Source organism: Borostomias antarcticus, assembly GCF_949987555.1.
Source record: "Borostomias antarcticus genome assembly, chromosome: 23".
Lineage (NCBI taxonomy): Eukaryota > Metazoa > Chordata > Actinopteri > Stomiiformes > Stomiidae > Borostomias > Borostomias antarcticus.
Window position 1 is genome coordinate 4,075,010 of NC_140256.1, and position 60,948 is coordinate 4,135,957.

The window sequence follows — 60,948 nt, forward strand, 5'->3', positions numbered from 1 at the left end:
TATAGTTTATTGATAGAAATATTTCTAATAATGACAATGAATAGAAGTGCCATATTAGATATTCAAGTGGTTTTACTCTGAAAAGCTATTAATAGTTTGGTGCAGGGTACAGTATATTAATTCTTTCTCCATCCGTCTCTTTTATATAATCACTGTTTGAAAACGCCAATAGTAACATAGGCTATGGAGTTGAAAAGGAATGCACAGTATGTGTTCATACAGGAGTACTTTGATTCCGATTGATTTATAGGTAAAAGATGGGTCATTCTCTGACGTAACACTATACGCACTTTCATTTGTATTTAATTGACTATTTATTTTACAAAATAAACTATTTTATTACCCTGGTTTTTCTCCCATGTGAAATCAACATATTTTTCAATTGCTTTATTCAACAGCTTTTAGGCCAAAAACAGCAAAGAAACCACAAGATGACATTGTTACAATACCGAAATGACAAGTGTAGAACCTGGAGCAAGCAGGAAATCAGAGAAAAAACTATTATATAAACGGATCTGTACTCTCCGATACGAGAGTGGTGACATTGACAATATTGTTAATAAAAAGACATCTACTTCACCTCTGCTTTCACAAAATACCAAAATGAAAAACATTTTTGGCCACATGAAAATTATTAGGAACTTACTACACTTATGTGCATACACCACCTTTTGTATAGGACAGAATGGAAAGCGACTTCTAAACAATAGTTGTAGTTTCATCTAGATTAGGCCACTGTGGTGATAGAACGACAATAGATATAGCTAATATTCCTTCTGTTTGGTAAACATACAAATGCATTACAAAACTATGGCCAACCACTCGGGTGTGAACGTTGAAGATACAGTACAGTACATGAACAGATCACTGGTAGAAAACAAATAATCCCCATCTTTACAAGGCAAACGGGGTTTCATGGGGAAAACGAAGGGTAGTTATTTTTCCTACAGGTGACATGTGTAGCCGACAGTGAAACCTCTTGCAATCAAGCAGATGCATAGATTATTTCCCCCTAAAATACCAAGACTGGATTGGATAATACTGCTGACATGACAACCCCATGTCCATTCTGACCCTCCTGGCTCTTCATCTCCCTACCTGACGCATGGCCCGGGAGGCAGGCCTGCTCATCACTGTAGCCAAGATTGAAACAGTACAAATGGAGAAATCAGATCAAGCTTCAGACATTTGCTCCTGAATTGGCAGATGTCCTCCCCCCGGAGATGAAAACAGGGTTCTGGCTTATGTCAGCATGCACATAAATCAACAATTTGCTGCTAAAAAATAATTCTGCTAGTAACAAAAGGCCGTAGTACTGGAGTAATAGTATGAAATCAGCTATATTTGATAAAACATGCTTTCTAGTGAAAGCACTGGATAGCTGAGGAGTGAGCTTACTGACGGGCTTCTGCAAATAAATTATTTGTACAATTGCAGATCAGACAATATTCTGTGAAGCAAGGCTTTCATCTTTCATGGCCTGGAGACATATTGTTGCATGTTAGCTGCCCTGTTGGGCACATGAGTTATTATCTGTACAATGACATCTTAACTTTCCTGAACACGCATGGGGAGAAATGGTCTAGTTCATGTAATAGATACAGTTCCGCTATATACACTCCATCTACAGTATGATACTGCATGTACATTACACCTCAAATGTCAAGCTCTTGCATATACCCTTTAATACAAGAAACACAATCCACAAGTTTGGTTTTTATAAAAAATACTCTCCCTTTTTTCTCACACGCACTCCAGAAGAACAAAGAATACACCTAGTTATATTTACACACAAATATATATGCGATACATCTTTTTATAAAATATCTCGGCCTTTCAAAAAAGCTAACAGAAATTGGTAATAAAACAGACGTTCTATCACATTTACTCAAAAGAAATTTGTCATCTATGTTCGAACGGGTGCAGGGTCAAGGGGGAGGAGCCAGGGTGATTAAGGCCTTCTCACAGGAACTGACCGCCAGGTGGGACTGGATTAAAGGGAGGTAAACCGCTTACAGAAAAATTACAACCATCTCTGTAAGGACACAAGATGGCTTTCCACATAAAGGCAGTTATTACTCTCAAACCCAAGTGTCACTTTTTTGTCATGAAAATTCTGGCAAAGTCTGAATTGGACAGGGGCTTGGTTTGTGCTTCGTATCCCACGTCTCCCGTGGAGTTCATGGCTCCGCTGGCTGGTTTAGCTGCAGTCCCGTTCTCCGCTTTGCCGGCCGGTCCAGTCTGTCGATGCAGGGACCGAGGGAGCAGCGACAGCTGCGTGCGCCCTCTCCCTCTCCTGAAAGAAAACAAACGAGCAAATCATCACAATCGAGTACACTTGCCTCAGATCTGACCTGTCGTCAAGGCCGCACGCGTCTCAGAACTGAGGGGAACGCCGTCGACGGGGACGCGGCAGAAGTATTTTTAATTTGGTCTGGCGAATACGATCGTGCCGAGGCCCGAGGTCCAACTTACGATCCGTAGACCTGGCGGGGCGTCATGGCTCCCTGGGGCCGGCTGGAGCCCGGCTGCTCGTCCGGGGCTCGGTTGCGTCTGGGCGGGTTGCTGATGGCGACGGCCAGTTTGTGATCCTCTAGAACCATGCCATCCATCTTCAGCACCGCCTGGGAGGCCTGGGCCTCATCTGCAAACTCCACATATGCCAGACCCTGCAGGGGCGGCGCGCGACAGCAGGACATTAAAGCGGCCGGGCTCCCAGGAGCCCCGCGCACTCGGCTAACCGTGTTCACGAGCAGGAGAGCTGCCTGCTACGTTTGTGATTCAAATCATCTATCTGGCTGTTTACACAGACGGATACCATTAAAACAAAACGCAGCGTTTACACCACAGTGAAGTGTTCTACGGCTGCATTAAAATTGGGAATAAATGAACCGCTAAATTGACTTTATGCAGTATTCGCACAGCTCTTTGCGCACAAGCTGAGAATGGTCAGAGGTTAAGATCATTAGGATACTGTTTTGAGCCCAACATCTGGTGGAGCCACCTTGCCATATGCCTCACCTTGGGTTTGCCCGAGCGATGGGTGACCAGGCGGATGTCCTTGATGGTGCCGATATCCTTGCACAGCTCCTCCAGCTGCTCATTAGTGCAGGAGTAGGGCAGGCCGGAGATAAAGATTTTGTGTCTCTCTAGAGCTGAACTATACCTGAAAATCTAGAGGGACACAAATGGAAAGAGGTAACTTTTTGTATGTTATTCTCACCGTAACACACGGCCCACTTCCGTCCTGGGGCGAAATCACTCTCCCAAGTCCTCCCAGCCCCTTAACTCACACAAACACACTTAAAAGGTCTCCTCACCTTGAAGTCGGGGTGCTTGCTTTTGTCCACGCACGGTGACACGAACATGGGCCTGCCCTTCACCGCCTGCCGGTCACGTTTCAGGGCCTCGGGGACCGACGCCTCGCCCTCGAACTGCACGTAGCCGTAGCCTCTGAAGGTGCCGTTGCCGGCGAAGACCAACCTCACCTGCTGGATGGGGCCGCAGGGGTCAAAGATCTCCCTCAGCCTCTTCTCGGGCTCGTCCAGCGTGTAGGCCAGGTTACTGACGAACACGCTGCAGCTGTCCTTGCGATCGTCCGGGTCGTCTTCCTGGTTGTTCTGTTTGTCCTCGACGGTCCCCGGGTGGCTCCGTTTAGCCGCGGCGGGTTCGGGCCTGCGGCCGGCGGGGGCTTTGCGCCCAAACAGTCCGCTCTCCGTCTCCATGAACTCCTCAGCGCCTCCCCCGCTGGGACCGGGGTCGCCCGCTCCTCGGTGCTTCTTGGGAGCTCGCTCTGTCACAAAGAAGAGGAACGGTAATAATAGGGCAAATGCCATTTTTCTTTGGCGCGAACGAACGAATACTGAATACTATTCATTCTTAACCCCTAGGGGGCAGCATTGCATAGTCACATTCTGGCTACATTCTCTTCAACTCTTGAAACCACTTCCAATTGGGTTTTATAAAAATCTATTTTGTACCACGATAAACTAGAGGCTGATAGTAGGCTACCAAAATGAATCAAAACTGGAAATGGCTTAAAACCATTTTGTCTGTTTGCTACCAAACGTAGGCTACATCATCCAGTTTTCTTGCTCCAAATCTCACCTCACTAACGTGCTTGTGTCGCGTTTACAAAGGGAAACTAATAACAAGCTAGTAGCTGGGTTACGGCTGTGAATTTAAGAAGCATTTCTCTCCTCTGCCCCTGTGCTGCCACACACACGCGTGCATTTGTGTGTATGTATGTGTGTGTGTGTGTGTATGTGTGTGTGTATGTGTGTGTCTATGTATGTGTGTGTGTGTGTGTATGTATGTGTATGTGTGTGTGTGCGTGCGGCAGCACAGGAGCGAAGGAGAGAGAGAGGAGAAAATGCTTACGTTGACAGCCCTAACCAGAGACCCGCAGTGTGTGTTTTGAGGGAGAAAAACACAAGCATGAAATCCGCTCCGAATACTGAATTGAGCTCTGAATACCAACCTACCAAACGAATAGTGGAATACTCAAATAACTCGGGCCAGCCCTAGTAAACAAGCACATGGGTGTCTTCTATTCACCTCCTTGTGTTATTTTGTTTGATACAAGTCCTCTTTTTTTTTACCAGGACACACAAAGCAGCAGTTCCTTTCCAGAACTGTGTTCTCGTTACCTCTCCTTACCTGACTCATCTCCCCACTCGTCCTGGAAGTCCTCCTCAGCCTTCCTCTTCTCCCCCGGCCGGCCGGATTTCTGGCTCTTCTTCTGGGCCTTCTTCTCTGCCTTGGCTCTCCGGCGCTGCTCGGTCTTCTCCTCCTCCTGTCGGACCAGCGTGGCCTCTTTACCTGCCATCTATGAGAGGACGGGGTTAGGACACGGAGCAGCCACGGCATAGCAGAGAGCGGCGCGGTGCCGTGTTCTGACGACGGCGCTCACCTTGGCCCTCTGCTCGTTCACCTTGTTCAGCCGAGTCTCTGTCTTCAGTACCGCTGCGTCCCAGTCCTCCAGAGAGCCTGGAGGTGAATGAGCACACATGAGGAGCTGGGACACAAAGCTGGGACTAGAAATCCTTAAAAAAACAAAAAACTATCCGATTACGAGAGACAATTCCACGCTTCAGCAATTACTAGGGCTGGGTATCGATTCGAATTTCAAGAATCGATTCGATTCCGATTCACAAGGTTCAGAATCGATTATCACGATTCAATACGATTCAATATCGATTCAGTTAGTGTTACTAAAACCTTTTTTTTTTTTTTTTTGCTGTAACCTTAATTACATGACTGCCAAGTTATGCAACACATCAATACTAGGGCTGGGTATCGATACTGATTTCCAAAAATGAATGAATGAATCATTGAATGAATTAATGAAGTATTCATTCCTTCATTTATTCATTCATTCATTCATTAAGTAAAAGATCGATTCTGGGATTCATGAATCGATTTTCAAAACCTGCGACTCTTCGACTCACCCTCAACTCTCTCAAAGGTGAGCAGGACCTCACACACGTGTTCTGGGTAGTCTGAGGTGCACTGGACCGCCCTGTGGAGGGCTTTCCTACAGTGGAGGGCGTCTCCATACGACCTGCAGAGAGACAAGCCGTCAGGATACACCGCGTGGATAGCAATTAACCTCACTCTCCCCCCCTCGCCGTCAAATCACCAGCTGCACAAATGCACCAACCTCTCCAGGTTGTAGTACTCCAGCCACATGTTGGCGAACTTGGCGTTCCCTCGTGTCATGATGCTGTCCCACAGTTCTCTGGCCTTCTGCATGTTCTTGCAATGCAGGGCCTGGTCAGGGAGAAAACAATTGAGGACTGGAATCACGATTGACTTGGCAACACACAACAAGTATATAAAAAAACATGAGATATATAAAAATCAAACATAATTCGGGGTGTATATTCTCCTGATATAACGTGTGATTTTTCGACGATATTCACAACACATTTCCCACAACCCACATTTCCCACAATTCACAACGACCGTTACCTCTATCCTCGCCCAGACCTGCATGATGGTACAAGAAGGGTCCCCGCTTTCACTGAATCCTGAAAAGGAACCGGACACAGAGGTGGTGAGTCGACCCACACAAGGGAATCCAGTCCAGCTGTATGAAGTCTGCAGGTAAACTTACTCTCCTCCACGTCCTGTTTCAGGTAGTCCAGAGAACGGGTGAAGGCTGACCTCAGCTCTTCCAACTCTCTGCTGGACTCTGCAGGGGAAAATCACAACATCAGTAGAGGCCTAGGACTTCGAAGCATATATACACTCTCTCCCGAACCAAAGGAATATTCTATTTATTTCATTGTGCATCGTCAACGTGCCTTCACCTTTGCTGAAATCCACGCGTCTCCTCAGGTAATCCAGGTACGCTTGCCAGATATCCACATAGTCTGTTGCTTGGATGAAACCAGCATTCAGTGCCTTTTCAAAAACATCTGTGAAGGTAGAAACAAAGACAGTCTTTCATAAATCTGCAGAAACTCACAGTCCAAGACAATCAGCATGGAGTTCAGCGTTACTGGAAATGTGTTTGCATCACATCAACATGTTCAGGGTCCAGCGGTTACCTGAGACCGTGGGGTGGTCTGCTCCATGTCTCTCCAGGGCCAGCAGGTAGGTCTTCCACAGACCCATGGTCCAGGGGCAGTTCCTGACCGCACGGTCGTGAGACGACAAAACCAAGTCTTTGAACTTCAGCTGACGGTCCTGACATCGAGAGGAAACTTATCAGTAATGCAATCCACGCAGTGAGTCTTAATATTTAATCGACACAATGTGTGAATTAAGTAGTTTAGGTGATCACGATCAAATTAAGTAGTTTAGGTGATCAAAAACTGACTCGTGTTGGTAGCAATTCTATTAAATCCCATTGTCCTAATCTGAAATTGGAGGAAGTTAGTAGATCGTATAGGACATTTTAGAAGGCCTTTATTATTAAATGCCATCAGACATCAGAATGTCCTAAAAACCTCTGGGTGACACTGTGAGGTCTGGGTGACACTGAGGTCTGGGTGACACTGAGGTCTGGGTGACACAGAGGTCTGGGTGACACAGAGGTCTGGGTGACACTGTAAGGTCTGGGTGACACTGTAAGGTCTGGGTGACACTGTAAGGTCTGGGTGACACTGAGGTCTGGGTGACACTGAGGTCTGGGTGACACTGTGAGGTCTGGGTGACACTGTGTTCCCTTGTTCTCTGTAAAGCGCATTGTGTTGCCTCTGGGTATGAAATGCGCTACACAAATAAAGCTTTGATTTGATTTGACTGTGAGGTGGTCGGCTAGCACTCTGGAGTGGAATTGTTGCAATTCTAGGAAATCCTCAACTTAACCACCTCCCTGCGCAGACGCAGGGGTTTGGCTTTAATCACAACACACATTCATGAAATAGGATGTTAAGAACAGCAGGCCTGCTGGTTGCCTGTAGCTCTGGGTGAAACACAAGCTGCTCCCAAAATGACATTCTGAAATTGAGCCTAATGGATTAAATGCAAGGCGCCATTTGATTTACACAGAAAAAAACAACTATTGGTTTCCATCAGACTGGTGAAATGCCCCTGCTCTGATGGAATACTGCTTGCTTTCTCGGGCTGGTGTTTGCAATCTCAGCATGTCATTACCATCCCATTAACACAATTAACAAGCCCATGAATACATTTCAGGCACTGCTGGGGAGATCGCCGGCTGCAAGTGATTAAAATTAGCACAGTGCAACACGAGGGGGGGGGAGTGGGGGGAGATAACACACTCACTAGGTACGTGGTGTACTTGGCCCACATGTCCGGCACCAGGCAGTTCTCTGCCAGCGCGCGCTCAAAGATGATCTGGATCCGCGCCGGGTCACCCTCCTTCAGCTCGTAGTCGATGTAGGTCTGGTACTCCGCCAGCTTGGGCGGCTCGGCAGCCAGCTGCAGCACAGACGACGGCATATTCATCAATTAAACGGACCTTGCACAGCGTAGGGTAGGGTGGGAAACGCTTTTTTGAACACATAATTAAAAGTCAACCCTTTGCCTTACTCCGTCCACACAACGTTAATAATAATAATAATAATAACCCAAAGCGCTGTACAAAAAAAATAAAATAAATAAAGATCATAAAATATGTTTAAAAAACAGTTAAAAAAAAAGTCAGATGGTTTCTTTGTCATGAATGTTAAGATGGTTGCTTTGTCATGAATGTCTTTATTAAGAAACAAGCGTTGACTGTACCAGAGTTGCCTCGTAAGGTTTGCTCTTCTCCATGTGCTTCAGGGCTCTCTTGTACTGCTGAGTGATTGTTTCTGACACCCCCTGGTCCGACCACTCCTCATACTCGGCGTAAGTGGCGTCCATCTCTGCAACACGCACAGTTCTCTCAGTCAACCCCGTAATGCACAGGACACCCACTGACTCTGTGAGGTTTCTCAAAGTGTACCCGTGAGGAGAAGCGTGATCAAACAATTCACATTATCAAGGTGTAGTCCGCCTTTGGAGTTTTTCAAGCTTTTCTTTAGTCTATCAGTCTAACATTAACATTACTTACATCCCGTTCTTTCTTCTCTGTGCCATGGTCTTGGGGGAGAACAGAACCGAGTGACTGACTGGCTCCAGATAAGGGGGGATTATACCCAGAGCACTGGCACAAGTTACTGAGGGACTGGAGGGGCTTAGCCGTTCCAGAAATTCCTCTAGTGGCTTTTCAGCCGAACCAGAGGGGACCAGGCAGACAGTGCCAGACCATCTGGCTATCTTTTGGCCAGTCAGGCGTTTTGGATGGAGGGCTGGTGAGGGGTGACAGTGCTGCCTCACCTGGTAAGGAAGACAGCTCTCTTTGTAAACCAGTCCAGCCTTTCAAAAGCCACTCCGTATACAGAGCAGCTAACCTACTCTCTTAACGATGCACTAACCAACCATATTACTTTTCATATGAACCCCCCCCCACACACACACACACACACACACACACACACACACACACACACACACACACACACACACACACACACACACACACACACACACACACACACACCACAAGTGCAACACGGTGGGCTCCCGGGATATTATCCTATTTCATGCAGATAAACTCCCCCCCACCCACCACCCAGTGTAGAGATACTGGGGGGCCGTACCCATTAAGGGGATGGCCAGCTGGCGGCGAAACAGTGTGTGGATGCGCTCGAGCTGAGCGTTCAGCAGCTCCTGCTGCTCACGAGTGGGAACGCTGCCAGGGGGAGGCTGAGCAGAGAGCAGGGGGGGAGAGAGAGAGAGAGAGAGGGAGAGAGAGAGAGAACGGTTAGCAAAATGCCAATAGATGAATGTCAACGTCTTGTTCGTGTAACATCACATTGAGTTTCTACAGTGCATTTTTGTTCTTGCTATGGAACCACATCAGCTCAGGGCTGCACATAAACACCATGCATCAAAACGGAACATCACAAACAGATTGAGGGTGGTGTGAGAGAGTGTGTGTGTGATGAGAGAGTGTGTGTGTGATTAGAGAGTGTGTGTGCCTCTTTAGGTGGTAAAAATACATGGGGGTGGGGGTCATACCTGGACTGTGGATAGTATGACGTTCTCAAATTCCCTGAAGGCCTCCCAAACAGTGGATCCCTTGGTCATGTGAAGCCCCACGGCTGTAAGGGCTCTCTCAAAGATGGACCGCACCGTCTCCAGCCCAGCAGGTGATCCCATGCCCCCAATAGAATACTGGGCGTACTCCAGCCAGATTTCAGGGCCTGTGCGCAGAAACGACAGTGTTATAACCACAGAAATACCATTTAAAGAATCATAATAGTCTGGGGGACCTGATTAAGACTGTGGGGGGGGGGACTCACAGATATAATCTTTCACAGCCTTCTCAAAGAGCTCGTAAACCTTCTCCCGGTTGGGCTCCTCCTCTGTGAGGCGGATCTCGTCCTTCAGCCAGTCTAGCCAGATCTCTGCAGGAGAAGACGTCTTAGCTTCACATGCAGCACATCAAAAACAGCCTATTCTAAACTCACGCCAAGAGTGATACTACACCTACATATCCCTGAATAATCAATATGCAGCTGACAAATGGATAAAGAAAAGTGAGATGCAAAGAATGACGCCAGCAACACAAAAAAAAAACAGCAGACCAGACACCCACCCTCTGTGAGTGGGAAGAGCTCGCTCATCTTCTGCCTCGCCCTGCGCACCCGGAGTAGCTCACCCTCCTGCCTTAGCAGTTTGATGAGGTCCACATGACAATTGTAGTCAAAAGCATTGATGGACAGCTGAAAGTCACAAGGCACAGAAACTGTAAGGATTTCACAGAGGTTCAACATATAAAACACCATTAGAGGGGGCACTCAATCATTGGTAGAGTACAAAAAACATCAGGTCACCGGCACCAGAAAACAAATGGGATCAAATGCATTAGGCTCAGGGGAATTTAGTCATCTGGAATACATAGGCACAATGAATGCAGTGTCTTGACTGGGGGTAGCTTGCCTACTAGCTTGCTAACTGCCCACTCCAACCACGTTGGGGATCAAACCACGTTGGGGATCAAACTTCACTTCCTTCTAGTTCCAACTACCTAGCTGGCCGATCAATGCAGCTGTATAGTTAGCTATCAACTCAAGTTGACTGTAGCTGATACAATAGTCAACATCCAGCAAGCCAGACGGGAATAATACAGTAATAATCTGACAATTTAGCTAAATTAGCTTGTACAGTTGCATAATAAGCCATTCATTGATAATAGCTAACGTTAGCTGGATAGCTAGCTGATGTGTTGTGCAGTCAATGAGCTCGTTAGGATAATAGGAAAACTTTAACTGTAATCTGAGTGTCCAGGTTAACGGGGATGTATTGTTATAGTAGTTTGCTGCTAGCGGACTACTAGCTGCTGCTAGCTCTGATCTAACGTTAGCCGTCTCCATTCATTCAGACCCACTAGCTAGCTAGCAGCTAGCTCACGGTAGAGTAACCTTACCTGCTCTTCCAAACGCTGGATTTCAGCTTCATTCTCTTTCTCGTCCTCTGATGAATCGTCCTCGTCTTCGTCTGAATTCTCGATCCCCATGCCCTCCTCTTCATCCGACTCCATTTCTCTTTCCATTCTCGCATCTTCCTCCATCTCCTGCAACTGCGTTTGTTCTCCGTCCCCTGTTGCTGCCATGTTGGAAGTGGAGCGAATGGTCTACTCTGCCTAGCAACAGAGTACAGACGTGCCAAAGGTGGAGCCTGAACCTGGAGCGTAGTCATTAAAATGTCTAAAGCGAATTAATGATGTATACATATTGAATGAATCAACATTAGTGATTTGTGACAATTACAAACGGCATATTGGGCATATATGTGCATGTTATTCCGCACAAATAAATGTTTTTCTCTGAATTCTTGTAGTTAGTGGCAATGACCTTCCACTAGGGGGCGGTAGGTACGTAGACTCATAGTTGCTGCGCTGTTTTCAATCGACGATTTTCTTTTCTAGCCAAACAACAACATGGCAATGGTAACCGTGCAGAAGTGTGCCTCTCCCGTGATGTTGATCGGTAGAAGGTTATTCACTCCAGAGATCAAGCTTTTATGTCCTTATCACAAAAAGGTAATAATAACATCACTGCATCTCACAATTGCTATCTGCCTGACTGTATTAGTAACCTGCGTAGGGCCTTAGCTAGCTAGTGCTAGCTGGGTGGCTAAAGCAACTCGCACTAGCAACCAATCAGTAACTTTAAGCTAAGTTGGTTAGCTTGAAGCAAGTGACACGTAACATCTGCTACAACACATTACTTCATATAGTATAGGTAGCGGCTAGCCATTAGCTACTTGATGTCCCAGTGTCCCGTGACCTTCACGCCTTGCAGGGCATTCACATGCAAAACACCCCAGAGCATCTAACGTTAAGTCTCAACCTCATGTTGGCTCAAAACTCATCTCTTCAAGAAGTACTACAACAATCCTCCCACCTAAGCACTTATTGTATTATATTGTATATTATATTATATTGCACTGTACTTTAGATTGTGATTCTTGCACTTTGCCTTCAGCACTAGATTTTGCTCTTAGTCACTTGTTTTAGAAAGAAGATGCACTTGTGAGTTCTGGCAAGTAGTAGTACATTGGCTCTTCCTACGTTAAATGCAATTATTGTTAGTCGCTTTGGATAAAAGCGTCTGCTAAATGACTGTAATGTAATGTAAATGTTCCTCTGAAGGTGGTGGACCACTATGAGAATCCCAGAAATGTGGGCTCACTGGACAAGAATGCCAAGAACGTGGGAACAGGATTAGTGGGTGCGCCTGCATGTGGTGATGTGATGAAACTCCAGGTCTGTCAGATCAACAATCCGTTTTATTCCCAAACTCCTTTGCTTGAGTGTTATGAAAAGATCTTCCTGCTTCTCGTTTAGGCTACGCTGGAATAATGATGCATGTCTCAACTGTCTACAGATTGAGGTGGATGATAAGGGAAAGATAGTCGATGCGAGATTCAAGACTTTTGGCTGCGGCTCAGCCATCGCTTCCAGTTCTCTAGCAACAGAGTGGATGAAGGGTAGATCTGTAAGTTGAACAGCTCTAATTCAAGATACACTGTATAATGTATGCATGTTGGGCATTCAATAATACTCTTTCTGTTCCTAATGCTTCTATGCAGATTGATGAGGCTCAGAAGATCAAGAACGTCGATATTGCCAAAGAACTCTGCCTTCCACCTGTCAAGTTGCATTGCTCCAGTAAGTGCAGTCAGTCAAACATGCAGCAGGAAAGGCTGGGTTTATTGCAGCTGATAAAAAAAAAAGTTTTCAAGATAGGGAGTTAAATGCCAAAGCCTGTTTAACTACAAACATATTTGTACTGATCTAACGGTGCCCTGTTTATTTCCTATAGTGCTGGCAGAGGATGCAATCAAGGCGGCGCTGAAAGACTACAGACTCAAGCAGAAGGACGGCAGTGAGGCGGCAGCCAAAGTCAGCAAGTAGAATCCCTGCCTGTCTTGTCACGCGTCGAAGCTCAATGGTGGCTCTTTCTTTCTGCACTGTAGGTAATAAATACAACTCGTGGCTGATTTTTGTGGCTAATAAAACTGCTGAAGTGTTGATATTTATCTAATATAATCTTCATTTTGAATATTAGTGTAGAATGACAATCTTCGTCAAATGGAATAAACTACCAGTATCTCCGACTGCTAGGAAATTCATTCAACCCCATCAAACTCATTTATGGGTACTGGTTATTAATAGGACTTGTATGCTTATTAATTTGTCATGCAAATGTTTTTGGCATTCACATATTTTGTTGGCTTACTGTTGATATAAACTGAATGGTCCCTGTGGGAAGACTCACAACTATATATGATGTACGGTTACATTTCAGTAATTGACCTACAGTGTGTTGGTGTGGAATGGAATAAAATAATGCAAATGTTATTAAGTGTCTTCCTTGTCTCATTCGTCTGATTAGACATCAGTGGTTATTTAGTTCTCCAGACCAGAAATAACATAAAGGAGATTCTTTTTTTTTTGTTTATTGTTAAGATTGCTGAAGTGGAGCCACTCTCTGATGATGCAGTAGCATCTTTTTCAGTACGAGCAACACTGCCAACATGAGGAGCGCCACCAGTACACATAACACAGCCAGCAGGGCTATGACCACTGAGGAGCCCTGCAGAGTGAGGGGTCTGGGGGTGGGCACTGGCAAGGAGCCCGCCTTGCTGATGAGAAGCACCTCTAATGAGGTTGAGTTACTTGGAGCGTATCGGCTTGTAGAATTTTCCAAGCATCTTGGCTTCTCATTAGATAAAGAGGTAATGGGTATGTCTGGAGGTGGATGTGCTGATGGTGTTGAATTCAGAGCCAAACATTCTTCATAGCTTAGCACTTCTAAAGTGTAGTGGTTGGACAGGATTCTAGACACAGGAGCTTCTCGTGGGCCCTGTTCTTGTATGGGGCTCTCCACTGTTGTAAATGTTCCCTCAACGTCCTGGAAACCAGGCATTGTAGTCCCCACTGTGGAGGTATCAGGCCTAGCGCTGAAGCCAAGGCGAGGAGCTTTCTCGTCGGGTTTCAGGACCCGCGGACAGATAGCCATGACAGATAGGTTCAGGAGCAGGCGGTGTGCAAGATGCTGCGGCTCAGTGCACACCAGGTCCGTCGCCATCTTCAGCCTACCGCTCAGTAGCCAGCGATACAAGTACAGGATGTCACACTCGCACACCCACAGGTTGTCGGCCAGCGCCACGGAGCGGAGGCGTGGCAGGCCGTCGAAGGCGCTTTCTGGCACCGAGCGCAGGCAGTTACTGTTGATCTTCAGCACCTGCAGGTTGACCAGCGCTGCCAGAGAGGGGAGATCCAGCGCAGAGATGCAGTTAGCCGACAAGTCCAGGTGTGTGAGGGAGGGGGGGAGCTGCAGGGGCAGGCTAGTGAGCTGGTTCCCCTTCAAGGAGAGCACCTGCAGCCTCCCCAGGCCCAGCAGCGCCCCCTGCTGGATGGCCCGGATGCGGTTGTCCTCCAGGTCCAGGCGGGTGAGGTTGCCCAGCTGCGCCAGCGCCCCGGAGGTGATGTAGGTGATGCGGTTCTCCTGCAGCTGCAGGCTCTCCAGGCTGGGGGGCAGGCCGCGGGGGAAGCGCGCCAGCTGGTTGTGGCTCAGGCTGAGCTCCTGCAGACCGGAGAAGGGCCGGAGGAGGTGGTCGACGTTGCAGAGACGGTTCCGGGCCACGGAGAGGACGGAGGTGCCGAGAGGGACGGAGCGGGGAAGGGACCTCAGGCCCAGGGACTCACAGAGAACCAGCAGGCCTGGGGGGTGGCAGCAGCAGCCAGGCGGACAGGGGGAGCTCACCAGGCAGGCTAGAGGAGATACACAGAGAACCAGTAGGAGACCACAGAGACACCAAGGCATGGCTCACTGCGAACGAGAGATAAGGGAGGAGGAGGTGGAGTGGAGGAGAGAATACAACAAAGCAATTTAAGACAAACAACAGCTGTTTGGTTAAGATGTTCTACTGCATGTGGAGGTAGATGGTATACCTCCTATAGGAGGTCCTGAAGCAACGTAGATCTATCATTACAGTGACTATATACAGTAGAAAGCACAGGTGGGAAAAAGATAAGACATGAATCAAGTCCTCACAAGAGTTGCCACATTTACCAGCTTAATCACTGTCCTTGGATAACTGAAACTGATTTGCATGCACACAAATGTTCACTTTGTAAATAAGATACTAGATGATTATTTACCATTCTCCCAGGACTATGTTTTATCTGCTCCTCCCAAGAAACTGACAAGACAGTGCCGTTGTGGTCTTTACATGATCCTCTTCTCTATGACTCTCTCCAGATACCATCGTCTCGGAGAATTCCAAGCAGATGGCCATCAAAGTTTAATGACACCTTCTCCGTTACCTGTTTTGTGTCCTCCTCATCGTCCAAATTAATGGAGTGCTCCTACTTCTTTTCAACGGCAGAGAGGCCGAGACGGGATGGATGTGTCATATGAGGGCGGTGGCAGGGACAGAGGGGGTGACCGTCCCCTCCGAGGCTATCAAGGGTCGAGGGACATCGTCCCCTGGTTCACTCTGAGGAGCGGTAGTAGATGAAGACAGCAACCTAGTGACGGACAGATGGACGGACAGACGGACAGAGCCACTATGAGTGTGATGTGTGCCTCCTCCTGACCAGCTGGGAAGAGTGAGAGTGCTGATATATTCCAGAATTATTTAACACCTCTCAGCAGGGAGCAGGGAATCCGACCCTGGCGAGAGGCTCCCTCAGGGCTCAGGTTTCAGGCTGAACGAGCTGTGCTTGTTTTTGGGCTGTTCTACCTTCACCTTTGATGTTTGCTTTTTGGTAAATTGACACTGAATATCTGGCCACCCTTTGCCAGGTGGTAAGACTTCAAAAAAACATAATTGTATTCTAAATGATGTATTCATTCCTCAATGTGTAAAACAGCAATGGTTATTTAATTACATTTAAATAATGTCCCCTTAAGATGAGGATGGTAAGGCAATACTAATTGATTATGAAACAATAAACAATCAATAATCAATGGAAGTTGTAAATATTTGAGTAATTTGAGCTCTGTTTCTTACAGAGAATGTTCTATAGAAGGCATTCACATTGTAGATTAATTTTCGCCAGGAACCAGTGATCCATACTCTTACAGTACTGAAAAGATTCACAGGAGGGCAGCATCCTATAAACGAATATTTTCTCAGGGACCAAACTTTTAGAACACCTGACAGAAGCCAAACCTTTAGAAAAGACCTGACAGGGACCTGATCAGGACAAATCAATGTGGTTTTGCTTTCATGTCCAGCTTCAGTGCAAATAATTCCATGTATCTGGTTTGATGGCTGCTGAAATATTGATAGATTCTTGTAAGGGAGCCAGGGGCCAGGACAAAAGGACTTTTGTCGGTTCCACGCTTGGGTGCCTTTGTCAGGCTTTGTGTTTGGGTATGACATTATACGGTGGTGCCAACCATCTCTCTGTTGCCAACTACCAATGTAGGCAGGTGACCCAACATACAGTATCCCTCTGTGTGTGCTTGTGTGTGTAAGAACAGTATGCAGTATGCAACTAAAACTAGTGAAGCAGTTAAATACACGCTGTAGGTAGTTAAAAATAACTGTAGACAAGTCTTTCAATTGCAAGTGCACACTAAAGTAATTCAGCTGGTTGGAAATTTGAGAACAGGCATTAAAAACCGCAGGTTTACCTCAAACATAGCCTCCATAAGTTATTCCTGTGTAAAACTGGCAGGAAATGATGCGCTCAAAGTTCTACTTCATGTACACGCAGAGTGCCTCATCACTTTATCCATTTTTATAGTGCAAGGATTTCACTTTTCAAGAAAAATAGACAATAACAAATACCTTTTATTCAATTTCAATAAAAAGAAAATAAGATACATTATGTAAATAAATCTGCTACAATATACAGCACAAATGAAAACGTATCTTAGTCAACCTTAGGGTGAAGTAAGTACCAATTATTAAGCATTAAGGGACATCAAGCATCTCTACTGTCTAATCAGCATATATAGCATAAAAAACTGTGTTCAGTACTCATTTTAACTTATATAATATAGAAATGTATTTAATCCAAGAGAAGAAAAGAAAATCTAATTTAAAGTTTTCAAAGAGGAAAATGCTTTATGTTTTCCTTGTGCAAACAGTAGGCAGCTGTCTGTATTTTCCTACTGGTACCGCATCGTATTTAATTTACTATATCTTAGTCTAATATGAGGAATACAACTTCACAACAGTAACAGCGACATGCAGACATACAACAAAAGCTTTACTATCAATCATGACTAATAATCACATCCCAGAACAACAGTTTGTTACTAGGGAAATTCTGTATATATTAAAGGTGAGAGCTCTCAAATGTGAGGCCTGTGACTTTACTGAATCAACAGATGCTCATCGGAGATGCTTGAGGAACCTACAGTCAGATTCCACCGACAGGTTTTGGCACACAGCATGTAGACACACTCAGGGAGGGTCCTCTGTGTTAGAAAGAGAGATCCTCTGTCTCTGTCACTTCCTGTTTCACGTGGCTGGAGCCCCAGCCTCTCTCTAGTGGTTGGCCTTCCTCAGGTGGCAGGTGCACACCACCGGCTGGCTGGAGGTCTGCTGTACCTCCTCCCTCTGCTTGGGCTGCTCCCTCTGCTTGAACTCTTCTCTCCTCCTCTCCACCTGCACCTCCTCCTCCTCCGCCACCCTCACCTTTTTGACCTCCTGATGTCTGAGCTTGACATCCCGGCCCTCCCTGTCCCCCACCAGAGCTTTGGAGGGGGTGCGTAGGGTGGGGGAGGCCTTTCCCTGGACCCTCTGGACGTGGTCGACTGCATACGGCCTGTCCTGGAGCTCACTGGAGGGCTTGACCTGGTCTGTGTACTTCCTGGGCGGGTTCGCCGGGGGCTTGTAGGCCTCCAGCTTGCGCTTGTGGCTCATGGCCGAGGCACAGCAGATGATGAAGACCATGACGATGAGGAGGGAGCTGATCACAATGATGATGAGCAGGTTCTCCTGCAGGAAGTCCACCACCCGGGTGAAGACAAAGTCCTTGAGGCGGATCATGGTGGTGGTGATGGTGTCTTTGATGGTGGGGACCTTACCTACGTCTCCGCCTTCACCTCCAGCTGGGGTGGTGGGGCTGACGTGGACGTGGACAGGGGTCTGGGTGGCGTGGGCCACGGGGAACAGGAGCTCCAGCTCGGCCCCGTCTCCGCTGCTATCCATGGACATGTTGAACAGGAGGGGCGAGGCCTGACATCCGCGGCCCCAGAGGAGGGCCAGGGACACGCAGGCCAAGCGAAAAGTCACGCAGAGCCTCATCGTTCGCTCAGTCCTGGAAGGACAAAACAGAGAGTTTCAGTGAGAGGCTCAAAAACTGCAAATATATTTTTCCCATCCATATAATTGTATTCCTGGAAGACTTGGAGCGTAATAATTCCATAAATGTACAGTAATGTCCCATTATTAAAACTCAGGTATTATTGCAGGGGGCAGTATATACATCCCAGTACATACAGTATTTGTAAATCCAATGTACTCTATCTCTTCTGTTGACATCTTATATTAAATCTATTTTAGCAGGCAGTAGTCATTACTTATTTGGGGCGGAGGCTGTGAGTTTGGCGGAGTTTTTAATTTGTAGGAAGGAGGGAGGCCAACCATCCACCACACCAAAGAGAGGAGGAAGCTATATATTCCCCAAAGAGCAGAGAGGCGTGGGAGAGCTGTGGCTCGGACCTCTATATTTACACCGTTCTGCAGTGGGTTAACGACAGACTACGACAAGGACTTGATGGGGTTATTTCTGCCCGTATTCTAGGGAAGCCTAGAGTCCGTCTGTCTTGGAACCCGGCTCACAGCGAAGAGAGACACAACGATAAAGCTCAAACATTCAATATTCCAAACGTATCTCTCTTGACCAGTTTAACACACGCACACACACACGCGCGCGCGCGCATACACACACACACACACACACACACACACACACACACACACACACACACACACACACACACACACACTCTCTCTCTGTCTATCTCTCTCTTTCGCCATTCTCCTCTTTCGATTCCTCTCTTTTTTCATTGTTCCATCTCTGTCTCTCTCTCTCTCTCTCTCTCTCTCTATCTCCCAGAAAGTGTGAAGTCTAGTTCTCTTGTGTACAGAGCTGGATTCAATCTGTAACCCATCTGCCATAATCTCCATTCCATCTGGATTTAATGTATGTGATTACACAACACTCACTACCAGCTAAGGATGGCTAGATTCTAATCAGCCTGCTGTAAGATTCTACATCTGCTTCCTCCTCTCAGGACCTTACATTAAATATTGTACGCATGTCTGCCCGTGTGGTCATGAACATTTATGTTATATAAAAAGGCATGCTAAATAGATGGTTAGCTGACTCTCCTCCCTTAAACGTGCAGTCAGGGTGGGCGGCTGTAGACCCAATGTGCTCTGGCTCCACCATGGTATTAACTGGCCATAATTACATCCTCAGAAATAGGCCTCTGATTCGTCACTTCAACAGGTTTCATATCACCTTCTAGAAACTCCTTAGATGTGTAGTAGGATTGTGGTCAATGAACACTTCATGTTTATTGATTGACTACATCCCCTCCATCCACCATATGATGGTTGTTTTGGTTTTCCCTCTGAAATCAAACATTTACAACACTCTACATCTCTTTTTCTTTCTTTTTACATTGAATTAGGCTACTGTTAACTTGTACACTGTGAACAGAATTTGACCTCTCTTACTCATCATAAAGACTCAATAAAGAATCAATTCTGATATTTTTGATGTTCTGTCTTCAGTGAAAGAGTAAGAAATGAGAAGTTAGTACAACCCAGATTAATCTATCAGTCATGAACATCTAATTCTAGATGTTCATCTAATCCTTCATAAAAGGATATAGCTCCTTACAGCCTGTTTCTCTCAACCTGAAGTCAACAGGTTTTGATTGATACATTGGCTATTAATTCAACTTGTTTTATTTATTTGTATTGCACTTTAAATTTAAGAAAATCTCAAAGTGCTACAGATTAAAAACGTGAAAGTGCTAAGATTAAAAACAACACAACATGAGTCCAAAACTAACATAAGAATACAAACACATAAGTTGTTTGAAATGTGTAACATACAGTACTAAGCAGAATTCCTACTCTCCCAGTTTCAATACACTCCACAGTGAGTGAAACCAGGCAGTAAAAAAAGATGTCAATACTTACAGAGTGGTGCCTGATGCAAGTGTCTTCTCCAAAGTCAACAGTTGCAGCAGAGAAGGAGGACAGGATAGAGAGAGAGAGAGAGAGAGGGAGCAGTGAAAGTGGGAAAGACAGAGCAACCAAACCTCCACCCGCTCCTGGAAGTTAGACTGAGAGTTCTCACTCTGGTCGTAAAAAGCCTGCAGATGGCCGAAAGATGTCCATCCCTCTGCATTTCCATCTTCTCCTCCTACTTTCCATGCCTGTGCTCCATCCTCCGCCCCCCCATCTCCTCGCCCAGCGAGGGGCCATCGCTGATGCTCACACACCTCTCGACCCTTGAATCGACCTGTCGGAGGAAGTCACAGGCTGCCGATAACATGTGCCCTGCTGTACTTTGCCTGCGCCTCATCCGAGCCCTGGGCTTATTTTTCGGGATATAGAGACAAAGGATTCAGTGATACAATGACTAAGCTCAAGTTCAGTGATACAATGACTAAACAAAATAAATATTCATATCCATATCGCAAATCTCCATTTCCCACCACAGCGACAGAATCACAAGGCCGCTCCACTGCACGTTGTGGGCTTGCGTCTGGATATTTCGGTCGTCCCCAGGGCGCGTTCCTCCATCCCTCCGCCCCCCACTGAGCTCTCTCTAATTAAGCCCTGCAGATTGCAGCCTCTCTTTACGCCGGACAAGACCAGCTCCTCGGCACGGGACACGCCTTTCAAGCTAACACACATGTACAAACTATAAACTTTATGGTCTGTTTCAAACTATGTCCCTGAACTCACAGCTTGTCATGGGGCCGTAGGGCCTCTTGATCGAGACCTCATACCTCAACAAACCCCTGATATGACCAGACAATTTAGTATATACAAAGGAAATTACAAGTGACAAATGCAGAATATCCATTGGTGCTTTATTAAAGAGGGAATTACAGCTGTCCAGTATTACAGTATACATACAGGCAAAGACATATTACCGGATGGGCTTGCCGGGCCCAGGCCCAGGGGCCCAAGACCTCAGGGGGCCCTTTTCATTTCATGTTGCAGGGACACCGATAGAAATTTAGGGTGAGATTCCTTACACCAGGCATTCCCAAACTGTGAGGCGGGCCTCCCCTGGGGGCCCCCAAAGAAATTAAGGGGAGGCGCGGAGGGATGGTTAGAAAAAAAAAGAAGAGAAAAAACATGTTTTTTATTTCTAAAATGTATGTTTTTTTATGAATGAAAGATGATTTTAAAGGTCAGAAGATCGAAATAAATAATGGGAGAGATGTATACTAAATTTGTGGATAGTGCAGAGAGAGCCTCCCCCCGCAGGCATGAATGTATTGTACGAAAACGTCATAACGCTAACTAGCAGCAGGTGCCACCGAGCTAACTTAGCTGTGTAACGTTATGGGCTAGCTAACGCTGCCTTGCAAAATGGACACATTTGGGGGGTTCGGGGGGGGGTGCGGGTGTGTCGCTGTTTTCAGAGGGGAGGCCCACATTGATGGAGTTTGGGAACCCATGCCTTACACAAATATATATAAAAATAAATAAAAAACATTAATATTTTGAACAGTTTATAGGGGCCCACAACTAAAAAAGAGCTTGTGTGGGCTACATATTTTCTATAGCCTACTCATTAATCTAATGGATGTGAATGTAGGCTACCTTTCCATAGATAAATGAGTAGGCTATAAAACTAGTCTATAGAGGGCACTATTAAAGTTTGTGAACTCAAGACAGATCACACAGGTGCAGGTCACAAGGTCAATTGGTTCAATCTATTTGATCTTGACAAAGAACCGTACATGTAAAATCGTCACATATTAAGCAGAGCAGCAAAACGAAAGATCCGAAAAAAAAAAGGTCAAGGCAGTCAGATGCTTTACAGCAGGTTTCTCGCATTTCCAGTTTTTTAACGAAAACAAACTGAGAACAACAGTGTTGCGGCGGAGGCTGTAGGGGGGGGGGGGGGGAGTTGGTAGGGAGGGGGGCCCTCTACACGTACAGGCCCAGGGGCCCATTTTTCCATGATCCGTCTATGCATACAGGTACAGTATTTACAGATGCAGTTATCTATAATGGAACCCTTCTGGTTGTCTGGACTATCCCTTTAAAGGTCTGGGTCTGGACTATCCCTTTAAAGGTCTTGGATAGAGCTGTCCATGGTGATGTTGTCCCCCCCACAGTCTTCTGTGCTGAGCACAAAAACAATGGGCTCCTTTTGGTCTTGTTGGCAGGCGTTGGACATGGACACCATCTCCGTCCCCAGCGGCGACTCAGTCATGCGTCTGTATCCGACCCCCCCGGCCCTCCACTTAAAGAGCAGGAAGAGTACGCTCGAGGCGAACAGGGTCACCACGATGGCCAGCACAGCGATGGTGATGGGATAACCGCGCCGCCACCTCCCGCGTGACACCGGGGTTGTCAGAGCTGGAGCAGAGGTTCCAGAGGTAGCTTCATATTTCTTGTCAGATGTCAGAACAGTAATCGTGGTGGTGGCATTGGCAGTAGCATCGTGTACAGGCGGGGTGGCAGGGGCCCTGGTGGCAGTAGCATCGTGTACAGGCGGGGTGGCAGGGGCCCTGGTGGCAGTAGCATCGTGTACAGGCAGGGTGGCAGTGGCTATGGTGGCAGTAGCATCGTGTACAGGCAGGGTGGCAGTGGCTATGGTGGCAGTAGCATCGTGTACAGGCAGGGTGGCAGTGGCTATGGTGGCAGTAGCATCGTGTACAGGCAGGGTGGGAGTGGCTATGGTGGCAGTAGCATCGTGTACAGGCAGGGTGGCAGTGGCTATGGTGGCAGTAGCATCGAGTACAGACGGGGCTTTAGAAAGGCTTGAGGAGGAGATTTTGGGGTCTAGTTCCCCGGACTGGGTACTTGAGGATTCTTTACTCAAAGTCTCCCCTTGGCTGGTTTGCTGTTCTGAGACAACAATGCTTGACAGAGACAGAAATATCACTAGAGCTGGCAATCTCCCAGGCCTGGAGGCAAACATGGAGCTTAGTCTGCAAAAGCAAGAGGCAAAATCTATTAAGCACACTGGTTTCACCAATGAAACCATGTCTAAAGAGATTTCTATAGTACACCTATTTCATACATCCTCTCTGCGGTTTAGCCCATGTATAGGTATGACTTTACAAGATATTATTAGAAGTTATCCTCAGAAGATATCAGAAGTTATAATCTTAACATGTGTTCTTCTGTCAGTCATGGAGGGGAGAGTCATCTTATTAAGATACTGTACACTGAATGAATGAATGAATGAATGAATGAACTGTACCTATTATACGTGTTATTTTGTTGTAATTTATGCTCAAATACTGTAGATCAGTTTAAACTCTTACGGTCTGGCATTTGTAAAAAACGAGAAACTGCATTTGCTGAGGAGGATATTACTGGCAGATAATAATCTATGTCACAACCACAAAACCCCATCAGCCATGATGCACTTCCCACCAATACAGCAATGCACAGTAGCTATGCTCTAAGATGCACATAGGCAAACGTTGAATTACATATCGGTACAGTATATGCTTCTCAAAAAGGCCACAAATCTTAACCTTGCCTTACAGCTGTACTCACCCAAATGCAGTGGTAGAAATTGAAGGTGTGTTTTCAGGGCGTTTAGCCTCTTAATAAGTAGAAGTCTCGTCAACCAGCGAGAAGTGAGACATTGCCTGGTCTGTGAGCAACACAGGAAGCAGGCAGCCTTTCACAGACGTGAAGCTGGGGTTTCAAACACTGACGTGTCAAACTAATGCGGTATATACTGATGCTATGTATGAGGTATCGACGTTCGTCTTCCTTAGTGTAACCCACACATCATATTTTAAGGGAGGAGGAAGGACAGGTTCCAACTATGCAAATGACCCCAAGACAAGACATTGTAGTCACTGGACAGAAGTCAAACAAGACTGGATGAAAGTTCAGAATGTATGAGATGACAGAGGATAAGTTTTAGTTAGACAAAAGTAGTCCCAAGTTATATTCAAGGAAATGTAGCTTTCACCTCAATCAGCACACATGAATCTGACACCCGGAAACAAACTTTTTTTTTTCCATTTCTTTATTCCGTTTTCTGATAATCATTTGAGTTTGATACTTGAAGCAGGAAGAATGAACAGAAATGCTGAACAGACCTCCATAAGAGGTTGAATCCTTGTTTTCTCCCCGGTGATCCCCATGTCTTTGTGTGTTTATAATACCTCTGAAAACATGGAGGTTCTGTTCTGTCATGATGCATTACGGCAGGGGCAGGGGATGCAGACAAGGGGAAACATTTAAACCCGCCATGACCCAACTCCCAAACAAAACATCCTCTTCAGAGCAAACCCCCCCCCTAAAACAAAACAGAACAAAAATAAAATAACAAAACAAAATGACAGTCATGTTATTTACAAAGCTTTCAATTAATGTCTAGGCCTTTATTTTAAACATCACATACAAGTATCTCTCTCTCTCTCTACAACACATTTCTCCAACCTACGGGGTCCCTTTGAATAGCTAGTCACTAATATTCCACAGAATCCATCTCTACCTTCCTGGGCTGGTCCACAGAGGCCAAGGAGGATAACTCTGATGTTCACAGAATGGCAGACCCATATCACATCTCTGTCCCACACCAGAACACCCCAGATTTACTCCGACACCCCAAACAACTAGTCCATGACACCAAATGGTGCTCATTTAGTTGTGAATTGCATCAAGTATTACATATTGAAGGCCAAGGTGGATCGATTAATGACTACGTACATTTCTGACCGTTTCTTTGTCCGACACCCAGGAGTCAAGTTCAACTCCAGATCCACATCAAATCTCCTTCCTGCAAAATAACACACTCAACCCTTTCACAGTCCTCTACAAGCACATCTGTGCCCACCTCCATGGCACTTCCTGGTCTCTTCAGTGGTCAAAACTTTAAAGGCAAATAACTGACTTAACCATAACCCAACCCCTCCTCTGGGAAACGAGCAGAAAACCAATAGTATGACAGTAGAACTTCAATTGGCAACACTCTCGAAAGCTTCAAATATTTGGACAGCTGTTGTTCCGCATATTTCTCCGATACATTTGTTTTCAAAATTATACAGAGCATTTCAGGGATGGCCGTTTAAAACTCAAACCTAAAGAGGGATGCCAGCAATAGAGGAGCAGGGGCAGGAAGAACAAGCTAAAACATATTTAAGTACAAGAATGACCAAATTATAAAATTCATCCAAATCGTGAGTTTCAGGCCAGACTCACACTCTACTGTGAGTTTTCTTTTAATAACCAATAATCTCCCGCTCACATTTCCTGTCTGTGAAGACAAAAACAACGCACTCAAAACAGCAGGTAAATCCTCTCTACAACTCCAAAAAGGCCAAAAGACATGGAGGCACATAATTCACACACCTTTAAAGCCTAAACCCAGACATGTCACACAAACTTGTCAAAAGCAGGGTCAACGATCGTTTCTCCAACCCGGTCACTTCCTTCCTGGCAAGTGGTGCGTTCGTGGGCCAACGAAATGGCACAGGAAGTGACAAGAGCACAGGGAAGCTAATCTTACCACACTGACACAGAACACAAGGCAAGGAAACAGATCAATGAGGTCTCAAACATTCAAACACGGAGGAGCATGGCTGACACTGATATTCTATTGGCAGAAAACAGTACAGTATTTCCACAAGCAGTCAAACAGAGAACCCAGGCTACTGCATAGTGTACCTGAGGCAGCACCATGGGCACAGTTCCATTCTGCCCTTGTCACAGGGTGAGAGGGAGACCTACTGACAAACCGACCTAGAGACAAGCCACAGCCATTGTTTTTATACGACCTAAAATCTCATGCTAAAGGACTTGGGGAGGGGGGGGGTTACGCTAAGAGAGGTACAATCAGCAGCATAATAGACAGCTGTAATTGTCTATAAAGCTACAAGAACATACAACTATCCTTTTCCTGTGACAAACAAAACTACTACAGAATGGAATTTTACTCCTACAGAAAAAGATCCATACGATACTTTACCCCAGGTATCAGACGAGAGGACTGCATGTTTGCCATTTGCTTAGTAGAACAAGCAGGAAAAAAAAAACTAGTATAGAAAAAAACAGAATATTCCAAAAATTACATAAGGGAATGAGTGTCTTGGCTAAGTAAAATATTTCTCTGGCGTGCATACTCTGCTCTCATGGTCAGGAGATGGTTAGTGAGTAGACACAGGGTGGTCCCAGTCTCATGTTGTCCACTAGGAGCGGAGACAGGATAGGGTTCAAAGGTCATAGGCTGCTCACAGGGCAGCCAATCAGAAAGCCAGAGCGGAAAGCGAAAATATTTGCACAAAACTTACAGCAAAAAGTATACCATCACTTGTACAGTATACCTCATAGCTTTTCCATATCCAAGACCATGGTAGCCAAAAGTAATTACACCAGGATATGTTTGTCTTCATCATTGAGTGTTTGGTGGTGTCTGCCTATCACAATGGGCTATTCTCCTTGATTGACATCTCTTACAGTAATTGGTTGATTGTTGGTACCCGCCCCCAACCCCTGCATTTGCATTACCAGCCTATTGCATTGTCCCTCAGTTTGCATTTTGAATGTTACCCCAGAAAAAATACTGTCAAGGAGGTGTGTAAACAGTTCTCCTCTAAGATTTGGCAACAGAAGAATGGGGTAAGGGAGGTGTAATACTGATGCCTATATATAAAACAAACAGGAATTGTTCACATTGGAATTTTCTTGGTCACAATTTTAAAAGAAAAAGGAATACGTAAGACTTTTACATGGAACAAATAGACAACGAATAGCTCACTTTTTATTAAAACGAAGGGATTTCTTTCTCAATGAAAAGCTAGAATATTTGGAGTATTTTAAGAGTTTGCCACGTTTCTTTCAACTATCTTCTGTGTTAACTGAGGGTTAGGGGCTGGCTAAGAAAAAAGTTCATCCGGAATGTTGTTTGGGATCGTTGCTAGGCAGGCTTCAGGCGGAACGCTGTCATTGAGATTGGCAGTGACGGGTCCCGCCCACCTCCCGGCCAATGGAACGTCCTGAATTGTAGCGGGGTGGGGAAGGGAGCGTCCTTACATGGTGATCTTGGACATCAGCTCCTCCTCGAGTTTGATGATCCGCTTCTCCTGACTGCTGACCAGGTCCTTGAGGGATTTCATTTCTTTCAAGATCTCGTCCAGCTTGGCGTCATTCTTCTGTGGGATGACAGAGGAGACGTGTAAGAGACTGGTTCATACCGACGTCCGGGACCTTTCTAAGACGGTGTAACCATTAGTCTAAAACAAGCCTGAAGACTTTTCTTTTTGCCACTGCTTTCTAAGAGGAGTTATGTTTATCTGTATACTGCACTGTAACTTTTATTCCTGTATACTATTTGTCCTGCTTTTTGTTTTAAGTGTCTATAATGTCTTGCATTTTGTTTTAATGCTTTTAATGTCTCATGCAAGGCCCCTTGAATTGCCCTGTGGCTGAAATGTGCTATATACATAAACTTGCCTTGCCTTGCCTAAAATACTGTACTGCTGTACCCTGTGGACAGATTCTCTATACATGTCAGGGCACACTGGAATACACACATGCACATGTACACACACACACACACACATCTACTAAATCTTTCCTGCCCCGCCCCTTTTATTCATACAGCCAGTCTAGTCGGGATGTACCGAGGTGTCATTGGCCGGGTTTCCCGATAAAGAACCTTCTTAAGGAACCCTTCTTAAGCAACCCTTTGCATGGGAGTTAAGAAGTACTTTGGAGTTAAGTGCTTCTTAACTCGTTCGGGAAACCCGGCCATTATCTGTATCTGTTCAACCAACAAAATGACCTGTATCCAGATAGAAATCGGAAGTGGGCGTGGTTTATACCGGACATTAGGTTAAATCGTATTTTCTTACCTAATATTCATTGGCAATGCAATTTTTGAGCCTTCAAAGCATCAAATATAATACATATAATTAATATTGGCATATAATTAGTTCTGAAATATATTTCCACATCCTCATACTGTACCTTTAGACTCTGGTCTAAAGAAAAAGGACAGCCATTAGGGTGTCATAATTTTAGCCACAAAGTTAAACTTTTTTCAACTGAAAAAAGGAAGCCACGCCCACTGCCCTGGCGGTATAGTGCTAAAGAGTTAAGCCAACTTCTTGGACAGTCATTGTGTGAACAGAAGACACAATACTACTCATTAGATTTAAGACTACACCCCACAATGGCAGACGTGCTAGCCTACCAAATAGTGACATCACCTCACCACTCTATGGATGAAATGAACACATATGCTAGCCTATAATTAAAAACGACCGATTATAAGACTCTAACTCCAGATTCTTACTGTGACTCCAGAGGCAAGGGAGATGAGTTGTCTCTCTCCCTCTCGTCTCTCTCTATCTCCCTCTCCGTTTCTTGTTTCCTCTGTCTCAATATTTATCCTGCAGTCCTGTTGGGATGTTAACAGTTAACCGTTTAACCGATAATCGCTGATAAGAATTCTAACCCATTAATTTTAAATAAATCTTAAAAACTAATTTTTTTGAATTTACGTGCATAGCCCATCAACTGGGATGTGGGGAAAACAACTCTTAAACCAACTGTGCTCCCATTTCAAATGCCAGCTGTCACATGACCAGCAATGTTCACTCTCACAGAGTCAGAGGACGACCTGAAGTGAGCACGAAGCGAACAGAGTTTGGTTTGGGACCATTTAGTTAAAACATGAATGAAGTGCGCTGAAAAATGTGCAATGCTGTCTTAAAATTTAGCAGAAGTTCTACGACAATGCAGGCAGTACCACATACGTAGTAAACATCCACACGCCACATTTTGTCTCAGACTATTTTTTGAAGTTATTGTCTAGTTGACAATAATGTTACTCATCTAACGGTATTGCTCTAGCCATGTTCTTTCCCCATAGCGTTACTGCAATGGATATAACATCTGCCGGTGGAATGAGCTTTCAAATCCATACCTACGAAAACGGAATGGCCAGCTAACATTAGCTGAATTAAGAAACGCACTGCTTGACCTTTCAACATTACAGTATCTTACAACAGGTGAGTGAAAATGCGTCCTCCTTACCGCCTCGCTGTAGGCATTGCCAGTGGCCTCTTAACGGATTAGCACAGCGTTGCCCGTGATTCACTCACCAACATAACAATATGCTAATGCGGATGACTCGCATGTTTTTCCCTCCCCCCGAATAATAACAAGTAACCGTTCCCATCTCATTATCCGTGCCTTTCCCAATAACGTGTTCGTATTCGCGTGCATCTCTACGGTCTAGCCTCTGAGGCCTGCAGGCTATGCTGGCCAGGCCTCCCGGTCTGGTCCGTGTGTCTGGACCCGGTTCCTCCACGGTTCCCTGAGGGGTTAACATGGCGCGCCTGCAGGCAGGAGACCGGGCCGCCCTGATTACAGAGCAGCGCTGCAGAGAGGAGCGGAGGCCTGGGCTGGGTCCAGCGCTGGCGGCTGTGTTGTGGGCGAGGCGGGGCGGGGCAGGTCGTCCCGGCGGCAGGGCGGGTGCCCGGAGCAGCGGCAGACCCTCAGTTTGTGGGTCCCAGGGTGGGGGGTGCGGGGGGGGGGGGCATCATCTAGAAACCGCGCTATGAAGTAAGACAGCCCCCTTCTACAACATGCCCAGCCCCAGCCAGCATAGCAAAACTGAACACACGTACAGTATGTACAGTATGTTCGGAGGCCCTAACTGCAGCATGCAGGGGTCAGGGATGACGGAGCTTTGCCCACTGAGTTCCAGAGGGGTGTGTGGGGAAGAACGGACAGACTTGACCCGAGAAACGCGCCATATTAATAACAATCATATCCGGGGTACTGTAAGTACATGAGGCTGGCATACCGATCCACCCGGGCCACAGCTGGCACACGACACGAGCAGTGCTCAAACATCCCCGTCCCACTGTGTAATACGTTTGGTTGTACAGCAGTTGTTGTTGTTGTTGCTGCTGTCATAACGGTACTGACCACTAGGGGGGCGCCCCAGCCAACGGTACTCACTATGGAGGGGGTGGGTGAGGCAGGCTTGTTGGCCGGCACCGTGTTCTCCGCGTTCTTGCTCAGCTTGTTGTCCAGGACGTTCTTCTTGACCACCTTCATCTCGCGCCGCTTGCCGGGGACGTAGCCGTGCTTCAGGGAGATGAGGATGGGATCCCCGTTCTTCCCCTCGAACCACTCGTCCGCCTCCAGGGCGCTGTCCGGTCCCGCCGTGTCGGGGTAAAGGTCATCCTGGAACAGGTCGCTCTGTAGGACGGGACGGGACGGGAGGTGGGGGCTGTTAGAGAGCTCTCAACCCAACACACGCACGGCATGACATGACGGCGAAACCGCAAGAGCTAAATAAAGCACATAAGCACAAGGGTGCTGAAACCGCTAGGCTCACCTTCCTGGGTACAGTCATGATGATAGGCTCACACTTCCTTTCATGCAGTTTGTAGAACCTGTCAGTAACACGCAAGATTAGACACAAGATTAGACACCACATTAGATATCACCCAGAACATGCCGAGCACAGTCAGTAGTCCTTCCACACACTGCCATCCAGCTTGCTGTTCCGATACAGTGGTGACAATGTCAAGCTCCGGGATGCATCAAGCCAAATGACTGCTGGTGCACAGAGATACTTGTGTGCAAGTGCTGCCCCCTAGAGGACACAGCTGAGCAATACACACCAAACATCACATCTGGACGGCCGAGGTTCAGGGCCAACAACCACAATGCGTCACGCTCATCAAATATGTCAGACCTCCCGGTAGTCTGTCCACTTCCCCCATCCCTACCCTGGCTGCGAGCCCTACCTACCTGGAGATTTCACATTTGTTGACGTCCAGGCCTCTCTTGGGCATGTAGCCCATGCCCCTCTGGGGCTCCTTGGTGGTGAAGGTGTTGAGGTAGTGGACGAACGGAGCCTCGTCCGTGATCTCAAAGTAGCGGATGCTGCTGTCGCCCTATTAAAACAGAGAGAAGTCAAATGACCTTTCGACGTCTGGACTTTTAACAGACGAACTGATGGGTTACAGTAAGGTTTAAAGCAAGAAGTGCGTGGAAGCGTTGTACACCGTCACAGGCCTTACCTTGCCGCAGAGGTAAACCACGTTGGTGTCTGGGTCGTAGAAGGGCAGCAGGACGCCGTTGCTGGTGTCCATCTCGTGAACGGAGATCGGCTCCTCCATGCTTTGCTGGGGATCAAACGTCAACAGCGGTCAGTCCTCTGCTCCGGGCAGCGCTACGGACAGTGAGGGGGAACAGGGCTCTGAGGTCTGAGACCAGGGCTCACCCACCGGGTTCCAGAGGGCCAGCTGTCTCTCGCTCATGCGGCTGAAGCCTGTGGTGAAGACGTTCCCGTCGGCCATGAAGATGGCCCTCATCGGCCGTGACCCCTCATGGGCCTTCTCCTTCTCCTGGGGGACGGAGTTAACAAGTCAACAAAAACTAACCTGCGCTTTATACATAGAAGACCATTCCACGGAATGTTTATATTCAAAACGCCGCCGCAGTTTCCAGTGCACTTTCCTTGAAAGTGTCCATACTCTTACACCGTGTCCTAACTACACGTGACGCGAGCGAGCGTCGACAAAATGCGTTCCATTGCTTTGTTTTCTATTGTTATGTCCTAACTGGACGCGAGCGACGCAGCGCGACGTGTTAACTCCTGTCGCTCGCGTTGATAGGCGTTTGTTCTTTAACTGTCTTCAGTTGGGAATATAGACAAATGACGTAACAGAACAGGACATTTAACGGTTTCAGTTTGGACAGCAAGCATGCGATGTCTCGTTCTGTTGCTCACGTCGCAAGCAGTTAGGACACGGTGTTATGATGACTACAACACTCGAAAGTCCCGTTTAGGTGTCATAGGCTCTTACCGCTACGATCTCCTCCTTGCGGGGGTCGATGACGCGGACGGACTTGTCCTTGCAGGACGTGCAGATGAAGCTGCCGTTGCGGTTCCAGCAGGCGCTGTAGATCACGTCTGGGTGCATGTCCTCCAGGTTGATCATGGCCTCGCCCGTGCCCACGTTCCAGATGATGATCAGGTTGTCGCAGCCTGGGAGGAGGAGAAGGGGAAGATTCAAGATTCGTTTATTGTCATTCTTTAGTGTACTTGCATACATTAAAAAAAATACAAAATACTGTTCCTCCCAGCCAAGAGCAGTTCAACAGTAAAATATAAAGCTATCTAATCATAAGAAAATCTTCCTTATCTAATCATAAGTAGGTCCCTAAGCCATTAAAACCATGAAACGGACATGAAATCAGTCACTCAATGCTAAGTTCTGCTGGTTCTGATCTGGGTGGTGGGCGTGTTGGGATTGGGGGGGGGTCATAGTCTGTTAATGATCCTGACAGCTGGTTAGCATTCTGCTTGATTTGGCAGGGATGCTCCCCAGATGGAACACACACACACACACGCGCGCGCGCCCGCACACACACACACACACACACACACACACACACACACACACACACACACACACACACACACACACACACACACACACACACACACACAAAAACACAAAGAGGAGGGGATTGGGGGGGGGGGGTAAGAGAGTCGGGAGAAATCCCTATAGACTCTCCTGCTATGTACATGGGGGGGCACTCACCTGCACTGAGGAGGACTTTAGGACGGGGGGGGAGGGGAGAGGCATTCACCTGCACTGAGGAGGACATTAGGAAGGGGGGGGGGGGGGGGGGGGGGGGAGAGGCACTCACCTGCACTGAGGAGGACGTCGCTGGCCGTGGGGTGCCATGAGATGATGCCCACCCGTTTGGAGTGTCCCTCCAGGGACACCAGGGGCTCGGCCAGGGAGGTGATCAGGCCGTTCTCCGGGATCTCCCACACCTGCGGGCGGAAAAAAAAAGCCTAGAGCTCATGGCGCTATAGCGCTCAAAAGCACTTGAAACACAGCTGTCGTCTCTATAGCGCCCTAGAGCTCATTACCCGTTGTAAACGACAAGAAAACAGCGCCAGCTCTAAAATACAGCTCCCCGGTGGACAAGTCTAAATATGTCTGAGTGGATGGATCATCTTAGTACTCTGTGGTGCTCCACATCCACCTCATCTCACAAATCAAGAGCCTTTTCGACCGTGTGTCCCCCGTCATTCAGTACATTTCACTTACCACAGCGAGGCTGTAGAGGGCAGCAGAGACCTAATCAATCCAGTTTAGCAGCCATGGAGATCATGGTGACACATAGTACAGTACAGGCCTTCTGATGTGATTCCTAAGGACAGCCCTCACGCCCTGGCTACACAGAGACTGTCAGCGCTGCAGAAAACAGAACAATGATCTTCCTTCTTCCCGGCAGACTAGCACAGTGTGGCGTGCGTGACAGCAGTCGGGGCCTGTGATTGAGGAATAGCCCTGCCGTCAACTATAACCGGACTATTGACCGACGCTTCAGGTCTGTACCTGCAGGACACAGTGGCTGCAGTATACGGTCTATTCAGGACACGGTATCTAAAGCAAAGCACTTCAGAGAGCCTTCCCGGAGTCTGTGTTTTATGAGCCGGACCTAATGTTCAAAAGAGAGGAACCTTTGATGGACCAACTTCTGCTAAATGCACTTAAAACACAGCTTCTATTCAAAGACACAGGGAAGCGGGGGGGGGGGGGGTCTACAGGGAGGGTTAAAACAGGGAAGTCGAAGCCTAAAGGTGGGGAAGTGATAGAGGCACACACACTGATTATTAGCGCGCACAGGCCAAATAAGGAGATATGGAGAAAAACACTACGCCAGCCTCAAACAAGTCAATGACGTCAGCCCTATAAAAGCTTGGGCTAAATCACTCCGGGGAGCGTATTGCTACGACACGTCTCCAGGTCTAACAGTTCATCTAATCCAGGGGGCGGGACGCGTGCCCATCCCTACGCTGTCACTCAACAATCTTTCACAACATAAACCTGCCATTTCCTGTCAGATAGGTTTGGCATTGGTAAAAAAAAGGTGTGTGTGTGTGAGTGAGTGTGTGTGTGCGTGTGTGTGAGAGTGACTTACCTTGACTGTGCAGTCCTCAGAACCGCTGGCGATCACATGATCGTTGTTTGGGCACCAGTCGATGTCCAGAACTGGGCCTGTGTGTCCACACACTGTGGGGTAGGCTTTGTCAATGCGGCCCGTCTGTGAACACACACACACAGACAGACACGTGAATAAGACACAGCCTCGTCCTCACACACGCACACACGCACACACACACACACACACACTTGACCTTGACCTTGACCTTTGGGAGTGAGACTATTATCTGATCTACATCAAACATTTTGGAGCAGATTACATAGCCGATTACAGCTTTAGGAGCACAGAGAGGGCATGGAGACAGACGAACGCAAGCTCGTGCACAAGTACAAAAGTAATTCACCAGCCTGTCTTCAAATCTTCATCCATCATATTCAACTTAGAATAACTATTTAGGGTTAGCCTAAATGTTTGCTGCATATGAGACAAGGGCTTAGTCAGAGGAGTGCGTTAGTGATGACATCATTATGGCTGCAGTGATGACATCATCATGGATGCGCGCCAGCAGACGTTTACAACAACAACCCTCACGTAAAAATGAAACCCCGGGAGTTAAAATCTAAACGAAGCCTCTTACACACTCACCCTTATACAGCCCAAAGGCTGGAACAACTTCATAGGCTCTCCACACACACACACACACACACACACGCACGCGCACGCACACGCACACGCACACACACACAAACACACACAAACACACACACCAGACGCACGCCAGACAGGAGGCCAGACAAATAACAGGGCCTTCCTGACAAATCAGCCGACTTCCTGCTGACCTCCGACCGCGTTCTGTGAGAGGATGGCTGGGTCAGTCAGGTGCTGCTCTCCACGGGGGTGTGTGAGTCACGTGACCTCAAGAGGAGGACGGGGGGGGGGTCCTCAGGAGAGGGTGAGGAGGAGGAGGAGGAGGAGGAGGACACGCCCTTTTCTGGGATGCCAGGGACGACCGCAGGGCCTTGGAGATGATGTCATTGGGACATAGCTCCTCTGTAACCCTATTTTAAAGCATAATGGCTTCCCTCATAAAAAATTACTTGGCTGCCCACACCCATGCTGGCATTAGGCTGGGCACACTGACAACAATGGCTTCAAAGGAACTAAATATAAGAGCCCTATATTCAGTCACGGTGAAAAGAAGAGCTTTTCCAGGTCTCTGGGAAGGAAATAACTGGACCCGAGGTTGTCCACGCCGGACGCCGGTCCGAAAAACCTGCGAGCGCAAGCTTGAGAGAGAGAGAGAGAAGGGTCAGAATGAGCCGTGAGGTCTGTTATCTTAGGGAAGGTAGCGGGCAGCAGATAGAGGAGCGGACGGCTGGAGCCCAGACAGACCGACCAGGAAGTGAGTCAGCGGAGGTCTCCATCTCTCACCAGCACTTCCCCGCCTGCAGTGTACGGCCGGCCGAAAACAATGCCTGGTCAGTTCAACCCCGCTCCCCCGTGTCACAACAGCCCCGCTGTTGATATTAGTGAGCGGTGACGTGACTCACCGGGATGACTTCACGAGGAGGCGGATTCCTTGAGAGGCCGGACAATAATGCGGCCGGGGGCCTAATGAACTGTTCCCTGGACCGCTCAACCACGACGGACAGAAGAGCCCACGTGATTACAGCCTGATTAGTATTCAAGTGAGTGAATCACCGAAATTCAGCATAACAGAATAGAGAAAAGGTCGTTTGGTGCCTCGGGAGATTACTTGAGAGCGGTGTGTCAGCTCGGTTTGGGGGGTAAAAAAAAAGAAGTGAGGCCTCATAGTTATCCTGGCCAGAGTTGTGATTAACACCACCAACACTACTACTCAACACCACCGACACTACTACTCAACACCACCGACACTACTACTCAACACCACCGACACTACTACTCAATGGTCCTTCAGGACGTAACCCACAATCCAGCAGCTCTGTCACACAATCACCTGACTGAGTCGGGCTATGAGACACACTCAGGCTCCAAGCCCATTGATCAAGGTCCAGTGTAGTGTAGTGTGTGTGTGTGTGTGTGTGTGTGTGTGTGTGTGTGTGAGTGAATCACAAGACTTTGTCCAAACCCCACCCTGTCCAGCGGACACGCCCCAACAGTCTAACAGCAGGCCATCAAGATTTATTACCAGGGCCTGACTTGAGGCCCAGAGCGAGAGCCAGGGTGGCGTGCTACAGTATCTGCTATGTGAGGCGAGGAGGAGCACAGAGAACAAGACAAAACACTCAGAGTAGAAGAACAATGATGGAGTAAAAGACGGGGGTTTTGCTAGTTTCCGAGCACACCGGCCCATAATGCCGCAGTGGCCTGTCTGGAGTGACTCCTGGGCTGCGTTCAGAATCGCATACTTCTACTACTTACTACCAGTACCTACTACAGCTGCCCTTAGAAAGTACGTACTTTGCAAGCAGTAGGAATCCAATTGGGACATACTATCTTGTCATAACATTGCGCCTTGAAATTTGCCCACATCCGTCGCTGTCCGTAACGCGACGTTCGTCTACAGCTGTCGCGACTCGCACATGTGCCGCACATTTCCGCTGCGCACAGGATTGTGGGTCAGAATAGCCAGAAAAGCCTGCTGGCTTGCATACTGCAAAATACGACCGGATGTAGGAGGACATCCTGGTATTTTTGCCATACTGCATGTGGCATACTATGTATTGGGACATACTACATCCTGTTTTGGCATACTATATAGTAGGGGTAAGTATGCGATTCGGAACGCAGCCCCAGTCTCTCGGTGTTGCACGTGACCTTGCAGGATATGAGGCAGCCAGGAAGGAGAGAGAGAGCCCAGCTCGGACTACTAGAGGCTGAAGGGGACACACAGCCAATCAGCAGAGGGCCAGGTGTGGCGGCCAGGAACAGGAAGAAGAGGCAGGAAGACAACCTGAGTGGAGCTTTATGTCTCCGAGCGTAACGGCTGTGTCTAGACACACAGGACCTCCAGACTTGCTCAGCGCTTCCTACAACAGCGGTGTTTTCTTATGGGGATGGGCGGTGTGTTATCATGTGTTCAGTAGAACTCCACAGGCTTTATGGTTTATTTACAGGGACAACAAGGGTGAGATTAGACTATGACCCGTGTGTGTACGTACCACGAATGGTGTGTAAGTTTGTGTTTCTCAAAACAACACAAAAACGCACACAAAAAATAACCCGACGGATAAAGTCTTGGAACGCGCTGACTCGTAGAGATACTGTACACACACACAGCAGAACCGCTTCCTGTCCATCTGATATTTCCCACCGACATCAGTGCTGTATTCGTGTCTGCCGGCTTCCGAGCCCCGAGAGAGATGGGGGATCGTGTGCTCCTGGCCCGGGCTTGGGTCCAGGTCTGGGCCCACGTTCGGGACCGGAGTCGAGACTTAAAATGTCGCTCTTAACCACACAAACGGCAAAAAAGAGCGAAGACTCGCGGGCCGTGACGAGCCGAATAACGGCCGGCGCGTGGAGAGGAGCCTCGGACGGAGGCGGGGCGCGTGTGACGTCCAGCCCAGCCTGACCCCCCTGCGTCCTTCGGTCCTGGCTACGCTCCCGGGGCAAGCAACCCTGACCCCATCGTCCACCGGGGGGAGCCCTGGCTAGCGTTCCTGACATTCCGCGCCTGGGCCCCGGGCTGCCCCTTGGTATGCCTGTGACTGATCAGACCAGCGTGGGGGCCGCGGGGGTGTCAACCGAAACGCAGCAGCCCCCCCGGGGGTGTTAATTGTGTTTCAGTCTGCTGTGTACAATTAGGAATTCCAGAGAGCGCACGAGAGGATCTCGTTTCCAGCCTGAGTAAACAGGATTGGAATGGACGGCGCGATTATCTCCGCAGGGCAGGAATGCTCGAGCGGCGTGAGGTCAGTGGAATGTCAAGCGCTGCCAATAAACAGTCGAACGGCGTGACAACATCTCCGGAGCGCCGCAGGTACCACCGCGCTACCGTTCTCTTCGGGGGTGACGAGGCGGCGTGGCGCGTCTATCGCTCACCTCTTACGAACCGTCCAGAAACATCAGCGATAGCGGCCTTCGCTCCGTTCGCACACCGAGCTCCTTCCTCGCCGAGATGCGGAGTCACAGAGCAGGGAGAGCGGCGGTCTGGCCGGCCTGTGGCGACCTGCCTTGGTTATGCGCTCCTCCCCTGTCTAATACGAGCCTGGGGGGGGGGGGGGGGGGGCGTCTCAGACTCGGGCCTCTCTCCTTCTGCTCCTCACACTGGAATAACATTTACCTGCCTGTCACTATCGATCTACAGGAAACAACCAGGAAGGATTCTGGTGAAGTAGGTACCGGGTAGGGCTACACAATTAATCGTGAATTAATCGAAATCGCGATTATGACCTCGGCAATTAACTAATCGCAAAAGGCCTCAATGAATGTGATTAATAATTTTGCTTTGAATTGAGTGTGCTAGGACTACACGGACGAATCACAGGCGCTTATGCTGTCTGACCAATCACATGCGTTCCCGCTGAGAAGACAGATAGCAGTAGGTCAAGACAAGTGTCACAAGAGTACCTGCAGCCGTGAGTAGTGAAAAAATGAGCGAAAACGAGGTCAGTGAGTTAGTAGCAAGAAAAGGGATCAACGTCCGTGATTTGGGAGCATTTTGGTTATTATATATGAATATTATATATTAAATATTAATCACAATTATTAATCGCAATTACCATTTTGAAGCAAATAATCGCAATTATGTCAACTTTTGTCATAATCGTGCAGCCTTAGTACCGGGTGAGCGTTTGAGCCAATTGCTGAAGGTTTAAGAGACGGAGGGCGTGTCTGAGAGTGGATGGATACTGATCGTAAAGCGTGATTGGAGCAGAGTGCACACAGGACCCTCTTGGGCGTTTTGAGTTACTTGGCGCCGTCCCTTGACAAGCCCCGCCTGTCGAATGACCTCACAGAACGCTTTCACAACACGGAGACGAGAAGACGAAGAGCTCCTGATATAGACCCAACCAGCCGAGCGAGGAACGGCAGAGCGGAGCGATGGCCCATCTCCAAGGCAACCGGGCTGGAGGGAACCTGATTGGAGAGACAGGAGACAGGAGTGGGAGTGAGCATCATGCAGGCTAGACAAGGTCCCAGCAGGGGGGGGTCCGGAGCAAAACACAGCTAGGGGGGGCCGTGTTCACAGCGGGCACCTGCCCAAATATGAGCACACCGCTCTCAAAAACAGACCAGACACACACCTGGCCTGATCTAGCCATACCCTACCTGAGGAATGCCCGGAGCTAACGGACAGACCTGTTGCATAGCAACAAGTGAAGCTGTAAAAAAAAAATATAAAGGAATAAATCCCAAGGCGAGAGATAAACGAGTCCACTGAGACGCCACACAAATAGATGTCGACATCAGCGTTAACGCTTTGATTCCCTCGACCCTAGAGGGAAGAGTCATTGTTCTCGTGCGCGCGCACACACACACACACACACACACACACACTTCCTTTCCTCACGACTGACCATGTGATTCTCGCACACACACTACTGAAGGGGTCATCCATGCATGCTGGCGCGATGGAAATTTCCGCTTTCCCACTTCCCTTGGTGTGTGTGTGCCGCGTACGGCCCTGAGGTCCAGACAGAGCGTGAGCAGCAGTAGCAGCTCAGTAGGGCTGGGTATCGATTCCAATTTCAAGAATCGATTCCGATTCACAAGGTTCAGAATCGATTATCACAATTCAATTCGATTTGATTCGATTCAATATCGATTCGGTTAGTGTTACTAAAACCTGTTTGTTTTTTTAGCTGTAACCTTAATTACATGACTGCCAAGTTATGCAACACATCAATACTAGGGCTGGGTATCGATACTGATTTCCAAAAATGAATGAATGAATGAATGAATGAATGAATGAATGATTCATTCCTTCATTTATTCATTCATTCATTAAATAAAAGATTGATTTTGGGGTTCATGAATCAATTCTGAATCATTTGATTCAGAATCGATAATCTTTTTTTTTTTACCCAGCCCTACAGCTCAGTCAGGCTCTGGACGGCAGAGGAGGAGCTAGCGAGAGCGCAGGCAAATCAGATACCGAGGGCATGTCTGAACACGCCCACTAGAAAGGTATGTCTGCTCTGTGGCTTGACAGAGCAACGGAAGGGCAGAGGGCAGGTAGCCACTGGCCACTGGCCACACACACACACACACACACACACACACACACACACACACACACACACACACACACTCACACACTCACACACTCACACACACACACACACACTCTACTACGACAGGGCTAGCGAGCACTGTAACAGAGCAAAATGATTTACAAAATAATTAATTGTAAATCCGTTGTACGTTTAAAAAAAAAACAAAAAAAAAACACGACTAATGAGGCGCGATGCGGGACTGAACTCTCTCTCTTGACAGACGACACTTGACTTCAAAAATCACACCTCTCATTCGGGCTCATCTCCTCGCTCCAGCCTATCCCGGAACTCAGAATGCAGCGGCAGCGCGAGCAGCCAATCGCTAGGCAGGGAGGAAACGGTCCTGGAAGGCTGTCAGGCAGGGAGCAGTGGATGGCCATATATGGTCAAATCTGCAGTCAGCAGGACCTAGCGGCAGCCGTGGCGACGGCAGAGGGCTCCTGGAATACAGATTGTGTCAGAGTGTGGGGGAAGACCCCTATTAAGACCCCGGTGCTGCACACACCCGTGTGTGTGTGTGTGTGTGTGTGTGTGTGTGTGTGTGTGATAGAAAGTGTCAGTTTGAGAATACGTGTGAGAGGGAAAGAGAGAGCGAGACACTGTGTGTGTGTGTGTGTGTGTGTGTGTGTGTCTGCATTTCTCTGCGCGCTCAAACCCAGGGATTTCTCGGGCTTCACCAAAGGCTGAGCATTGGATTGAAAAAGGGGGGGGGGGGGGGGGGGGATTGAGGACTGGGTCCAAACAAAACATGGGCAAATCTGATCTTCCTCTCTGCATAGAGGGGCTGTTTGAGGTGCTAGCCTGGAACATGCCTTTCATACGACGGCTACGGTCTCCTGCCTGTGGTTGTTGAGTCTCCGACAGAACCTCTGGGTGGACGAGAAGGAAACCAGACAGCCGCACTGTCTGCATAACTCTCACCTCACACACTGACCAACAGCAGACGGCATGGAAAATGAAGACACAGAGGCTACTGGGCAAAAAAATAAAAAATAAAAATAGAGACCCCGACGAGATTTCAACAATTTCACGCTCGACTGGATAAAATGAGGGATTTCAAAGCGTGGGGAGTATAACTCATACTAGCAACTGGGCTACGCTGGGATTTCCTCTGCTCGTCTCGCTCCGTGGCGGACATGATTAGGAGGAATTAAGAGGAAGGCCCCGGCGAGCGCCCTGCCCTAGCGTCCAGACTCCAGCGGACCGCCTTCATATGGAAATAAGCGAATAAATCAGCGTGCGGACGGAGAGAGAGAGAGAGAGAGGGAGAGAGAGGGAGAGAGAGAGAGGGAGAGAGTGGGAGAGAGAGGGAGGGAGAGAGAGAGAGAGAGAGAGAGAGAGAGGGAGAGAGAGAGAGAGAGAGAGAGGCAGAGTGAAAGCATGAGGGCGGGAGATGACAAGTGTTGAGTGGGACATCTGATGCCGCCTCTCCACGGAGCGCCTCGGCAGGACGGAGCAACGATGCGACGCTACGCTGAGTCATCTTGGACCAGCTGCCTCGCAGGCCCCCTCCCACACACACACGCACACACATGCGCGCGCACACACACACAGAACATAGGCGTACACATCGCTCTGGACAGACAAAACACAGACGTGGGAACGCAGAGACACTTAGGGTGAGACCCACACACACACACGCACACACACACACACAGCAGCTGACCTAGGCTACACTACAGATGTCCCCATCCAGACCCGATCACACACACACACACACACACGCACACACACACACACACAGCAGCTGACCTAGGCTACACTACAGATGTCCCCATCCAGACCCGATCACACACACACACACACACACACACACACACACACACACACACACACACACATACACACACACACACAGCAGCTGACCCAGGCTACACTACAGATGTCCCCATCCAGACCCGATCACACACCAGAGATGCTCTGGCCTCAAACGCCGTCTCGGCCGGTCTGTACGCTCAATGAGGCTCAGGCCCACAGGTTTACAGGGAGTCTAAATAGCCTCAAACAAGAGCACAGCAGTTAGAATGCGCGCAACTATACAAGGACCATATTTTGGGAGGCGGGGGTCCGAGCAGCAGCCCCCCTACCCCGCCCCCCCCCCCCCCAAGCCAGAGGGCAGTGATGACAAAGGGCTAGGACTGAGCGTGGGACAAAGGCCCCCCGAGCAGCTGGCTGCCCAACCAGGCTGGGAACTGCACACCATGGGCAGATGGGCCAGCAAGCCAGATGCACTCTCACATGGCCTGTGTGTGCGTGTGTGTGTGTGTGTGTGTGTGTGTGTGTGTGTGTGTGTGTGTGAGAGAGAGAGAGAGAGAGAGAGAGAGAGAGAGAGAGAAAGGGGGTGCGTGATATTACAATGAAGAAAAAGCCAAGGTATTCAGACAGATTGATCGGACAAATCCTCAATACAAATCATGACACTAATACGTAGCCTTATAAGGATGTAAGCGAAAATTCCTTGGTGCTGCTAAGTCATCATGCATTTGTGAAAACCAAGCCTGAAATACTGTTTACTAAGCACAGAGCAGCTCTCACACACACACAAACACACACACACGTACACACACACACAGACCTCTGATCTCAGCTTAAATGGAGACGACCAGAAGGTACTGCCTTCTCTGTGAAAGATTACACAGTGGTTTCCTTTTGACGTGGCGCGGTAACAAAAGCCACAAGCCAAATCTTTCAGGACGCGGACGGCCGTCTGAAACGGGCCCTTCTCGGTGCCCGGCCCGCTGCGTGAGGAAGAGAAACTGCGGAAGCTGCCCTTCGCCTTCGTTCTGTACATAAAGGCGTCACTTTCAGTTCGCTTTTAATTAACTGGTGAAGGCAGACTTTGTTCTGCGAACACACCCTTACTGTGTCCTGACCGGACCACAGCAGACCACTCACAGAGAGAGAGAGAGAGAGAGAGACAGAGAGAGCGAGAGAGATAGAGACACAGAGAGAGAGATAGAGAGATAGAGAGACAGAGAGAGAGAGAGAGAGAGAGAGACAGAGAGACAGAGAGAGAGAGAGAGAGAGAGAGAGAGACAGAAAGAGATAGAGAGAGACAGAGAGAGAGAGAGAGAGAGAGAGACAGAGAAAGAGAGAGAGAGAGAGAGACAGAAAGAGAGAGAGAGAGACAGAGCGAGAGATAGAGAATCTGAAGCCAATCTAGCCAGCTGACAGCAGCGGGAGGTCGGGCTCTGGCTGTGGGTCTGGTTCTGGTTCTGGGACGGGTAGCTCTAGGCTGTGCTGTAAAGAGGGAGGTGCTGACAGGCCTAAGCTGTGTGCTGACAGGCCAGAGGATCCCGTCGCACCCGGTGCCAGACCAGCCTCAGATGACACGCCCGCGGAGCCGGCCTGCACCGATTACAGGCCCAGGGCCGGAGCAGAGCGTCGGACCAGGAGAGCGCCTCGCCACCACTGACCGCTGTGATGACAACTCCTCCAGGAGGGACATTCCCGGGAGGTTTCAACGAGCGTCCGACCCCTTCCTGCGCTTTAACGCCACTGACCGCTGTGATGACACCTCCTCCAGCAGGGACATTCCCGGGCCCCTGGAGTTTTCAACGAGCGTCCGAACCCTTCCTGCGCTTTAACGGAACCAATTACGACAGAGGGGCGAGGAAGGGGGCGTGGCGTTCGTATAGCTGCTACCTCGTTTACAGCCAAACGATCCGAACGAAGGCGAGGTGGACTAAGTCTCAGGACTTCAAAGCCCTTATATGGAGGTGAGCGGTCGGTGCTCCTGAGACGATGCCCCTCGGGCTGTTGGTGTGGTCGGTGTTGTGTGCATGCTGCTATGTGGGACAGAACCTAGAGTGAGGGTTAGGAGGCCGAGTCAATCTTACCGCGGTCTCGCGCTCCCACCTCCTTGTAGTGAAATCTCAAATGCAAATACGTGCGCTTTCGGACCGAGAAAACAAGCCTGCTGTTCAAAATGTCAACGCTGAGGACGGGCGGATCTGGTCCTGCTTCCCCACCCTGACACGCCACGCTGATTAAGAATATGTAGCTACACAAATCCCCTCCGATATCATCCATTGTCCCCACCACCACCCTGCTCGTCTCAAATATCTGACACAGATATCTGGCTATTTCCCTCTAAAAATATCCTTAAGTAACACGATCCCCTTACATCATCGGTAACTACACCGGCGCGCGTCAGAACGCAGCCTGGAGCCAAGAGACACACGGAACAAAAGGTTCGCGCTGCGCTGCGCGAAGCGTCGTCTCTCGTTTTAGTCCCGTCGTCCTTGAATCTCCGTTCGCGCTAGAGAGAAAAGGTGAAACGTCCTGCTGTACAACTGTAGAGGTTTCTAAAGCTCGGTTCTGATGGACGCCACCACCGCTAGCGAGACCAAGGGAGCAGCCCCCCCCCGCCCCCCCCCCCCACTAACAACACATGTCAGGCTGCTGCTATCTACCATATCAGTCTGCAGCCTGAGTCTGCAGTCTCTCTCTACTGTCTCCCCATCCACCGCCAGTGTGTGCAGCACTGCTGAGCAAACCAACCTGTCACTCTCCATCCCAGTCTTGCCGGCTCAGCCCGGCCACCATAGACCACAGTCACACAACCAGGAATCCCCCCCCCCCCTCTCCCCCTCTCTCTCTCTGCAACCACAGGCCCAGGAATGGCTCTAGGATGCCGACACGGGGAATCTCTGCTTCCTGCGTGTGGACGACCGAGAGAGAAATAATATGGCCCCTCAAACGTACAAAAATGTGATCTGTGGGTTGGGCTGGTATGTGTGGCCCATGTGATTTCCCCTGAGCGTGTGCGTGTCTATCTGATCTATCTGTAATTTGCAGAGCGGGGTGGGTGTGTGTGTCGTCCGAGGCGCTTTGCTGACGGGGAAGAGGGCAAACTCCTCATAAGTGACAAGTAAGCAAAACTCTAAACAGATCCAAAGAAACCAACAGCTGTAGCATCAGCTCCGCCCACTCACCTTGTGGAGAGGGAGGACCAGGAAGGCTCCGCCCCCGCTGGCCTCGATGATTATGGCGACGAATTTGGGGTTGACGGCGCAGAAGGAGCTGTCCCACGTGACCCGCGACACCCGGATGTCGTCATAGCACTGGTCGTTTTTCACCGCCTGACCAAAAACATGACGGAATTTGCTCTGCCGCACGACTCGTCTGAACATATCTGGACGAGGGACAGAGAGGAGGAGAGAAGCAGGGGGGGTCAAGCATAGGAATGAGGGAGCAATTTACACATTCTCAACCAAAGCATCAATCTTAATGACAACAAACTCCACATCAAAACGATTTCTCGCAGTTGTCAGTAGTGACCTTTATTTTATTGAGTTTATTTGATCAGGGACAGGGAATACCAATCCACCGTGATATACATGAAGCGTGAATAAAACTGTAAATACGCCAGCATTAGCATGGTTGCTAATTTTCAGCTGCAGTCCCTGGGCTAGATGTTAAAGCCTGGTAAAAGCCTACCATAAAGCCTGGAAAGAGACATAGAATAAAGACTCAGATTCCTGACTGACCATGACATGAGGGAACTGTAGTCCATACATACTTTCACCTGTTTATTTCAATGCTTGAACGTCCTGTTCCCCCACACTAATACAGAACCTGTAGGACAGCTTAAGTGTGTGTGCGTGAGCATCTCAGACTCCAGGCCTTGGCTCTGCATTGCTCCAACTAGCCCTCAAAGCAGACAGCTCCTCTCTTCTCCCTCCACCGTTACCCATCTTTCTCCCGCCCTGACACATTTTAGGCCTGTGGCGCAATACATGGCACATCAGCACCATTGCATGCAAGTTGACTTCTCTCGTCACGAAAAAGTGCATCTCCTCATAGTCCACCGTCCTCAAATAACCCTACCTGGAGATATGAATTTCTACCACGGAGGCACCGGAGCCTGTTCTTCAAGACATTCCAGGTAAGCATCTCAACACCACTTCGAATTCCGTTTGCTAGGCTTTCATTTCATCTCGCATTGTGCACGCTGCACACTATCCAACAAGAGAAATACAGGAACCACCGTTCATCCGTGAAGTACAGCTTCCCTGTGAAAATAAGACATGTCCAAACTAAATAACATTTGTTCTCACCCAGCAATAAAATCTGTTAGCAGATGAGGGGGGGGGTTCAGAAAGCAGGCCTATTAAACAGCAACAAGTCACACTGGAGAGTCTGAATAACAGACTAAGACAATGGGAGTCGAACCAATCATGGGCTGAGGTCACCATCATCCAACCACAACCACAATTGGCTATTTCATGCAATAGGCTGATTATTACTCACACACAACTTTTGAACACAGTGACTAACTTCATGCCCAGCCTGACTCACTAGTATGATCTAACTGCAGCCCAGGGGAGTGGGGCGTTTTTTGGTGGTTGTTTTGGTGGTGCAATAAGAGGTGTGTTTGGTGTGTGTGTGTGTGTGTGTGTTCCCATTTCCCAATCTGATCCGATCACAGGCAGGAAGTTCTTCCTGTGGTAGTGTGTGGCACTGTGACAGATAGGTTAACAGGGCAGGCCTCAGTCTCCTGATAATAACCGTGTGTGTAATTCAAACCCACATCCTGGTACAGACAAGTCCTGCTCTCCCTTTCACTGGATGGCTCAACAGCGGTTTGACCTTCCTTCACCTTCCCAGGACAGGAAGGTCAAAGCCCATTGGGCTGCTGGTGAAACCAACCTCAGCTTTACCCATTGCTCAAAAGTTCTTGATTCCTGATGGAAATGTGTTCCTTCTTCTTAAGACACATCTTAGTCTTGGGAATGTAGAAGCTACTCAACAAGAGGGACTCTGTATTCAGGACTGAAAGCCCTTCAGGTCCTATTTTCCCACCTTCCTCTAACTGAGGATCTACCACAGTGCCTCTTCGCAATGGGAGCTTTCTGCTACAAGTCCCTCAAATAAACCACTGTTTCCTTTGAGAGGCCTAGTGCCAGAGTCCAAACTAATCATAACAGATACACCCTCTTAGTTTGACCTTTTCATCACCTCTGTTCTCACGCTTCAGACTATCAGGTAGTGGTCTATAACGCTGAAAACAAAACAACGTGACAGGGTGACGAGCGATGTCTGGAGGAGTGGTACAGTAAGAAGGATTATTGAATCTGTGTGAAGGATCTGGAAAGTGAGGCCTGTCATTGGCTGGGAGGAACAATATGACCCCAGATTCTTCAACAATGAATCAGGCTTCCATGGCTTTCCATCCTCCTCCCCCATTCAATATTTCACACGACTATATTAAGTTGGTAAGCTATGCAGAGGAGAGAAAAACTCCAGGTCATGAGACACTGGTCCCCCAAGGGAACGGGCACCGAATTTATAGAGAAACTTTGTGACAGTGGATGTTTTGTTGTATGCTGGCTTGTGTACATGAACCTCTCTGTCTTGCTTTGTTGGTATTTGAATATTTCCTCTCTCTCAGCAGTGTGTGTGCGTGTGTGTGCGTGTGTGTGCGTGTGTGTGACCCCAGTCCCAGCCATCCTAGTCTCTCTCCAGACTCAAATGTTAAATCGCTGCGCTCCGCACTGCATAAGAGTTTGTGCCACGTGTTCTGATCGACTTTTGAAACAGTGACGGGTCGTAGCAGCGAATGAGAGACGCTAGCCCAGGTTAGATGGGCGGGGCCAGGTTTGGCGGGAGCGCCTGTAGTCGCGAAAGTAGTTACTGATTGGCGTCACCGGGATTCCGGCGCTACCAATGAATTGCCAGGATCTGAAAAACAGATTTTTGCATTAAATGTCCCAGAACCATAGAGAGATCTGCAGCATTAAGTAACGTAGTTAGCGTAGCTTACATAGTGCATCAGCGAAAGAACTCTCAGAGGGACCTAGATTAAAACCTACTGCAGAACATCTCTGTGGTCTAGTTTCCATAACAAACTGATCAGGCTGGCAGACAGCATCACATTATGATTCAATGTTGATCTCGCGTTCCAGTTCTAGAAATTAACACCTAAATGGTTTGATACAGAAGGTACTACCAAGAGAGGAAGTCTACAGCAATTGAAGGTACAATAAAAGTAAAGATTAGCGTAGTGGCAATGTGGAAGAAGCCTTATGATGCGTAAAACAATCTTTAGTTGTGGAGCTGGCAGGCACAAACCATGGTGTGATTGTTCAATTGGGGAGAACTGATGTGTGCATCTCGTCTCTGGCTCTTTGACAGCACTGGAGTGTACAACAAGCAAATTGCAGGCCACACTTCAAGTGTTCAATTAGAGCTGGTTCCTACTGGGTGTCTGATGGCACCATATGCTGTCTTGGCTGAGGAAAAGAGTGGGGGGAGGAGTCACTCACTGACTGGTGGAAGTGGAATTGCTGAGTTCACCAGAGCCCTGGCTGTAGTCTTCAGGGACCGTATTCACAAAACATCTTAAGGCTAAAAGTAGTTCCTAACTTGCTGATTTTGGAGAAACTAACTCTGCCAGCTGCCTTTGTTCAGATATGGGAAAAAAAAAACAAAGGAAGATTCCACCAAGGACCAGGATTAGACAGCTGGACGCCGCCTGGGAATGGCAGATGCTGGCGGACATGGGCTAAAGGCTTACAGTTCCATCCGAGTTCTGTCACCAGTTTGAGGCCTGATCTGGTCCTGTGGTCCAACTCTCAGCACATGGCGATACTTTGTGGAGCTCACAGTCCCTTGGGAGGATGCTGTGCAGGAAGCCTGGAGAAAGAAAGAAACTGATACACAGAGCCTGCGGCAGAGGCAGAACAGCAGGTCTAGAGAGCTGAGATCTACCCAGTAGAATTTGGATGTCGGGGTTTTGTGGCAACATCAACTGTAAGACTGCAGAAGGACCTGAGGATTAGTGGACAAGCCCTACACCAGACCAAGGAAACATCAGGGGTGGTAGAGCAGACTAGCCAGCGGCTCTGGCTGAAGAGGAAAGACCCAAATAAATCGTCTAGGCAGATGCTGGGAGAGTGGTTATGGGACGCCAGAACACACAGCTGAACCTACTGGAGGCGTTATTGGCCCAGTCAGCGAATCGTTGGGGAAAGTAGGAGCCCACTTGACCACCCCAAAGTCTGCCCAGCCTTTACAACATTTGAGTAACGTAGGTTAGTGCTCAAGTCTTCCATCTCCATCAGGAGCACGGGAGAATAAGAGGTGGCACTTTGGATTTTTTTAACATCATGTCCTGATTATTTGAAATCATAACCTTTGCAAGTTGTTGCTTGAATTCTGCCATCTTGCCCTTGCCTGAGACTGCAAGGAATGCCAGCGCATTTATTTGTATTCATGTTTTTGCACATTTGTTTTTGATTTTGGAAGCTATCCCAACTCACAATGTCTCTTTAATGATATCCTTCCTTTCATTCACAAGTTGGGCAAGAAATAACTGCTGTTCATGCGTCCAGTTTGGTATTGTTTCGGTGTAGCCTCACATATTATCAGCCATATTATTTTAGTCTGATAATTGAAAGGCTGCTTGCATCCTCTAATTATACGAGAGGAAGACATGCAAGAGGCGCACAATCAGTTGAATGTAATTGACTAGTCAGTATATTATTCTTGATTTCATGTTTAGCCTATCAGTGACATTTAGACTACATTTTTATTTTAAAATCTTTATTTAAAGGAGTAGTAAAGGGAAAAATCATGTTTAGCCCTGTTTTTAAGGTTACTTATGATCAATGGTTCGGATCAAAAAGTTGACAAAACTAGCACTTTTGAGAAAGTCTGATAATTGCTCTACCACCGTTTTGGTCATACAATGGATGTGGGTGGTCACCGTGAAAAATCATTCAAAAAACATGTTAAACTCTCAATTTCAAAGACAAGAAACTCACTTTCCCTTTACTACTCCTTGAACTATGGCAGGATTATAGGCTACGTCTACAGTATATCCATGTTGAAATCGCGGACAGAGGCCCATCCCCTATCAGCCAGTCACTGTGGGCATAGTGAGTAAGCTCGTTCATGAAACATGACATCATCCAGAGCAGCGACGTTAACCCCGCCCTTTCTCTTAGCTTAAGAGTTCTTCGAATTCCTTAGTAAAAGTTGGTCTCAGCAGCTTTGTGAATAGGGTTTTAAAAGGAAACTCTTAGTCAGGAACCTTTACTGCTAACCTTACTACTGTTTGCATCTGACATTTCAAAAATATTAACATGAGTGGAAAACACCGGTGCTCAATTATTTGATTTTACGTCTCCAACTCTCAAACTCTAGATGGATGAATGGGACATTGAGATGCAGTGTGGTGGATAATGAGTTTTATTCTTGTCCAGTGACAGGACGTCTGCCAGAAGAGCAGCCCCAGCCAGACCTCCCTCTGGCCTGCTGGTCCCCCCACCCCCTCCCCCTGACCCACCCACTGAACTCTGGATGTCCCTCAGACAAACATCCTGCTGCTCCTTATGACCCAGCGGCCGCCCTCCACGGCGGTCTGCGCCGCCGCCACCGGCGCGGCACATTGAGCACTCGCCCTACCCTGGCAGGTGGAGAACTGCCCTTCTGCTCAGGGTCACGGCTTGTGCTCCTGGGGTCAACGCGGGGTCATGACCGTAGCTCTCGGAAGGACGCTGAGACTCCCAGCGAGAGACAGGTGAGGCTTGAACATCTGCCCCGGCAGGGGGGATAGAAAGAGGCCAGGGGGATAGAAAGAGGTAGGGGAAGGGGAAGAGAGAGACCAAGCAGAGGGGAAAGAGACGAGCCCTTTCTTCTCAGGTCAGAGAGGATGGGGTTCATCGGTTCGGTGCGGTGGGATCATACCCCAGCGGTGGGTCGGCTGAAGTCCATGACTCTGACTCACCAGCCATGCGAGGAGCGGAGCCTGGAGCTGGACAGCCTTCCAAGTCCCTGCCAGAGAGGTCTCCAGGCCATATTTACAAACACAGACACGCTGCCTAGCAACATCTCTCAAATACCAGCCCAGGAATGTATAAAGAAACACATTTATGAGGTGAGGTGCGGTTACCGAAAAACAGCTTTACAGATGATGCCTTTTAAGTTTGTAATGGTAGTCGACGAGCAGCTGTCAGAGCAGTTTGTTTGAATAGAAATCACATCCAATTGAGCAGCATGCCCAATTACACGCCTCACTCTGAATAGAGCACAATTCCGTTCGGTAACACACTCTTGTTCAAGATAACATGTGAACCGATACATTATACAGTTAAATGGCGTTAACATGGAGAGGGCAGTCCGCTCCAGTTGTGGTGGTTATGTGACATTCTTTTACTAGCTAACGAAAACGGCTCAGTTCGAGCAGTCAAACAGTATAGCTCTTCATTCAATTTGAAATGCAGTGTCGGTCTTGAAGTCAGGATGTCTGGCTCATTCATTCCAACAGAATATAATTTGGGCCCTCGGCCTACAATCTGCAGGTGCAAGACAAAACACGAGACACGACCCAAAGACAGGCCTTCAAAACATTACCAAGCAGAGCTGAGAGTCAGAGGGAATGGGCTTGCGTGTTCAGGTGTAAAAACTTTGGCAGAATTAAAGTATATAGTTGCTCTAGACCTGACTGGTCCATAACAAAAAGTCAAAGTCCTTTCTTTCTTGTTTCTTTTTAGTTTTGAACGTTTTCTCTCCTGCTTGAGGTAGCAGGATTCCATATGAAGACAACATGGGCCTAGTCATCCCTGCACAAAGCATGGAGAGTACAGATCCAGGAAGGGTTTTACAGTTCTGCTATGGAACACAGATAGCTGGGTGGGTTGGGACCGGAGGTTGTGTAATGTCCGAGCCCGGTCAGCAAGTCTGACGGGCCTCTTCAGGATAATATCACACACTTCCTGCCGCTCCACGTTATATCCTCCTGACCACTGATGTACCATTCACAAACTTCCCTGTGTTCTTACAACTTCCCACAGGACACTCATCTGCAGGGATAACAATAAAGCAACTTAACACATTACATACCAACATGTAGTAGTCATTCATAACCAAAGTATAGCCTTGCTAGCCTACTGTATGCATCACAGCCAACAATGTGGACGAAGCAAGAAGCTAGCTAGCGCAGTCAGGGAAAGCTCAGCTAAACTGCCCCACCAGTATACCCAGTCAGCCATGTGACAGACTCCACCTAGGGGGGGGGTCATGTTTCCCTGTCGAACCCTTGGCCCCACCCCAAATCCAAGGAGACGAGCCGCCCAGACAGACCGGCCCGATCGCAGGGGGGTCCCCTTGCCCGACCCCCGTCTCCATGATGACAAAGGGCAGGGGCAGAGGCCGGCGTGGAGGGAGAGAAATAGAGGAGGCTGGGCTGGCACTGATAGGCCCGGGCAGGGACTCGGCCTGAGGAAATGACTCACAGGAAATGGAACCAGGGTGACACAGCTTGGAGCATCCTTCTCCACATACCGCAGCTCCCTACACACATCAGATGTCAGTAGCTCGGAGGGGAAGAGTTGTTTTTCCTGGGCTTGTACATGGATATTGAATGGCTCGCTCTGTGCGGTTCTTAACATCCCACAAGGCCATTTCGGCAATACCATAACGCTCTCCAGATATCACACAACTTGACGTTCTTCGCCCTGTGTCAGCACCACACCTACGGTATAGATTACCGCAGCGCCGCCATTCGAGCGGAGCGCTGTGAGATAAGGGAGGGATCGAGCACAGGAGGTTCCAGCCCTCTGCTCTCCTGATTCCACCGCACAGGCGGAGCGCAGGGCTAGGGACTGCTGCCTTCTATTAAACCAGGGCACATTGTTATGCTCTGACATAAGGCCGAGAAGCAGTTGGAGAAAAGAGTGAAGGGAACCCAGCGAAAAGGGGTAGAGCGAGAGCTTTGCCCAGCGGAGAGCTTTCCTTTCTTTCTCTCCCTTTCAGCACAGACACACACGGTGCAACACCACCATACATGGTTATGTTCATGCATCCCAATTATGACCAGGCCCAGCGAGAGACACACCATTCAGGCCGGGGCTATCATTGCTCAAACCGGTTTGTCAGTGAGGGAAGGCTGTAACACTGTAATACCGCCCCGCCCAGAGAATGTGCCACAGAGATGACGGCAAACATACACATACAAGACACGCATGCACGCACGCACGCGCACGCACGCACGCACACACACAAACTAGGGAAGAGGTTAGATAACAGATCCGTCTGAAATCTCAACTAGAAAGCGTGCTCAGAGAGCAGACCTCCGCCCATGAATGCATTTCGTCAGTATGCAGTTGTAGAATGCAGTGGTGGTCGGTGGGAAGTATTATGACTCCTATTTAGCCAACTAGCAATGAAAAATAGAAAAGTATTAAGTTACAAAAATGATTCTGGGGAAAAAGAAGGCTATTTATTGTGCAATATCAACTTATCAGTCAAAAGGAAATGCCTCTCTGCACATTCAGGCTACATTTTAGCTGTTTGTGAAATGCTTCGCTCAAAGTTTTGTTTTGTGAGCAGGACATGTTATGGTATTGCTGCATTCATTAGGTCGAGAGCGTTATGCCAAACCCTGTGTCTCTGTGACCTTCCCCCGTCGAGATAGGTTGTTCCTTGGCCCATGCTACACCCTTCCAATTTCATGAAAATTGATCTGGTAGTTTTTGTGTAGTCCTACAGTACTAACAAACTAACTAACTAACTACTGTAACTAACTAACAGAACCACACCACCACATGTGACCGAAAATATTACTCTCCGGTAGGGTTGCAAAATTACGGGAATATTCAAAGTTGGAAACTTTCCATGGGAATTAACGGGAATTAACGGGAATTAATGGGAATTAACGGGAATTAACTGGGAATTTGGAGGTTATTTATACCAACTGTATTTATCTTGTCATAAACAGATATAAATATAAACATTTTGCTTTGTCATAAGCAGACATACAGGCAAACATTTCTAATACATTTTTTTAAATTAAGTTTTTTGCTTAATCTATTTGCGAGTAGAACTTTAATGGATTCTAAAGCCCTCTTAGTGTGCAGGAGGCTAGGAATTATGGATGAATGCACAGTATAGGGTTGAAATTCAACTGAATTTGCATTAAATCAGGTTGTTTTAACCAAGATCATGCTGCAAGATCTAGAATTGCATTTTAAGTTTTTTCTCCAACTAGGCTACATTTAAGTTCCCTATTATAGGGATGTGCGGTGGTATAATAGCGGTCTAATGCATCGTGTTCCGGTGCAGCTGCCCAACGGGAACCGGTGGTCTCGCCAGATCCGAGTATGACCCGATCCCAGAGGGAGTGGCCTATTGGGCCGCCGCTCCCTGAGGGTGGTTAGTTTAATCTCTGTCTGAGAGTTCGTCACACAACAGCAACCCTGTCTAGTGTTGGAATTATGGTTGCGAGCTGAGATAGTCATGGAGTTGTCTCTCCCTTTCGCATTGCCAACCGGCCGGGTTGTGTGACGAATCCTCAACAGTTAGTAGGGGGTAATTTGACACCAGGTCAGGGTCAATTGGCTACCAAATTGGATTAAAATGGGATAAAATAAGTATATAAAACAACATTTAAAAATGTTGAAAAAAAGCAGTTATAGGCTACAAAAAAGGTCAACATTTCCAAAATTCCAGAGCTTAACTTCCCATGGTAAATTTCTGGAAAGTTTCCGGAAATTTACCAGAAATTTTCCACCCTACTCTCCGGAGGCGATTATTCTTGGTTCTCATTCATTCTCAGTACTCGGCTGGGTGGCTGTGGCTCAGTGGTAGAACAGGTCGTCCAATGATCGTAGGGTCGGTAGTTCGAATCCCACCTCCTCCTGTCCACATGTCGAATTGTCTTGGGCAAGACACTGAACCCCAAATTGCTCCCAATTAGCAGGCTAGCACCTTGCATGGCAGCTGCCGCCATTGGTGTGTGAATGTGTGTGTGAATGGGTAAATGAGAGGCCGTCGTAAAGTGCAGTCAATTTACCATTTACTCAAACCGGGAGACGCCCTCTTAGCCAATAAGCTCCAACAATCACACCCTCAAAGATCAGTTAAGGCCTGGCCTAGCCTGTTCTAAAGTCTACCAACATCCCCGGTCTTCGAGTACTGATAAAGGCTAATCCTAGATATGGACAGCAGGCCGATCAGAGCCAAGGTGAACAAAGTCAATTCTAATTGAATAGGCATTCCCTCGCGCCTTCTCCACTGGCCCATTAGGAGTCGGGCAGGTGACGAGGTCATCAACAACTCCATTTCATAGCTCAGTGCAGGAGGGCTGAGGGAGATGTGGCACGACCAGGAAATCTCTTGAGAGAAATAGGCCGTCTGTCTGGGAGGAAAGGAATCAGTCTGAGATTTAGTAAAAAATAGTCTGTACCTTTAAGTTCATCAAGCAGTGACCAGACCAGACCAGTATGACTTGTTTGAGGTTTAATTATTCAATAGTTTAGAAAGTACACATTATATAGGCTTATAAGTGGTATTAAGGTGTTAAATCCTTAATACGAAGTATTTCACGGTTTGACTAAGTCTCTAGCTCAAAATCAAAAAAGTGCTCACTGTAGAGTGAAGAAGAGTTTTTATGTGGAATTTGGCAATTTCTTGAATTGTAATTACAAAGGTATTTGCCCTGAGCAGTGTTGATCTACAGAGCAGTGCAGAGAAGCATTTGTTGACAGATAGGCTTTGCTTCCTCATCTGACTGAAGGAGACTCACCAGGTACTATACTGTAGCAAAACTTGTAAACCCACCCTAGCTCGAAGGCAAAGGTACAACCTTTACCAGACACAACCGAGCCCTAGACCTACCTCATGGGACACCACATACATAGAAAATTGCTGAACTATAGAATCATACAAAGCACTTAACTGTTATCTGCAGCGTGTGCTCATGGGGTACAGATCAAAAACCACCACTCCGATCTGTCAACTGTCAAGTGTCAAGCCTCTGTGATAACCAGCCACTACGCTGTACAGCCGAACCCCACCAGTCATGCTGTTGGAGGCCTCCCTGTTCCCACAGCCTGTCCTCCATGTTGTCCCAGGGCCTTTCCCCCGGTGCTGTCGCCTCACTGCGCTCCGTGCGCCGGCAGCCTTTGCCTTTTGTCACCAGCGCATTCGAGAGACGCTACCTAAATCCCCTTCCTGTAACCAGGGCCACGGTGCGCCATTGTAATCAAATTCCAGCTGCGTTCCAGCGCTTTTCCTAACAATGAGATAAGGTGCTGTTTTTGCACCCCTCTCTGCCCCTGGGTGACCATGTGGTCTGTGCTCTGCGGTGTAAAATACCACCAGGGTGTAATATGTCCACAGCCGTGTCCCACGGACCGCTGTTGTTGTACTCTATTACAGCCTAGGGAGGACACAGGCTTTACAGGGGAGGGACTGTCGGTTCAAAGCCAGACTATCCTGCTAAATGTGTGGACAGGACCATCCACTGGAACTGATCCACTTAAGCCGATCTCTGGCCCTGTCTAAACCCTCTGGTGGAGGGAGGCCCATAAGACCGCTCCGACTAAAGTGAACAGACAGGTTGTCAAATGGAGATCAGGAAGAGCCGGCCAAAATATTTCACCTAGTAAACAGGAACGCCGGGATCTGCTTCTCACACATACACAGAAATATGCTTAGCGATAAAAAAGTGAAGGTGTCAAATGTCTCTCGGAGGAGGGCCTTCATCCAAGTGAGTAGACTAGTTAAATCAGAGATTTTAGAGACCCAACTCCTGAGTGTTTCCAATCACAGGGCAGAGGGCTGAACAGGGATGTGAGGTACAGTTGATGCACTGGTCCACTTCTGGGCTGATAACTAGCATGTATCCCAAGTGATATTTCCCCTATAGACTATTGGTATTTGAAAATATATATATATAAAAAAAAAAGGTTTAACTTTCACAGTACGGCTAGAGTCGAGCACAGCCTCATACGGGTTATGAAATGTGGTCAGTCAGGTCCCCCTCCCCCACAGTGGTCGTCCACCGTCCACTGCCCCATTTCACCAGATGTTGTCAGCTGTGGGTGGAGAAAAGATCGCACGAGTGAGTAGCACTGCTGCTTTACAAAGCTGCTCCCAGAGCAGGTTTAGCAGCACACGAGGCAAGGGTGAGGAAAAGCTGATAAACAAAAAAGAAGACCATTACACTGGAGACTCCTTGAGTCAAGACTATTCACACACACTGAGCCAACAGTACTGTATAGTACCCTCTCAAACAAATAGTGCTGGGAAGCTTCAATCCCACTTTAGGCAAATCATAATCCTGCTGGCTCTGCTGTTAATCACTGTGGATGGGATTAATTTTTAATCATAACATTAATTTGCCATATGCCTACAGTGTGTGTAGAGATGTAACGACAACCGGTATAATGATAAACCACGATAAAATTCGATTTGATTTATGGCAATAAAACTATCATTAAAACCGTGTTTGATTTCTGCATTTTGAAAAACTCACTGTAAATACTGTCCAGCATCAATCAAAGTTAGCAACAGTCTCCAAGACACATTATTTTAATGAAAATGTTCAGCACATTTTATAAAAACCATGATCATTTTGGTCACTATAATCGTGATATGACATTTTCGTACCGTTACATCTCTAAGTGTCTAAGTGTGTGTGTGTGGGTGTGTGAGTGTGTGCGCGTTTGTGCGTGCGTGACTGCGTGTGTGCACATGTATGTTAGTGGGTAAAGAGGGGTTTTATTTGAATGCAGCCAGGACTGTGAATCATTATGAATGCCGAGAGTAATTATCCCATAATTCACACATTGTTTAGAGAGTGAATACCAGGGATAATAGGGATAAAACTAACTTTCAACAAGAACTATGCTCAGATCGCAGGTGCAAATGTTTATAGGATGATTTCTCCTCATAAAATGATGAGTGGGTCCAGACAATTAATCACTGGTGTGTGCTAAAACTGCTTTTAAAAAGCCATCTGATAAATTGTCTTTTCTCCGTGGATTAATGACTAGATTTTGGGAGTAGACTTTAATCCACTCTCTTGGTGAAGTGGACTGAGATAACACCACTTGGCACCAACAGGACCTGACAGGCCTGACACAAACTCAAGAATGCAAAACATGTGAAATGAGGTATGCTATCTGGGTAGCCATCAGACACGTTATCAGACAATGTTCCATTTATTTTCTAGCACGTTTCCTCCAGACCGACCCGCGCCTCATAACCATCTCATGTCCCGCTCACCCAAACTCACCCCCTCACATCCACTGACTGCGTCATGACCAACACTTCCTCACATCCTCACACTTAATCTCCCTCTGCAGCCTGACCCACTTCCTCTCCCCATCAGCTAGGCTACTCACTAACATGGAAACGACAGCAGCGCGAGGGGGACAACCGGTCAGCAGAGCTTGATGCGTCTGGACACAAGGGACCAAACCAAACATGGCCGCGGTGTTGACATGTGGGAGCCTGACTGGCCACACACACCCTTATGAAAGCTGCTTAGCTCCTCTCCCCGGCATAAACACTTCCAATAGTACTGGAGAAGGATCAAATATTCAAACCAGCCAAGCCCTACTGTCACACTAACCATAATCGCAACAAAGCATACTAATCCATTTTCACAAGTGAAATGACCAAGCAGGTGTGCCACTGAGCTCCCATGCTGAGCCCCCTGCATCAGCAGAGGTCTGAGAACTGTGAAATGGTTATGGACAATATCAAATACAATGGATGGTACAGCATATGATGCATTTTATGGATCTCTTTAGACGCTATATGGCCCAATATAGAACATTAAAATATTGCTTAATCATCTGACTGATATGGATTTTTGATCTGTACTACTATGAATTTGAATTAGCTACACAACAAATTCCATCCTGCAGGTGACATCTGCCTGTTAAAAAGAGCCTAAAACCAGTGCTGATCATCACATATCTGCCAGATCTAAACTACAGGCATCGTCACCACAGGAACTCGAGAAGCTGGAGATTTCTTCAGAACAATGTGCTCTTGTCAAGGAATTGCATTCACTCCCTCAGTCAATGCATTTCCTTTGACAGAGAACTTCTACTTGGGGAGAACTATAATTTCCGGCCTCTGAAAAAAATATGTAGAAAGGTGGGGTGTTTCCTCATCTCCTCAAACACAATTAATAATAAAAAATAATACTCAGAAGAGAAGATATCAGGTTATATATATTGACGGCACTGGCTATTTTGAATCAAAACTAGGCCAACCCCGTCTATAGATATATAATAGTTGAGTATACTCTCAACTATTGCATTTAGAGTCAGAGGCTACATTACATCACTAGCCATCTCCTCCCAGATGAACAGCAACCCTACAGAGAACAGCAACCCTACAGAGAACAGCAACCCTACAGAGAACAGCAACCCTACAAAGAACAGCAACCCTACAAAGAACAGCAACCCTAAAGAACAGCGAGAGGCGGCGGCTACTGGTTGACGTTAGAACCGCTCTGACTCCCTCACTATCCTGTGACGTTGCCCCCACCCCATAGCAGCAGCTCTGGGGTCAGATTGACTAGCGCATGATGCGGTTGCTGTATCTTAATAGCTTAAACAGGAAATGTTAAATTACTTGTTATGTAGCCATCTAATCAGATAAACCAGCTCGACAACCACTTGCTAACGTTACTAGTCCTTTAATTACTATCTAGCTTCCATATTTGACAACTTGTCTAGAGTTCATCATAGGGAGCTGGCTAACCAGTGTTGGCACTTTCCAAGTGTCTGCGCTAGCGTTAGCTAGCAACAGTAGCTAGTGTGTCCCATGGTCCTGGCTGGTCAGAGCTAGCTCACAGCTCCTTCATCGTTAGGGAGTGCGGTTGAATTCAAATCACACGCTAGCTTTGTGGCTAGCAACGTGTAAGACAAAGTGTTAGATATATTCTTAAGCCTTACCTTCCAGCTCAAAGTAATATCCCTGACAGCTGAATGATCTTAACGGGACAGGTCGACGTTTATCCAATTGATTCCACCCAGCTAGAGCCGCTGACAACTCGCTTGTGCTGTTCCACTGACACCGCTGCTGCTGCGCCGGATCCAACGCCCTCCCCTGTCCCCGCCTCTGCTTGGCTAGGACGGTTGGATCGGAGAGCTCTAATGGTGTGTTCGTTTGTGGTCGGAGGTGGCAAGTCGCAAGTGGCAAAATACCTACCTCCGACCTGTGTGCATTCGAGCTATACCATTATATCACAGTTACCTAGTTATATCTATATACCATTATATCACAGTTACCTAGTTATATCTATATACCATTATATCACAGTTACCTAGTTATATCTATATACCATTATATCACAGTTACCTAGTTATATCTATATACCATTATATCACAGTAACCTAGTTATATCTAGTGCATTCGAGCAACTGGGGGCTGAGAAACATCCGAATTTGCGACGAGGAAGTGCGAGTTCATGAGGTGTTTTATTTAATAATTCCTAGTAGCAAGTCGCAATTTGCCACCTCCCAGTTATAAACGAATGCACCATAACATCTCTGACTGAGCAGCAGCCGATGCCACCAATCATTAGAAGCTCCCAGTCAAAAATAAGTAGCCACATGCATTTCAAATCGATACTGTCAACTTCTATTTGGCTTAATGGTTTTCTTTGAACCCCGAGTAAAACATTTAAGATAAAGATGAGGTCTATTGTTATGAGGCACTCATCAGAATAAAGTATTAATTTATTTAAAGTAGTACGATAAACTGGTTCCATGAAGGTATTCTACGACTAAGAGCAAATATTTGATATAGCCTAATGCATAGGTTATGTAGGATGGATAAGCAGATG

At 47.7% G+C, this 60,948-nt stretch overlaps 5 protein-coding genes across 5 annotated transcripts in view; 2 read left to right on the forward strand and 3 right to left on the reverse strand.

The window, feature by feature from the left end:
* ficd (FIC domain protein adenylyltransferase) overlaps positions 1-219 on the forward strand; it is a 2,400-nt gene extending 2,181 nt beyond the window's left edge. The window contains exon 3 of the mRNA XM_084456742.1: positions 1-219. This exon is cut by the window's left edge and continues 1,373 nt beyond it. The gene's annotated coding sequence lies outside the window, so the exon portion shown is untranslated.
* A 1,570-nt stretch (positions 220-1,789) lies between these two features.
* sart3 (spliceosome associated factor 3, U4/U6 recycling protein) lies at positions 1,790-11,116 on the reverse strand (the record flags this gene model as incomplete). Its single annotated transcript, XM_084456751.1, has 19 exons — positions 1,790-2,296; positions 2,476-2,669; positions 3,022-3,174; positions 3,321-3,793; positions 4,660-4,828; positions 4,913-4,989; positions 5,451-5,563; positions 5,663-5,772; positions 5,974-6,032; positions 6,119-6,196; positions 6,315-6,422; positions 6,555-6,693; positions 7,738-7,893; positions 8,197-8,321; positions 9,099-9,204; positions 9,520-9,704; positions 9,804-9,908; positions 10,100-10,226; positions 10,931-11,116. The coding sequence occupies 19 exons, from the start codon at positions 11,114-11,116 to the stop codon at positions 2,095-2,097; spliced, it is 2,865 nt and encodes a 954-aa protein (XP_084312877.1). The 3' UTR covers positions 1,790-2,094.
* Positions 11,117-11,412: 296 nt separating this feature from the next.
* On the forward strand, positions 11,413-13,369 carry iscua (iron-sulfur cluster assembly enzyme a). The gene is made up of 5 exons (XM_084456750.1): positions 11,413-11,545; positions 12,158-12,271; positions 12,393-12,503; positions 12,598-12,676; positions 12,831-13,369. The coding sequence occupies exons 1-5, from the start codon at positions 11,444-11,446 to the stop codon at positions 12,920-12,922; spliced, it is 498 nt and encodes a 165-aa protein (XP_084312876.1). The 5' UTR covers positions 11,413-11,443; the 3' UTR covers positions 12,923-13,369.
* Positions 13,370-17,520: 4,151 nt separating this feature from the next.
* tmem119a (transmembrane protein 119a) lies at positions 17,521-20,551 on the reverse strand (the record flags this gene model as incomplete). Its single annotated transcript, XM_084457427.1, has 3 exons — positions 17,521-17,640; positions 17,671-18,295; positions 20,424-20,551. The coding sequence occupies 3 exons, from the start codon at positions 20,549-20,551 to the stop codon at positions 17,521-17,523; spliced, it is 873 nt and encodes a 290-aa protein (XP_084313553.1).
* Positions 20,552-27,016: 6,465 nt separating this feature from the next.
* On the reverse strand, positions 27,017-60,165 carry coro1ca (coronin, actin binding protein, 1Ca). The gene is made up of 11 exons (XM_084456740.1): positions 60,056-60,165; positions 45,287-45,486; positions 34,186-34,308; positions 32,899-33,028; positions 32,049-32,230; positions 31,467-31,586; positions 31,260-31,364; positions 30,988-31,133; positions 30,569-30,626; positions 30,187-30,429; positions 27,017-27,365 (listed from the first exon to the last, which is right to left on the reverse strand). The coding sequence occupies exons 2-11, from the start codon at positions 45,482-45,484 to the stop codon at positions 27,243-27,245; spliced, it is 1,428 nt and encodes a 475-aa protein (XP_084312866.1). The 5' UTR covers positions 45,485-45,486; positions 60,056-60,165; the 3' UTR covers positions 27,017-27,242.
* Between the last annotated feature and the right edge of the window lie 783 nt (positions 60,166-60,948).

Bases quoted from the DNA above. Each gene is read 5' to 3' on its own strand.
- iscua (XM_084456750.1), top strand. From the start codon at position 11,444: ATGGCAATGGTAACCGTGCAGAAGTGTGCCTCTCCCGTGATGTTGATC. The intron at 12,272-12,392 runs GTCTGTCAGATC...AACTGTCTACAG, and splicing joins GTGATGTGATGAAACTCCAG to ATTGAGGTGGATGATAAGGG. The intron at 12,677-12,830 runs GTAAGTGCAGTC...TATTTCCTATAG, and splicing joins TGTCAAGTTGCATTGCTCCA to TGCTGGCAGAGGATGCAATC.
- coro1ca (XM_084456740.1), bottom strand. From the start codon at position 45,484: ATGTTCAGACGAGTCGTGCGGCAGAGCAAATTCCGTCATGTTTTTGGT. The intron at 34,309-45,286 runs GTGAGTGGGCGG...GTGTGTTCACAG, and splicing joins TGGTCCTCCCTCTCCACAAG to ACGGGCCGCATTGACAAAGC. The intron at 31,587-32,048 runs GTAAGAGCCTAT...TCCGTCCCCCAG, and splicing joins GCAAGGAGGAGATCGTAGCG to GAGAAGGAGAAGGCCCATGA.